This window comes from Nicotiana tomentosiformis, chromosome 7, assembly GCF_000390325.3.
Source record: "Nicotiana tomentosiformis chromosome 7, ASM39032v3, whole genome shotgun sequence".
Lineage (NCBI taxonomy): Eukaryota > Viridiplantae > Streptophyta > Magnoliopsida > Solanales > Solanaceae > Nicotiana > Nicotiana tomentosiformis.
This window is the reverse complement of record NC_090818.1, coordinates 4,661,694-4,732,211: the sequence shown is the minus strand read 5'-3', so window position 1 is coordinate 4,732,211 and position 70,518 is coordinate 4,661,694. Positions and strand designations below refer to the sequence as shown.

Sequence of the window (70,518 nt, the reverse complement as noted above, 5' to 3'; positions counted from 1 at the left end):
CCGAGTTGGTCAAACAATTGGCTTGCTTTTGCATTTTAAAAGAATTGACTGTTGTTGTGGTCGTCCTACTCTCATCCTATAGGAAATTGAACATGTATTTTTCTTTTCTTCATTTTTTTTTTTTGAGAACGACAATGGCCTCTGGCTCACCATAAAAAATCGTATTATTATTATTATACCCTAAAAATTAGCTCATGAAGTTACGAGTTTAATCATCCTCGAAAGCTTGAATTAGTAGCGGTTTTACTATCATCGGGCCACCCGATTCAACTACTATTTTGTTACAAGATTTAGGGTGGAGATAGAAGTCGAGCTAGGATTTAGTCAAACCTAATATTTTTTGTTCAAATGCTATATATATATATATATTAAAAATTCATTAAATATGTCAAATATTAAAGATAGAACTCAGTCATTAGCACTTGAAGATGTCGTTCTCAATTTCAGAATCTATAATTAAAATTCTGGCTCTGCCTCTAATAAGACCTTTCGACCCTTAAAGTTGTTTAGTCCTCCCTCTCTAGTCCAAGTGAGACTAGACTCCACAATACGTAGCTCTTTTAACACCACAACTCTTTTATTGTCATAAAGAAGTAATAAAGAGGGAGGAAAGGAAATGATGCACCATAATCATTTATAGAAGCACGTAGAGTTCATGTAGGGGCAACTATTCAATAAGCGTGCATCGAGTCAAAAAGAAACACAAGTTATGATGCAGGGAAGACGACGGTATACTTTCTACTTGCAGTTTTGTAGTGTTCTATTATTCAGAGGGACCAAACTTCGAATACACCACTCGTGAACACCCATACTGTTCATAATATCAACTCTTAGGAGTCGTTTGTTACGATGCATTAAAAAAAATAACGCATGCTTTGGTACATTTTTTCAACATATATATTACTAATGCAAGTATTAGTTATACAACATATTAGATATTATCCTATGTATAACTAATACATAGCAAACTATGGTATTAGCAATACAAAGGCTATTAATACATGCATTAGCATGGTTAAAGATAAAATTATCCTTAAAATACCTTAAAGCTAAAGAATATGAAGGGCATATTTGTAAATAATTAATTTTTTTAAACATTATGCAATGCATGTAGTTTTTAATGCGTCATACCAAACGGTGGATAAGAAATAATCTTTGCATAACTAACTCATGCATTACTAATCACTGCATTACTAACACACTTTATACCGTACTATTCTTATACACTCACCCAAACGACCCCTTAAAACTTTTGCCAACAGTATTTTCCATGTCCTCTTCCATCCTATATATTTCACTTTTTCTTGCTTCTTTTGATAGCCCGAAAAATCCACTTAAATACTTGGGTTTGTCTACAATAGAGTTCGATTTTTTTTACTTTTTACCTATATTCCTTTAAATTACCTTGACTAGTAGAAAACCATGCACCATCGAATAAACTAGAAGTGGTGAAAAGTAGAATGTATTACATCGTACGTTCAATATGAGGTATCATGGATACGTTTTCATGGTTTTTGTAAAGACATTTTGATGGTTAAGTGATATTTTCTCTTTTGGTGTAAGTCAAGTGTTACCCAGTTTAATGCTGAATTTGAGTGTCAAATTGGGGGAACGGGAAGGATATATATAAGAAGTGAGAGTTCAGCCTTTAAACACAATTATAGAAAATCTTCAGCAAATTTTTGGTTACTGTAAACCTTGACACTGAATTAATGCAATAGCTCATGGAAAAGAATGAACTGTCGGTCTGACAATGGTAAGATGACTTGACTACCAAAAGATCACTAAGCTTCCACCAACTAAAATTTCAAACTATTCCACCACTGCTCAGTAACATTTTTAATCAACAATAATAGGAGTAGAAACCAAGTAAATAGTTAATCATCAAAATGGGCTTTTCAAACACTAACTCACCAACAACAAAATAGTAAAAATACCTGGTGAAATCCCACAAGTGAGGTTCTGGGGAGGCTGGTGTACATGCATAACTTACCCCTACCTCGGCGCAATGAAAAATGAAATAGCATCTATACACAAAAATGCTAAAGCCTTAATAGGTATTCTTTTCTGTCTCTCAGGTTCACCACTAACAAACCTAGCATCAACATGTAAAGGAAACCTTATTTTCAAGAGAGCTAATCAAGCGGATACAACATTCAGAGCTTAGAAGCTGCTTTGTCAATGATAAGCCTGTGAAAGGCACACGTACAATGTAGTCCTAGTCCTAGTTGCTGCTTTGATGACTAACAAGCAACTCAACATTTATTTCGGAGTACTAGACAAGAAAGCGCACAAAACTGTGGAGATCTCTTGATAGGCGAAAATAAAGTTCCTGGGACTATCAGCGTCCCCTAGGGCCTAAACTCTAAAATTTTCCTGGTATTTTACCAAATAAAATGTTGCAGAAAACTGCTCTATCTCTATTGAGTCCTTATAAAATTCTTGAACCAAACTGAATCCTTTTCAACCTTTTCAGTGACCTGACCTGGAAACCAGGCACATGGCATGAGAAGCCCCAATGGCTACTGAAAGCACGTTATGGTTCCCAAGTCCATCGTCCTCCATGAGAAACTTGACTTCAATAGGAGATAACTGTTTCTCCGGCAGTCCGGGAACCCCCAGTTGACAATCTTGTGCATTGCCCCACATGTATAGCTTGCCACCATCTGTCACCAATAAAATTAATCATTAGCCAACAACATTACATCCTTTGTACAATAAGCTAAATATGCAAGAAAAATGAACATCGCTCGTTGACCAGCAGGTCTCTAAAGCAGTGATGGGAAGTGGTAACAATTGGATCAGAACAATTGTGACATGTTTACCAGTTATAGCTGCTGATGATGAACCTCCACAAGCTATATAGATGACTTTCTCGTGGGTCAAAGCCTCAACTGGGATAGGCACTTTCTGGTTGTGAAGAGAAGAATTACCTAGTTGGCCATGGCCTCCATGACCCCATGAAAGCACTTCTCCCTTATCTGAGAGTAAAGGATACTTTCTAACATAAGTATTTCAGATACAAATATGCATGTAAGATATACTAGTTTCACTGTATGTTACCAGTCAAAGCTAGAGAATGATATCCCCCACTAGCTATCTGAACAACACGAACACCTTTAAGGCTTGAAACTGGTTGTGGTTTCCAACCACGTAATTTGTCACCTCTTCCAAGCTCATAGTTCGAGTTGGCTGAGAAAAGAAATCCCCAAAAATGTTATTGCTGTTATTCAGAAAAGAGAGATTACATAATAGGCAATAAGATGTTCTAAAGTATACCCAAAAAATAGAGAAAAAAGATCAACACTGGAATCACCAGGCGTATTCCAGACAGTCAAATTCTATCATAGAACTCACAGTACAAGACTTGATACTTCATCAAGTTTGTTTCTAGGTCTGGTTCATTATTATGGAAGTGACTTTTGGGGCACTAAACTTGTTGGAATTAAGAGCAACAGATATGAATGTTATAACTCTTATTTGGTACAAAGAATGTCTTCTACTTTTCAAGTGATTGATAAATTATATTTTTGATAAATTATATTTTTAGCTTTTTAAAAATTTTAATAGCCCCCATCTTCTTCGTTTTTTCTCACAACTTGTTCTCTTCTTCTACTCTAATTCTCTCTCAATTTCCTCTTGATTATTGAATTGCTTATTGCTCTCAAGTTCTCAATTAATTAATATTTCAAGTTTTATCAATTATTTACGGTAGCCACTACAAAATTACAATTATCAAGTGAAGTGTGTTTACCATTTTTGTTAGGTTAAAGTTAAATCATGCCCCGTGCTTCTAGAGTGCGTTCACATGTTTAGCAACACTTTAAGGTGGTAGAAGAAAATGAAGAAGTTCGCAAAGTAAAGTGCAAGAACCGTGGTCGAGTCTTAAATATTCGTCGAAAGTGGGAGGGCACATCTGGTTTAAGGAGGTATATCAAGGGTTGTCTTGAGCGTCCTTCAGGAATTCGTATTTAAGTTGATTTGAGACAATTTGTGTTATTTTGAATTTATTAGACTTATTTAAGCTTAATGTGCTAGTTTATTAGATAAGTTAATCTGAAGTATTATTATGCAACGAAAATATGAAATTGAAAGCCTTTGAAGTTTGATCCTTACATGTTGGTCTTATTAAATAATTTTATGTAGCCACTTAATTTCAATTTTCAAATTTCAAATTTAACACTTTAAAGTTTAAACTTTGAACTTTAAAAGTTTAATTTTATGTCTTACAATACTTATTTTATTATTTAGAAGTTTGCAAACACTTAAGTATCAATTACATTGAACAAGAAAACATAATACACTAAAAATAATAATAATAATAATAAACCTGGCCCGGTTCGAACCGAATAGGCCCGAACCCGGACGGGCCCACTAAAACCCGGAATTACCCAGCCCGGTATGCCAGCCCACTAACCAGCCCGTCCCACTAACTGGACGGGTGGTTTTTTCTCATGACCAGCTCAGTCCAACCCGTGTGGTAACCACCCTTAGCTGTAATATAAGAGAAGTTTTCTGCTATCTAATATCATTGAAACACATGCAAGGCATTTCGATTAAGACTAATATATCACTTAAATTGCAATAAAGAAAATAAGACAACATCAATGCCATATTTTGCCTTCACAGTGAAATCATCTTTACGCTCCAGTACTCGAGTATGATAAAAGAAACACAGCAGAAAACATCCCTTTTAATCTTTTTGATAAACATCAGACATAAATAATGGTGTAGCCCGGAAAACACCACCTTCCTTTCAATAAATTGACTTCCTTCAAAAGCATTATAACAGAAAATTCTCAAAAATGCGATAGTATCTTACCTCCCCAATTCCAAAGCTCTCCTATAACAGAAAATTCTCAAAAATGCGATAGTATCTTACCTCCCCAATTCCAAAGCTCTCCTATAATAGATAATTCTCAAAAATGCGATAGTATCTTACCTCCCCAATTCCAAAGCTCTCCCTCTTCAGATAGTGCCATTGTGAAAAAACCACCACATGAAACAGCAGCTGCGCTCACAGGAAGTGCGTTTACCTTTGAAGGGATGCTAAGACCACCTGCTTCATTTGGGCCTCGACCTGGACCAAGGCCTAATCGACCATCCCCTTCATCTCGGCCCCAAGTATAAAGCTCACCTAATGATAACAACTAAAAATTTAAACTCTGAGTTAAAGGAAAAGAATAAACACTATACTTCACATTTAAATTTAATTGAGTAAAAGAAAAGGCAATAATTAGAACGGTAAGTACCTTACAACCGAATCTCATGTTGGGAAGCGAATATCTAGGTTATCAAATAGAAATTTATATTTCTTTATTATAGATGAATGATAAATATTCCAATCTCCTACCACCACATTTCTGGGTACATTTTCCTTCTAAAGAATAGTTTGCAATTAGGAACTTTTTTAACTAGCATCTGGATAACTCCAGATTTATGGAGTAAAATGGAGTTCAAAATGAAAGAAGTGACTTTATTGCCAAATGAGTAATCCAATTATAACTACTTATGATGAATCAGCTGATAGAAGTAAAAAACCTAAATCAAACAATCCAAAAAACATAACTATAAGAAAGGATGATAACACACTTTCTCTCTACATGGTTAAGGGCGAAGCCTGAAAATGTTTGAATTTCCTACCTGACTTTGTTATAGCAGCTGTATGTGTCCCACTGGTTGCAACGTGGCATATTTCTGCATCCCAAGAGCCCTCAACTAATCTAGGAACCAGCTCTCTATGATAAACTGTATGACCAAGAGCACCAAAGCCACCGTAACCCCTGAAAACTTCATTTTTCCATAAAAGAATCAAGTTATAATGAACAAAACTACTGAATCTGGTTTTATCAGTTAGTTCAAAATATTTGCCATCAATAATTAAATATCATTTCTCTTTCCACTAAAGGAATTAGAATACTTATGTCAAACTCTTCAATGGAAAAATCCATGACTCTACTCGTTCATTTGTCTATTTTTTGTGCAGCCATTCTGTGTGTTCCTTCAACTTAAGTTAACCAAAACAATAAGAGGCAACAACTGTCTTAACAAAGAGAATATAGACTGAACAGGAATATTTTGGTTCAGCAAACAGATTACCTTAAACTTCAGTACTTCCACATTCATTCATACTTATCTCACAAAACTAAGTGAAACCACACTACAAAGAGATTACGATACAATTACACAAGGAAAATCTTATTGCCTTATCAGCTTGCAAAAAATTATTACACAACGGAACACTAATCAAGAAAGTTTACACGTTTGCTCGTGCAGCCATTGAATTTGTTTATTCATCTGAAATTCACAGTTCTAATAGCAAGCAGCTGCTTTCGAAAATAAGAGACTAAAAACAGATTTTTCAGTTAAGCATCAAAATTCAACCTTTCTCCACATTCCTTTCTAGTTAACAAACAAAACTAAGTAAAGGCACTATTTATGAAGTAGAACCACCCAAATTACTGAATTCAACTATGGTTAAGTAATAAAAATGAAGTGAAAAATTAATTAACCATAGTTGGAATTGGTACTGACCAAGTGAAGACCTGGCCAAGAGAGTTAAGAGCAACAGAATGAAGCCCCCCAAGAGCAACACTTCTCACCGAACCCAAATTAGTATTCAAAGTAGGAACAAAAACAGGATTCTCATGACCAAAACCAAGACGACCTCCATCACCTTTACCCCAAATCCATAAATTCCCATCAACCAATAAAGCTGAATGGAAAAGCCCACACGAAATTCCTATTTCCACGTCAGCATTTCCCACATTATTAGATGAAGGAAGACGACCAGGAATAGGAGAAGATAAACGGAAAGTAGGAGGCAGAGAAAATGAGGCAACAGGAGAAGGATAAATTCGTATTTCTTCAATACCACCACCTAATTGGCCGGAAGCACCACGGCCCCAGGAATATAATTGGACGGTGGTGATTGATTCGGAAGAATCAGTGATTTCAGATTTCCAGAGAAGAGGAACTTTGGACGAAGTAGAAGAAGAAGAAAGGTGACGCCGCCGGAGAAAAGTGGGAAGAGTACGACGACGAGTGTGGTAATAGAATGATAGCATCTTCCTCTGGCTCGTCGGCGGAACACTGGTTGCTCAGCTGCTCTTTCTTCAGTTTATGAGTGTTTTCTCAGTGTTTCTCCCGTTTTGCAGAAAAAGTGCATTTTCACCCCTACTCTTTGTACATATTTGATACTTTGCATTCTCAACTTTTAATTAATTACAAAAGAGTTACTAAATTAGTTTTTATTACAAAAAAGTCATTCAACTTTACACGAATATCATGAAGTTCAGTAAACTATTTTTATTATTAAAAAAATATTCAATTTTGCTTAACTATCACAGAATGTCTTTAAAAACAAAGGTAATATTTTTTATGAATTAAGTAATTTGAGTGATCATTTATGAAATAACCTCTTTGAACTCGTACTCAAAATCCATCGAAACTCCTCACTTATCCAAGTATTTGATCGCATACTTTTATAGTAAATTTAATAAAAACTAATGTACACAAAATCTATAGAAAAATAAGAAACATAGAATTCATTAAATATACCAAATATTATTCCTCTCAAATATTACAATTAGCAATGTTAAAGAGAGGAGAATCCTATTCTAAGCATCTATAATTTGAGAGTACAGTAGAGAATTTTTTGAATAACGTGTTGAAGATTAATGATAGTATATCTTATGAGATCTAACATGAACACAATATCCATATCAGCTAGGGTGAGAAACACATAGGATTATAAGCATTTAAATTTAAACTTATAGTTTTTGTCAACTAGACGTACTTATTTGAGAAAACTAAAAGTTAATGGTCAAGTTTGCAAAACAGTACAAATTCAGGTGCTATTTTGTGTATTAAACCTTTCTTTTTCCTTTAGTCTTAAATTGTCGGAAATGGTCTCAGAAAAATACATGGATAAACCCAAACAAAATATAAGCACTCTTTCTATAATAACCACCAGAAAGTCAGTCTCGTTCTTCTTGTTGTAGTGTGTTAGGTGTGTGAAATCGCAATTGGATGCAGCATCCAGAAACAACACTAATTACATAAAAAAAAAACCTTTAAACCAGCTGGATTTCTTGACCCATTTCAAGCTTCATTTGCTCTGTCCATCATTTGAGTAATCATTTCTTCGGAAATTATGAGCTCTTAGCCAATGACCTCATTAATGTAAGAAAATCTCCATATCATCACTTTGTATTTGTTTTTCAGCTCTGACTTTTCCTTAAAGCATTGGGTTTTTTTTTATTGTAAAGGATAGTCTTGCGAATATTATTTAAAATGGGTTTACACTTATTGGGTCAAAGAAAGAAAGAGATATCTGAAATTCATTTGATTGATGGATTATCATTTATCTGTGTGTGTTTTTATGTTATGGTGAGTGCTTCATTATCTGACTTTGAGTTTTAGATTCCCTCTTGTAAGGAAAGTGTGGTGTTGTTTATAGCTCTTTAATTACATTGAGGTACATTAACTGAGGTTTGCTTGAAATTTATGTTTTTGTCGAAGCTCTTGGAATAATTACAGGTAAATCGATTGAGGAGCATTAATTAAGAATCTGATAAAAATGGTAACTAACATGCTTTAAAGGTGAGATTCACTGATGGTATAAAAAAAATCTTGATATTGTCAGTGTCCGTAACTTAAATCCATGTAGTTTAATTGGTCATGTGAACAGTGAATACAGATACGGATTGATTGGTGATAAATTAGTACAAAATGGGCTGCAGATTGTGGCTCTTCTGATGAGATGCAGTCCAATGCGGCCTCTATATGGAGGAAATCTACCTGGATGCTTATTAAAAACTCGGAAACAGTTCAGTTCTTTTTCTATCAAGAGTCTTCTTCCAGTAGTTTCTCTTAAATTGGAAATATGATTTTTCTTTTTTTCTTTTTGAGAATGAATATAGTTATTGATGGATCTTTAAGTGGTAGAAAGCATAATCTGATTTATCTAATGTATTGCCATGGGAAGCTTGGATAGTTAACCCAAGTTTTCTCATGTTTCATGAGTCACAGATTTTCAGTAAGTTTGCTGTAAATCTTCTATATTTCAAGTCCAATGAAATCCTTCATCAAAAGTCTAATGAAATCAAAGATTGTATATTACAAAAATCAACAGTAGCTTCTTCGAGATAGATTGTTGGTATGAAGTAGCTCAAATCATGGAGCTCGTTTTTGCTATAACCCATCTATTCATATCTGTTCTTTTTGGTGTGCTATTTCGTCACCTTTTGTTTTTTCCTTACTTTATTTCAATTAAGGAAACTTTTCCTGTCTGTAGTACTTTGGACTGCAGTACTTTATTGCCATCATTTTGCCTCTATTGTGCCCCTCGTTACAACTTCTCTAAGCTCAAAACTGACTCTTTGAACTTGTAGACTTTCTTGTGCAAGTCATCTTAAATGCTAAGAAAGTCTTTAGTGATATGTAGTCAAAAGCACTGTACATCTCATGCTCCAATGTTGCGTTTCAAATCCTGACCTCTGCATGCTATTTCCTTCATCTCTATTTCATACCCTGATTCATTTCTGAGGTAACTTTTCTGTAGGGAGACAATTCATCAATCGATAATACCTGGATTACCAGATGATTTGGCATTGAGATGTCTAGCAATGATATCACATGGATATCATGGTATTCTCGAAACTGTATGTAGAGAATGGAGGAAGCTGTTCCACAGTGCAGAATATTCCAATTACAAAGCTAGAGAAGGATGGTGCGGAAACTGGTTGTTTGTTCTGACCGAAGGATCTGAGAATCAGTGGATTGCTTATGATCCTGAAGCTGATAGGTGGCACCCTCTGCCCAGGGTACCCACAAGCCACCCTAAACAGAAGCACCTTGGTTTCTCATGTGCTTGTGTCTCGAATAAGTTTCTTCTGATTGGCGGCACATATGAAGCAAGTGATCAAGTGTTTTCCCGTCAAAAAGCCCTGACAACAAATGAAGTTTTCCAATTTGATCCTTTCAGAAAAGAGTGGAGAAGAGTTACAAGTATGAAAACACCACGTTCTCACTTCGCCTGCAGTGTTGTCTCTGGTAAGGTTTATGTAGCTGGAGGGCGCGACACATCATCGAGAGGAGGGCTTGCTCTTGTTGAAGTTTATAATCCTCTGACAGACAAGTATGTATTAGAAACTTATGGAATATTTGATTTGCTTTTACTTCAATATTTAATTAACTAGGTCAAACATTCCCTTGCACATTTTAAGTGTATAAGGAAATATGGCTTTTTGAATACTGAACTAAGCTTAGATAAGGGTAAAACATGGACCATTGAAGTTGCAAAGGATCCATGAAATTGACAATATTTAAATAGTTTATCATGCTACTATTTGGTCCACAAGTTAACCAATTGTTTTCGAGATTATCAAATTGTTTCAGGGGCTAGGTATAACTAATATAGCGGAAGAAATTGAAAGTATGCAGAAAATGATTTGTGAACCAGACTGTATTTAACTTTTTCACTTCTTTCTGCATTTTTTGCTAACTTAGTTTTTCGTTTCAGCTTCTGTTTCGCCATTTTTTTCATTTTCACTTTGGTCAAGTACACCGCTCGCTCCTCTGTTGAAGTTAATATTTTTTTATCCTTTACAGGTCACTTGTTTTCTGGTTTTGACAATTCTATGCACATATCACCTTAATTTGATTAGCAGCTTTTCAGCTAGAGGCTGACGATTTATAGTCTCAGAGAAAAAAAGTTAACCAGTGGAAGTATTCATGCGAATTCATGTCTTTTTAAAAATATATATATGTATATGATCGGTCATAAGATACTAACTAAAAAACCCATGTACGACCATAAGTTTTCTTACTGCTATGCAGAAGAAGGTATTGAAGTGGCAACCTTAAATATCAGATATATTATGCCATATATCTATTGCAATTGTAGGAAAAGAGGAAGAAAAGGAGATTTTGGGAACGTTCAACTTGTTGGGTTTAAGTTATGTGTACATATGTCATGAAATAGGAAATAATACATAATTATTGGATGAGAGTAAGGAAGAGATGGAGGCGGCAATTATGGGTGCTATGAAACTTTGTTTTGAATGGGAGTGACTTGGAGACTTAAGTTAGAGGGTTAGACTTTAACCAAATAGGTGAAGGTAGGAGGGATTGGTTGGGGAGGGCCATCGGAGAAGAGGAAGTGAACACCCCCGACTTGATGATTTCACCTTGGCATTCTTCCAACAATGATAGAGTACGATCAAGGAAGAGTTGACAGAGACCGTGTTGTATTCCGTGCATCCTTTATTGTTATCACGGGAAAGAAAGAGGGACTAGCGAACACTAAGGGGTTACAAGCCTATTAGTGATAGTGAAAACATTATAAGATATTTTGCGAAGTTGCTTTCTCATAAAGGAAGGTATTTGATGGCTATACTGCGCGGACTCTCCAAAATGCTGCCACACCCGTGTCGGATCCTTCGAAAATAAACTACTTTTGGAGGATCCGACACCACCCGATGATGAGCCACATTATTTGATGGAACAACCTTATCCTTATGTCCTGGTTTCACAATGATTTCAGTTCCTATTTTTATCTATCTCATGCCTATGTTGTCGATGTCTCTAGTCATTTCCCCTGTCCACATAGTCTCTTGCCTATGTTCCAACCACCTATCTGAATTCAAGCCTCTTGGACTAGCTTCTTTACCATCATCATCGTTACGATGAAAGAGCCTTTTTATATCTTAATACCACATTGGGGTGCTTATGTGGTCGACTAAGTTTTCACTCACACCCGTCCATAGTGTGGTAATCATTGTTTATAGTACCTCCCTCGCAAAGATGCAGTGGAACTAATTTCCCATTTATCACCACATCCGGGTACTTGCTGATAATTTACCAGCTTTTAGAATACAAATTTGAATTCAAAATGAATCTACATTGTTCTATTTTGTTTTCCTTTGCCAAATTATTTTTCTATTGGAGTATCCATGTAACTTTCCTTTTTCATTTACGGAAATTTAGTTTTGCCGCTTTTTGTGGTCTTAATTTTTATATGGTAGAATTTTTTTCTTTATTTCCTTTCCAGCTTCATTATGTCCAAATTAAGCTTTCAAGAAAATCAGTGGAACTTTTATAAGTAGTCTAGATCGAGGTAATATTTATCACTTTGACTACATTTGCCATAGGGGTCATAGTTTTTAGAAACTTAGGTGGTCATGTTAATTTATCATAGAAAATGTTCCTTTCTGATTCTAACTTTTAATCCTTCTTTTTTTGGGAAGCAAAAGAATGGGCTAATATCTCATTTGACAATATCCTAAGATAGCAGTTAAATTATGTTTTCCTCACAAGGTAGGGGGTAAGGTCTGCATACACACTACCCTCCCCAGACCCCATAGTGTGGGATAATACTGGGTATGTTGTTGTTGTTGTTGTTGTTGTTAGCAGTTAAATTATGTTTTATGCAGTACTCTTTTTCTTAACTTTTTAGATTTTGCAGGTGGGAAGACCTACCACCCTTGCCAAGTCCCCAGATGGATTGCATAGGGCTATCGTTCGAGGGTAAATTTTATGTTCTGACGGACCTTGTTGGGCTACTAGAGCAGGAGACATCTGTAGTTTTTGATCCATCCGATGAAACGTGGCTGAGTGTAGATGATATTTGGCCATTTTCAAGGGCTATGCATTTGGGAATTCAGGTGCTTGATGGTGGTCATATATGCACAGTTGTTGATTGGGGCGGGAGCTCTGTCAAAACTAGGGAAGTGGAAGACGGTGAGTGGCATCATAGGGGTTTGGTACCTCCTGTGATTCTACCTGACCATCCACGGCCTCTAGAGGTCTTTGATTATGGATTTGCTGCACTGAGAAATGAAATTTATGTTTTGGGAGGAAGAGTGCTGCGATGGGAAGAAACTGGGACCGGGAAGTTTAACATTGTGAAGTTGAGCACAGTTAGAGTGTGCAACCCACTGAGTTTACCTTTAAGGTGGAGGGAGACCAGACCCATGTGTAAGCCTGCATCGGGCTCCATACTAGGTTGTGCATCCATGGAAACAAGATCTTTGATTTAAGGTTCTGTCGTCTATGTGCTTATGATTTTCTTTTAATTATGTAACAAAGACAGCACATTGCAGCCTCGCTTTTATGATCGATTAAAAAGGTATGAAAGTGTTCCAACGGACATGAACATTCTTGCAAATTAATTCTGACTAGCAGTGTGAGTGTGACGTTCTAAAACTTTGACGAAAAAGCTGCTGGCCTTCAGCCAAATTTTGTAAACAATAGACAGGAGTGACAGAGATCCAGGAAGATTGCATAGAGGTCTTTGATTATGTTGTATTTTATGGTATGACAAAAATGTTTATTATTAGTGTTTAAAGTTCCGTGGAAATGACTCTTTCTCCTCTTTCCGGACAGACATGTACTCTCTCAAATTCCATATACTGGGTTTCTTCTGCTGTTCTGAGTTACATCCACTGGTTTTCTTTAGCTGTACATACATTCCATTGGCTTTAAAAACTCATCAACCTCAACATGCATATTGCTTTCACACATTTGAGATACTCTTTACTTCAAATTTGAGTGCTTCAGTTCTAAAATTTGAATCAAACTCTTATTTCTCCTGGGCGAATAGGCCAAGTAGAGTTCTGTCTGTTGTTTGTCAGGAAGATGAGAAAATGCACGATGCAATTGTCCATTGTTTATGACTATGAAATTCCACCTTCCAAAACTATGGAAAAGAGTTACAGCTCTAGAAAATAGTTTACATGTGCCACATTGTTTACTAATCCAGTAGAATACCTCAGATTCAAGAGTCATAAACGTCAACTAATCCACTAGAATTTCTTTTCATCAAGTCCACAGGAACTCTAGTCTCCTTTTTTCAGTTTCAGCAATACAGATAGATCATGGAATGAGCATTAACACGCGCGAATGCATGCTCTTTGCTAAAACCATGCATGTCCATCCAACACCTTAGAGTTCTTCTTAATGAATCCCATACAACTCTTTATTCTGCTTAACTAAGACCAGTAAAAAACCTACATGATACAGACCAAGCCACATAAATACTGGTATATCAACAACATACATCAAATAACGAATATTCAAAACAATAGCACCCTCCAAATTGGTTCTCCTGTAGACAACTCATCCCCAGCTTTATAAGGATGCAACAACTAGAGTTAAGTTTGACCGCACAGTCAAAGTAGCTAAAAGAAATTTAACCAGACAGAATGCCAAGAGACTAGATGATGCTCACAACCATTGAACATACAAAAAGATGAATGCAAGGCCTTTAAGGTTTTGTCATTCATGAATAGTAGAACTAAGAAACAATGACCAAGACAAAGAGAACATCACCCTGAACAAAATTGAAACTATAAAGTAACTAAAACACATTAGATCTTTCTCATAGGAAAGACATCGATACATGTGTTGAAGGTGCTATCAATAATTACTAAATTAATGAAAACCTGCTTCTCATCAACTACAGAAAGCCATCTTGTGCAGCAGGTCCACAGCACAGCTTTGATAACTAGACATGAGCAGTGCCTTCAGTGAACTTGGGATCCTCACATCTGTACCTTCCATCGGGCCCAATTCCGAAGCCCTTGGGATCAGCAAATACATTCTCTAGCAGCTGGCTACGAGCTGGAACAGGGCTTGCATCTGCAAACTCAACTGACTCTTCAACCAACTCATCAATCTTCTTATCTATGGCCTTTAACTCCGCTTCGCTGACAAGGTTGTTCTCAAACATATACTTCTTCAAGGCAGTGATAGGATCTCTTGTGGCATAGTGATTCTTTTCAGCTGCCAATACGAACAAATTAATGTCAAAGAAATGAAGTAATTTGCTCCAAAAAGTGGACAACGTATAAGGGTACATGTGCAACAAAAATAAGATAATAGAGTTTAAAAGGCTCATTCTCTCGTTTTCCCCTTTCTTTAATGAAATTTATTACTTTATTAAATAAAGGCTCATTCTCTCATGGTACTTCAAAAAATCCTACATCATTTCTACATACGCTTCTTTTTTTCTGGTGTTTTGTTTGCTTTGTTTTTGGAGGTATGTCTCCATCAGAGAATACATCTGGCGATGCCCCGGCCTGAGATACTTCGTGTTATGTGCTTGAGCATAAAGGAACTAGAAATAATCAAATAGGAAGTGCTCTTCACTCCACACACTTTATCGAGGTAACATTTACTCAGTTGCTCACACATAAATCACCATTTCAAAAAATTTCACACAACCAGCCAACTTGAAGCTTCTCGTACAAAATGCTAATATCCTCCTATTCGCCATGTCATAATAGTTAGTACAGACATATTACTAAAAGAAGTGGTCGGCTAATGTGCTATTACATTCTATAGTTGCTGACATAATTCACTACACAAAAACCCAGGGGGTAGTCAAAACACATTTAACGAGTTTTCAGACAAGCTGCCTATTGTTAATTTGATAGACTAATAGCTCTCTGTTAAGTACTAACTGTTGAACCTTCAAAACCTTAGAAAACGTGGACTACGCTCATTGTCAGGTACCACAGATGCCAAAGCAGCGGTAATGTAGAACAGCAACGAGTGGATTGAGGATAAATGGATAATAATACAAGTAAATGGGAGGAATTTACAATACTTTACCAAATGAAAATAAGGGAAATGGACCTTTTATTACCGGCTACACACCTTTGTAAGGTTTTCTACTTTTTTGGTATACTCCTTTGTAAGGTTTTCTACTTTTTTGGTATACTCCTTGTTTTGCCCTTTTTTTAATGAAATTTATTTCCATATCTAAAAAAATGAACATAAAGGAAAATGGAACACTCACCAGGGTCACGAAGCTCATCTGGATCAGCCAAAGAGTGTCCTCTGAATCGGTAAGTCTCACATTCGACCAAAGTGGGACCTTCACCTCTCCTAGCTCTTCCAATAGCCTCCTTTGCTACCTCCCTCACCTTCAACACATCCATGCCATCAACATGAACCCCGGGCATCCCAAAGGCAGGACCTTTCTTCCAAATTTCAGGATCAGAAGTAGACCTCAAGTGGGACATCCCAATTGCCCACAGATTGTTCTCAACAACAAAGATAATGGGCAATTTCCACAACGCGGCCATGTTCAAGCACTCGTAGAATTGGCCATTGTTGCAAGTACCATCACCAAAGAAGGCTAGAGTGACATGATCACAATCAGCCTCCTTCAAGACCTCCCTTCTGTACTTGCTAGTGAATGCAGCACCTGTAGCCACTGGGATTCCCTCACCGATAAAAGCGAAACCACCAAGAACATTGTGCTCTTTGGAGAACATGTGCATGGATCCACCCTGGCCTCTGCAACAGCCCGTGGTCTTTCCAAATAGCTCACTCATCACTTGACGAGCTGGGACACCTTTGCTCAATGCATGGACGTGATCACGGTAAGTGCTAACTACAGAGTCTTCCTTCTTCAACAGCTTAATGAAACCAGTTGAGACAGCTTCTTGTCCATTGTACAAATGCACGAAACCAAACATTTTCCCCCTGTAATACATTTGGGCGCACATGTCCTCGAAAGCTCTTCCCAGCACCATGTCCTCGTACAGTACCAATCCTTCCTCTTTAGTAATCAACTAAAATGCAACAGCAGACACAAATAATTGGGTAAGAATCACAAAAAGCCCGATTCTTTTCAAACAACTACAATGCTATATGAGAAATTCAAAGAATAGTAAGCACTAGATCAACTACTATTACTCCTCAATCGGTCAATCCCAAACAAGTTGGGGTCGGCTATATGAATCCATACTAACCATGTTATTCTATTTTAACTCGCATCATGCGAGTATTATGAAATACAAATAAAAAATATTAGAAGTTCTCTGTATTTTCTAAATGCATATATCTGTGAAAGGCTAAACCACTCCTAGAAAGCATAGGACCTAAATCGCCATAATAAAAACACTTAGAATAACGAGTTACAACTGGGTCAAAAGTTGCATGATTCAAATGAAAACTGAACTAGCAAATGTCATAATTATCAAAGATTGGGATGAAAATTAAGAAAATGCAGGACCCTTTAGCTCAATCAACTAGATGGAACAACACATACAAATAACTGAGTAAAATCACAAAAAGACCAAATCTTGCAAACAACTACAATGTCATACGAGAATTCAATGGAGAATAAGCACAAAATTAACACACAAAAACGTTTTAAACACTTTAAAATTCCAAAAAGCATGAATCTTTAGCAAGCAACAGGAATGTTATATGAGAAATTTAAAGAAACTAGCACTAAATAGCCATATAGACACCACTTATAAGATGGAGTTAATAAAGTAAATAAAATGAACATGACCCAAATGAAAACTGAGCTTGCAAATGCCAAATTTATCCCAAAAATGGGGATTACATTAAGAAAATGCAGGCCCCTTTAGCCCAATCAACTAGACGGAAAACCAGACACAAATAACTGAGTAAAATCCCCAAAAAGCACGAATCTTTTGCATGACCCAAATAAAAACTGAGCTTGTAAAGCCAAAATCAATACAAAAAAAATCAATAAAATGCAAAGTACCAGATTGGAGAGAGAGGATTTGGACTTGGACTTCTTTTCCTTAACAACATCAGAAACAGCAACAACTGCTGCATTGGATCGACGCTGGCAATTAGGAGGCAAAAAAGGCTTCTTGAGAGAAAGCTTATGAGAAGATGATGATCCAAGAAAAGATGAGCTTTGGATCAAAAGGGGCTTTTCAGCAGATCTAGTAGAATTAAAGGGCAAAGGTTGCAAAACTTTTGTAGCAGAAAAAGCCGTCGGCATGTTTTTGGAGACACAGATGAATGAATTACAAGAAAATCAAAAAATGGAGTTGCTGTTTCTATTAAACAGATGAAATGTGCTGAATTATATAATCAATGGTTAAGTGAAAAGTGCGGAGAAAACGAGAAATGGGAGAGGAGAAACCAAAGTGTGGAAATAACCGTCAGGAGCGTTGGCTGCTCAGTTGGTGCTTAGCTTTCTTGTCATCCTAATTTTGCCTTTCTATTTTGTGGGCATAGTTGGTTTGACAAAAAAATAGTATCAATTTTATATGATTTATAGTGAAATTTTATTTGTTAGTATTATAAGCATTATATTTTTCTTGGTCTTCTGGCTAAGATCAATGCGTATTTGTTCTTATCACTTATCAGATGTATGTGTAACTTCCACTTTTACTGGGCATGGCTTATGAGTTTTCTTCTATAGATTTTCATTTTCAATCATATTCCACAAGATGAATGAAAGGTTTGGTGTCACGCCCCGCAATCGAGGAGCGAGACCATCGCTCAACCGAGTGAACCCGAATGAGCAAGCCTGTTAGATTTTTTTCTACCCAAACTCATTCATGAATAAAGAGGAGATTAAACATTGAAAAGATTTCAGTAGTAACTTCCATTTTATTTTCATTAGCAGTTTCATTTATAATTTTCAAATTATTACAAGTTTATAGATATAATGAAAAATATGTTTGTCAAATACTAATATTTCTAGTTCAATTCTTAACATCGAATACCACCCACATCGTATCTACGGAGCCTCTAAGTACAACAGAAGTGAAGAATGGAAGTGTCGGCGACAAGGCCCCGGCTATCCCTCATAGTACAAAATACAAAGTAAGATGACATAAAGCCCGGAATAGAGTAGGGCTCACCAAAACCTGTTGAATAGAGAGTGATTGCTAATGAGGATCAAAGTTGCCCGCTAATGAACTGTAACGACCCAACCGGTCGTTTTGAGCATTTGTACTTCGGTTGGTAGTTTACGGGCATGAGTAGCTCCGTATGATGTATTATGACTTATGTGAATCGTCGATTTTGATTTTTCAGGTTATTCGGAATCGAATTGGAAGAATGGATTTCATTGTTGAAGCTTTAAAGTGGGAGAGTTGACCAAGTTTGACTTTTTTAGCATTTGAACCCGGAACGGAGTTTTGATGGTTCCGGCAAGTCCGTTGGGTGATTTTGGACTTAAAGCGCATCTGGATTGTGATTTGGAGGTCTGTGGTTAAATTTGGCTCGAAATGGCGAAAGCGAAAATTTTGAAAAGTTTGACCGGGAGTAGACTTTTTGATATCGGGGTCGGATTCCGATTCCGGAAGTTGAAGCAGGTCTGTAATGTCGAATGTGACTTGTGTGCACAATTTGAGGTCAATATGACGTGATTTGATAGGTTTTGGCATCGGTTGTGGAAGTTTAAAGTTTTAAAGTTCATAGATTTCGATTTGAGGTGTGATTCATCGTTTTGATGTTGTTATGTGTGTTTTGAGGCCTCGAGTAGGTCTGTATTATGTTATGGGACTTTTTGGTATATTTGGTTGAGGTCCCGGGGACCTCGGTTGAGTTTCGGACGGGGTTCAAATCATTTTCATTTCATGTTGCATTGCTAAAGATTTCTCGTTCTGGTGTTTCCCCATCTGCGGAAGAGTAGGCGCAGATGCGGACAATTGGCTGCAGAAGCATAGTAGGCTTGGCTGGAGGTCATCGCATATGCGGAGGAGGAGGCACACCTGCGAGTGCGCAGAAGCGGAAATTGTTCTGCAGGTGCGAGGGGCCAGCTAATTAGTTGTGGTCGCAAAAGCGAAACAGTTACCGCATATGCAACTATTTGTCTGCAAATGCGGAAAGTGCTGGGCAGAAGCTATAAAAATCCAGGGTTTTGGTTTTTTCTTCATGAATCTACCTTCGTTTTTGGTAATTGGATTGTAAATTTTAAAGAGAAAATTACGGGTTTTGGCATAAAGTTTCATAATGTGAATTTTTTAGTTTTGAACATCGAATTGGAGTCGGATTTGAGTGAAACTAGTATGGTTAGACCCGTAATTGAATGGGTTATTGAATTTTATAAATTTTGTCGGATTCCAAGGTGCGGGTCTGGGTTGGGCTTTTGGCCGATTTTGGGCTTTTGATTTAAGATTTGATCTTTTTGATCGGGATTGGTTCCTTTAGCATTATTTGATGTACTTGAGTTGTTTTTGGTTAGTTTCGAGCCGTTCGGAGGTCGGAACGCGCGTGATGACATCTTTGGAGCATCGCTTGGCTTGCTTGGCATTGGTATTAGCTTGTTTGAGGTAAGTAACTATTCTTAACTTAGTGCTGAGGGTATGAAACCCCGAAATACGTGTTATGTGATTGGTATTGAGGTGACGCACATGCTAGGTGATGGGCGTGTGGGCGTGCACTAAGTGAATTGGGACTCTGTTGTTTTCATGGTACTGTATAGTAGTCCTATTTTGTTAATATCCGTGTTTTCACCATGCGATAAAGTAAATGAGTTGTAAATCATGCTAGATATCATGTTTAGGCTTTATGCCGATACTGTTGGGACCCATAGTGGTCGTTTCTTGCTGTCATTTCACTGATTTCATTGATATTTCGTACTCAGTCATATTCATGCATTCATATCATATCTCAGTCTCAGTTGTTATTTATTGATACATCATATTATTGTTGTCGGGCTAGTTTCATGACATTGTGAGCCCGTGAGTGAAACTGGAGAGATTGATGTTTGAGTGAGGCCGAGAGTCTGATTATGAGTGACAGTTATGGGATCGGGTTGCACGCCGCCGCATGTTATATTGATTTATGCCTGGATCTGGCTTATGATAGTGCTTGGGCTATAGGAGCCCCTCCGGAGTCTGTACACACCCCCAGTGAGCGCGGTTGATTATATTGAGGGATGGATCTTCCCTGGACATGAACTTGTCCGAAGCATTTATATACCCGAAGATGGATCTTCTCCATGGGGCCGGATTGGCCTTCCTCGGTACTGAGTGACTGATGGTCAGTGATGTATTATATTCCGGGATGGATCTTCCCTGGGTCGTATGGGCCATATACAGTACTGGGTGGTTGAGTATGATGAGTGAAAAGTGTGAGACAGTGAGATTGAGTACTCTAAGAGTATGAGTATATGATTCATCTATGAGATACATGGCATTGGCATGCACACATGACATACATGCATAGAGATGCATTTTTCCTCATGTTGTACGGTATCATGTCATTCATAACTTTTTACACACATTGATATGTGGGCATAGAGAGGTATTTCACACTTGCTATCTGGAAAGAAAATGAAACATCCTATTTATTGTGAAAAGGATATTTGAAAAAATTACAGTTTTTAAACTTACTCGTATTTTTGGCATTTTCGGTAAAAGATTTGGGGTTTCACTAAGATACTTGAAAAGCATGACTATTTTCTGGAACTGTGAACAGCTGAGCATTTTACTTCTGAGATACATCTTTTATTAGTTGTATTATGTTGTTATGAACTGTTGTGAGATATTGATATTGGACCCGACCTTGTGTTAGCTCGTCACTACTTTCAAACCTAAGGTTAGATTTGTTACTTACTTAGTACATGAGGTCAGTTGTACTCATAGTATACTTCTGCACCTTGCGTGCAGATATTGTCTGTTGATGTTGTTGTGTTCGATGAGAGCTGGATTGAAGATGTACCTGCGTCCCAGTTGTAGCTGCCCCTTGTTCGTGGTAGCTTTAGATCTATAAAACTCTATTTATGTACTTTTCAAACAGACAATGCATTTATTTCATTTCAGCTTTGTAAATTCTATTCTTAGAAGCTCATGATTTGTACTACCAGTCCTTGGGAAATGAATAAAATTCAGTAAATTACTATCTTTTTTTGTCTTGTTAATATCATTGAAATTGGATAGTTACTAGTTGGCTTGCCTAGCGGGTTGGGTTAGGTATCATCACGACTAGTGGATTTGGGGTCGTGACATGAACTATCTGCATCCATTGAAGATGCAGTGCCCCCGACAAAAGGGACGTTAGTACACATAGAATAGTACCAGTATGTAAAGCTAACTGTCCTCTTTCAAAATAGAATGCCAACATAAAAGGAAAAATCATGAAAACAACAATCAACAATCAATGATTATCCAATTTTCAAGTTAAAATATATTAATTTCCAAAATACGAAGATAATATTATTTTTGGTTGAGGGATCTTTAGCGCCGATATACCACTGTTCACAATATCACCATTCACAATACCAATGTTCACAATACCAATACCATCGTACTTTTAGCACGGAGTCTGATCACGACCCAATCGGCTAGGCCATATCATCTAAGACATAAACCACAATCACAATTTTAATTATAATTTCCAGCACAATCACCACCATGTGTGCGGAATGATATCCGATCACGACCCGATCGGCTAAGCCATCTTACCACAATGTCGTGTGGATCGACATCATCCTTTTCTATCAATCATCTCATCCCAATTAAGGGAAATAATCTTATCACATCAATCTCATCCCAAATAAGGGAAATAATTTTATCACATCAATCTCATCCCAAATAAGGGAAATAATTACAATCCATTCCTACACTGGCACGTGTAGTTTCAGGGTAAGGTTATTTCAACCTACCCTTCCTCGGTGACTATCGATACTCCCAAAAAATATTTTTGATTTGCTTACAAAGGAAACAACAATACAAATGCATTTACCTCATAACCTTTCATACCGTATATAGCCTCATTGGCACTTTCAGCATCATTATTTCATTAGCTCTCTTGGCCATACATATGATTCTTCATTCATGGCACAATGGTCGTACTTCGTATTCCACACTTTTATTTCTTTCCTTTCACGGATCATCATAAATATCAACAAATATAATATTTTGGAAATCACAACTTTAGGTTCATTAGTAATGAAGACTTTAAACACAGTGGATTTCTTTCCAAGAAATAGAGTAAAATTATTGGCAATCGATGCGCAAGTTAAAATCATAAACAAGTAACACACCATTTATTCTTGACATACTTTTTCCCAAAAAGGGCAATACACAATTTCAACTTGCGAATATGTAAGAATGCAAAACACACCGAAACTACTTACAAAGCATAACATTAGTTAAAACAACTACATATGTGCATCACTTGAGTTCATAAGCTTTTAAGCAATTATATTTTCAAAGTCAATTTTGGAACAGTTGAATCAAAGCTCATTTCATAATCTTTCTCACATCATTTCATTTCATTGGCACCATTGGCCACAAGTATAACTTTCACTCTTGGCACGTTGGCCACACTTTATATCCCCAATTCACTTATTTCACTTCCAACCATCGTTTTAGATTATCAACAATAAGACATCTTCAATCAAGACTTTAGGTACACATATGAGCAATTAAGAGACTTAAGCATATTGGGATCTTCTCACATAATTTGGCATCATAACCTTCATTTAAAACATGACTCAAAGACATAGCATTTTAATACATATATCATTCTTGAACACATTCCAAAAGGATAACATAATGTGATATAGGGGTGGGCATAAAATCCGAAAAACTGAATTTCGAACCGGACCGAATTAATTCGGTATTTCGGTTTCGGTTTTTTGGGTATTTCGGTCTAATTCGGTATTACGGTACTGCCCTCGGTATTAGAATCTTCAAATTTCGGTATTCCGTAATACCAAATTATCGAATTTTTAAAGACTTTTTTTAAATTGGACATATAGTTAGCTACTATACTCACTGCCTAGCACCCCAGCCCAAACATTTTTAATATAATTCTCAGCCCACTGCCCACTCCAGCGCCCCAACCCAACTTCCCAAGCCCACTCTCTAGTCTCTATTCAATTAGGGTCTAAACTCTAAAGATTAGGACATTAGCATTAGTGTCACGACCCGAAATTTTCCACCAACGGGACCGTGATGACACTTAACATTTCACTTGCTAGGCAAGCCGACGTTAGAGAATCATTAAACCAATTCCTTATTCCCATTAAGTAATTAATAAAAATTAACTAAGATGAAATATAATAAGTGCGGAATATCATAAAACTATATTAATTACTACCACCCGGATCTGGAGTCACAATTCACGAATATTCTAGAATTTACTACAAGTAATAGTCTGAAAGAAATACAACTGTCTGAATGAAAGAAAACAGTAGGACATAAAAGGTAGACGGGGACGTCAAGGTCTGTGAACGCCGACAGATCTACCTTGAGTCTCCGGACAGCGGACCAATAGCAAAATCTCGATCAACCTGAGCCGGTATCAAAATCTGCACAGAAAGTGTAGAATGCAGCATCAGTACAACCGACCCCATGTACTGGTAAGTGTTGAGCCTAACCTCAACGAAGTAGTGACGAGGCTAAGGCAAGACACCTACAAATCAACCTGTACAATTTAACAGTGTATATACAAATAACAAAAATGAAGAACTAAACAGGAAATGTCGGGAGGAAAATATACTGAGGGGAACACAAGATAAAGAACTACAACAGAATAATCACCGGAGCAGTCAATATACCATGAATCAACAGGAATAGTGAATACAGTAAGGAAAAATGCACGGCATCACCCTTCGTGCTTTTACTCTCAATCTCACCATAAAATTAATAGAAACGGCATTGCATCACCCTTCGTGCATTAACTCTCATATCATGACATGACATCACCCTTCGTGCATTAACACTCACAGTATGGCACGACATCACTATTCGTGCATTAATACTCACAATATGGCACGGCATCAACCTTCGTGCATTAACACTCACAATATGGCACGACATCACCCTTCGTGCATTAACACTCACAATATGGCACGACATCACCCTTCGTGCATTAACACTCTCCCTTACCATAATGCAATGCATATATAACAACAGGGAGATAGAATAACATGTACAAACCTTACTTCAACATTTAGTTCCATAATATCAATCTCAACTTTGAAATAAAAACTCAATTATCACCAGAAAATCCGTAAACATGATAAGAATGATAAATTGAACAACACTAGTATAACACGTAGCAATTAGGCATAGGAAAGAGACAACATAAGAAAAATAGAGAAACATGAAAAACAGGTAAATTGGCGGCGCATAAGTACTCGTCACCTCACATATAGGCCGATCACATGGATTTCACATAGCAAGTAATCTAAGGTTCCTAATTCCCTCAAGTCAGGGTTAGACACAACACTTACCTCGCTCCGAAGGCCACTTAATTCTCAATCACAGCTTTTCCTATAGAATTCATCTCCAAACCACTCGTATCTATTCAAAATGACCCAATAATATCAATTATTGCTAAAGGAATCAATTATATTGCATAAATTAAATATCCCATATTTTTCTCCAAAAGTCGAAAAATCGACCCCGGATCCGCTTGGTCAAAACCTAAGGTTCGGACCAAAATCCATTTACCTATTCACCCCCGAGCCCGAATATACAATTGGTTTTAGAATCCGACCTCAAATTGAGGTCTAAATCCTCAAATTCCCGAAATCCCTAGTTTCTACCCTAACCCATAATTCTACCATGAAAACTCCAGATTTTAGGTTGATAATTCAAGAAATGTAATGGGTGATTGAAAGAAAATGGTTTAGAATCACTTACCAACACTTTGGGGAAGAAAATCACCCTTGAAAATCGCCTCTACCCGTTTGGTTCTTGAAAAATATTGAAGAAATGGCTTAAACCCGTGTTTGATTTTGTTTTATGCACTGGGCAATAGTGTGCTTCGCGTTCGCGAGGCCACTGTCGCGTTCGCGAAGGGTACTAGCTGCCAAGCCTTTGCGTTTGCGAGACCCTGCTCGCGTTCGTGATGGTTACTTCCCACTGGCCTTCGCGTTCGCGAGGCATTGCTCGCGTATGCGATGAAGGAACGACCAACCTTTCCCCAAGTGCGCCTAACACTACGCGTTCGTGAGGAGCTGGTCGCGTTCGCGAAGGGTAACGCCCCCATCGCTTCGCGTTCGCGAAGAAGAAAGCTTCAGCTGCCCAGTTTACTCTTCGTGTTCGCGAGAGTACCTTAGCGAACGCGAAGAAGGACATGCTAGAACACCTGCTGCAGCAAAATACCAGATTTTCAAAGTCCAAAACATCCTGTGGCCTATCCGAAACTCACCCGAGCCCTCGGGGCTCCAAACCAAACATGCACACAAGTCTAAAAATATCATACGAACTTGCTCGCGCGATCAAATCGCCAAAATAACACCTAGAATCACGAATTTAGCACCAAATCAAATGAAATTCTCAAGAACACTTTAAAATTTCTATTTTCTCAATTTGATGTCCGAATCACGTCAAATCAACTCCGTTTCTCACCAAATTTCACAGACAGGTCTTAAATATCATAATGAACCTGTACCGGGCTCCGGAATCAAAATTCGAACCCGATACTAACAATGCCAAATATCAATCAATTCTTCAAAATAAATAATTTCCAAACTTTTAATTTTTATCAAAAATTCATAACTCAAGTTAGGGACCTCCGAATTCGATTCTAGGCATACGCTCAGGTTCCATAATTCGATACGGATCTACCGGGACCGTCAAAGCATGGATCCGGGCCCGTTTACCAAAAATATTGACCGAAGTCAACTAAAATCATCTTTTAAGGTAAAAAATCTTATTTTTATTAGTTTTCAACATAAAAGCTTTTCGAAAACCTGCCCGGACTGCTCACGCAAATCGAGAAAAGTAAAAATGAGATTTTTAAGGCTTAAAAGCGCAGATTCGAGTTCTATAACATAAGATGACCTTTTGGGTCATCACATTCTTCACCTCTAAAACAACCGTTCGTCCTCGAACGGACATAGAAAAGTACCTGGGCTGGTGAAAAGGTGGGGATATCTACTCCGCATATCGGACTCGGACTCCCAAGTAGCTGCCTCAATAGGCTGACTGCTCCATTGCACTCGAACTGAAGGGTAACTTTTTGTTCTCAACTGGCGAACTTGTCGGGCTAGAATCGCCACCGGCTCCTTCTCATAAGTCAAATCCTTGTTCAATTGGACAGAGCTGAAATCTAACACATGGGACGGATCGCCGTGATACTTTCGAAGCATGGACACATGGAATACCTGATGAACAGCTGCTAAACTAGGTGGCAACGCAAGCCTGTAAGCCACCTCTCTCACTCTCTCCAGAATCTCAAAAGGTTCGATATACCTAGGGCTCAACCTGCCCTTCTTTCCGAACCTCATTACATCCTTCATGGGTAATACCCGAAGTAACACTCTCTCTCCGACCATGAATGCAATATCACGAACTCTACGGTCGGCATAACTCTTCTGCCTGGACTGAGTTATGCGAAGTCGATCCTGAATAATCTTAACCTTATCCAAGGCATCCTGTATTAAGTCTGTGCCCAACAACCGAGCCTCTCCCGGCTCGAACCACCCAACTGGCGACCGACACCACCTACCATATAATGTCTCATAGGGAGCCATTTGTGTGCTCGACTGGTAACTGTTGTTGTAGGCGAACTCTGTAAGGGACAAGAACTGATCCCAAGAACCTCCAAAGTCTGTGACACAAGCGCGGAGCATATCCTCCAAGATTTGAATAGTACGCTCGGACTGCCCGTCTATCTGAGGATGGAATGTTGTGCTCAACTCAACCCGCGTACCTAACTCACGTTGTACTGCCCTCCAAAAGTGAGAGGTAAACTGCGTACCTCGATCAGAAATGATAGACACGGGCACACCGTGAAGACGGACGATCTCTCGAATATAAATCTCTGCTAACCGCTCCGAGGAATAGGTAACTGCCACAGGAATGAAGTGCGCTGACTTAGTCAGCCTATCCACAATAACCTACACGGCGTCGAACTTCCTCTGAGTCTACTGGAGTCCAACAACAAAGTCCATAGTGATACGCTCCCACTTCCACTCAGGAATCTCCATCTGTTGAAGCAAACCACCGGGTCTCTAATGCTCATATTTCACCTACTGATAATTCAAGCAGCGAGCCACATAAGCAACTATATCTTTCTTTATCCTCCTCCACCAATAATGTTGTCGCAGGTCCTGGTACATCTTGGCAGCACCCGGATGAATAGAATACCGGGAACTGTGGGACTCCTCAAGGATCAACTCACGAAGTCCATCCACATTAGGCACATAAATACGACCATGCATCCTCAAAACTCCGTCATCTCCAACAGTAACCTGCTTGGAACCACCGTGTCGCACTGTGTCTCTAAGGACAAGTAAATGAGGATCGTCATCCTGCCAATCTCTAATGCGCTCAAATAAAGAAGACCGAGCAACTATACAAGCTAGAACACGGCTGGGCTCAGAAATATCTAACCTTACAAACTGGTTGGCCAGGGCCTGAACCTCCAATGCTAGTGGTCTCTCACCAACTGGAATATAAGCAAGGCTGCCCATACTCGCTGCTTTTCTACTCAATGCATAAGCCACCATATTGGCCTTTCCCGGATGGTACAATATAGTGATATCACAGTCTTTCAATAGCTCCAGCCACCTCCTCTGCCTCAAATTGAGTTCCTTCTGCTTGAACAAATACTGCAAGCTCCGATGATCAGTGAATGCCTCACATGGCACGCCGTAAAGATAGTGCCTCTAAATCTTCAGCGCGTGAACAATGGCTGCCAGCTCTAGATTATGAACAGGGTAATTCTTCTCATGAACCTTCAGCTGCAGCAAAGCATATGCAATAACCTTGCCACCATGCATCAACACCGCACCTAGACCAATACGAGATGCGTCACAATATACTGTATAAGATTCTGAACCTGTGGGTAACACCAATACCAGTGACGTAGTCAAAGCTGTCTTGAGCTTCTGAAAGCTCGCTTCACACTCATCTGACCACCTGAACGGGGCACCCTTCTGGGTTAATATGGTCAACGGGGCTGCTATGGATGAAAACCCCTCCATAAATCGACGGTAATAGCCCGCCAAACCCATGAAACTACGGATCTATGTAGCTGATGTGGGTCTAGGCCAGTTTTGAACTGCCTCAATCTTCTTAGGATCCACCTGAATACCCTCTGTTGATACAACGTGACCCAAGAAAGCAACTGAACTCAACCAAAACTCGCATTTTGAGAACTTAGCATATAACTGGCTGCCTTTCAGAGTCAGAAGAACGATCCAAATGTGCTGCTCATGCTCCTCTCGACTGTGGGAGTAGATCAAGATAACATCAATAAACACAACCACAAAGGAATCCAAGTAGGGTTTAAACACCCGGTTCATCAAATCCATGAATGCTGCTGGGGCATTTGTCAACCCAAATGACATCACTAGAAACTCAAAATGCCTGTACCGAATCCGAAAAGCTATCTTAGGGACATCGGATGCCCTAATCCTCAACTAATGATAGCCAGATCTCAAATCAATATTCAAAAACACCTGGGCACCCTGAAGCTGATCAAATAAATCATCAATCATCGGCAATGGATACTTGTTTTTGATAGTGACTTTGTTTAACTGTCGATGATCTATACACATCCTCATCGATCCATCTTTCTTCTTCAAAAACAACACAGGTGCACCACAGGGCGAGACATTAGGTCTAATGAAGCCCTTATCAAGCAAATCTTGCAATTGCTCCTTCAATTCTTTCAACTCTGGTGGGGCCATGCGATATGGCGGAATGGAAATAGGTTGAGTTCTCGGAGCCAAATCAATGCAGAAATCAATATCCCTGTAGGGTGGCATCCCAGGCAGGTCTGCAGGAAACACCTCTGGGAACTCACGAACAACCGGTACCGAATCTATGGAAGGAACCTTCGCACTAGAATCGCGGACATAAGCCAAATAAGCTAGATACCCCTTCTCGACCATATGCCGGGCCTCCACATAAGAGATAACCCTGCTGGCAGAATGGCCAAGATTCACCCTCCACTCTAATCGAGGCAACCCCTGCAAGGCTAAGGTCACCGTCTTGGCGTGACAATCTAATATAGCATGATAAGGTGACAGTCAATCCATATCCAGTATGACATCAAAATCAACCATGTCGAGAAGTAGAAGATCTACACGAGTCTCAAGACTCCCAATAGTGACCACACACGAACGATAAACACGATCTACAACAATAGCATCTCCCACCGGTGTGGACACATACACAAGAGCACTCAAGGAATCACGGGGCACAACTAAATAGGAAGCAAAATAGGATGACACATAAGAGTAAGTAGATCCCGGATCAAATAGACCTGAATGTTCTCTACTGCAAACTGAAACAGTACTTGTGATAACAACGTCAGATGACTCAGCCTCAAGCCTGGCTGGGAAAGCATAACACCTGGGCTGGGCCCCACTACTCTGAACTACGTCCCTGGGACGGCCTCTAATTAGCTGGTCTCCACCTCTACCGGCCTGACCTCCATCTCTAACAGTCTGGCCTCTACCTCTGGCTGCCTGACCCTTGCCTATGGCTGCCTGAGCAGGTGGTGCAACAACTGGTGCCGAAACTATAGCACGAGAACTCTGATGTTATGAGCTGCCCGTTGCCCGAGGGCAAAATCTAGCAATGTGCCTCGGATCACCACAAGTATAACATAACTTCGGATGCTGTGACTGCTGACCTTGACGACCTGAATAACCATCCTGATAACTCTGGAGTGGAGGTGCACTAATAGGAGCTGGTGGTGCACTGTAGGCTAGCTGGTCGGAATAATGCATTTGAGGGCCATGGCCACCTGAGGCATCGTGGTGCCTGGAGTGCTAAATGAAACGGCCTGGGAGGAAGGCCTCTACCAAAAGTACTCCTGCCTCTAGATGAGGCACCGCTGAACTCACCGGAATGACGAGGTCTCTTGTCAGACCCCTGACCTCCCTGACTAAGAACCATTTCGACTCGTCTGGCGACATTAGTAGCCGCCTGAAAAGAAATCTCACTCCTAGTCTCCTTATCCATCTACAATCTGATAGGCTGAGCAAGTCCATCAATAAACCTCCTCACCCTCTCTCTCTGTAGGAAACAGAAGAATGGCATAACAGTCCAAATCCACAAAACGGGTCTCATACTGACTAACAGTTATACTGCCCTGCTGGAGACGCTTAAACTGACGGTGATGCTCTTTTCTCAATATGATAGGTAGAAACTTCTCTATGAAGAGCTGAGAGAACTGGTCCCAAGTAAGAGTAGGCGACCCAGCTGGTCTGGACAACAAGTAATCTCTCCAACATTTTTTGGCGGAGCCAGTCATCTAAAATGCAGCAAAATCGACCCCATTGTTCTCCACTATACCCATGTTCCGTAGAACCTTGTGGCAGCTGTCAAGATATTCCTGGGGGGCCTCTGAAGGAGCACCACTAAAGTGAACAAGAAAGAGCTTGGCAAACCTGTCCAATCTCCATAAAGCCTCAGAAGATATAGCTGGCCCATCTTCGACCTGTACCACAATAACCGGCTGAACTAATCTGACTGGCTGAGTTGCTGGAGCTTGATACTGGGGAGCTATCTACTCTGGAGCGGGAGTGGTGGGAGTCTGGGCTCCTCCTCCAGCCTGAGAGACTGCTGGTGCCATGGGAAATGCGCTAGTCTGGGCCACATTCTCCATAAGGCCCACTAAACGGACCAAAGCATCCTAAAGTATTGTGGTAGCAATGAACCCCTCCGGAACCTGGGTTGGTCCGGCAGGAACAGTCTGGGTTGGAACCTCCTTGTCAAGCTCTATCTAAGGCTCCACTACTGGGGCTGCTGCTCGGGCTCTAGGCTGAGCCCTGCCCCTACCTCGACCTCTGGCACGGCCTCGACCTCTGCCCTGCGTAGGAGCTGTCACTGGAGGCTCTGGCTCCTGCTCAGCTGAGGAAGCGGTATGTGTTATCGCCATCTGCGAGAGAATAAGAGTAGAAGAGTTCAATCAGCATTGAGAAAGCAAAATCGCGCGACAGAGAATAATAGAAGTGAAACTTGTTCCTAAACTTCATAGCATCTGGAAGATAAGCACAGACGTCTCCGTACCGATCCTCCAGACTCTATTAAGCTTGCTCGTGAATCGTGAGACCTAGGCAACCTAGGGCTCTGATACCAACTTGTCACGACCCGAAATTTTTCACCGACGGGACCGTGATGGCGCCTAACATTTCACTTGCTAGGTAAGCCGCCTTTAGAGAATCATTAAACTAATTCCTTATTCCCATTAAGTAATTAACAATAATTAACTAAGATGAAATATAATAAGTGCGGGATATCATAAAACTATATTAATTACTACCACCCGGATCTGGAGTCACAATTCACGAATATTCTAGAATTTACTACAAGTAATAGTCTCAAAGAAATACAATTGTCTGAATGAAAGAAAACAGTAGGACATAAAAGGTAGACGGGGACGTCAAGGTCTGTGAACGCCGATAGATCTACCTTGAGTCTTCGGACATCGGACCAATAGCAAAATCTCGATCAACCTGAGCCAGTATCAAAATCTGCACAGAAAGTGCAGAGTACAGCATCAGTACAACTGACCCCATGTACTGGTAAGTGTCGAGCCTAACCTCGACGAAGTAGTGACGAGGCTAAGGCCAGGCACCTACAAATCAACCTGTACAATTTAACAGTGTATATACAAATAACAGAAATGAAGAACTAAACAGGAAATGTCGGGAGGGAAACATACCGAGGGGAACACAAGATAAATAACTACAATAAAATGATCACCGGAGCAGTTAATATACCATGAATCAACAGGAACAGTGAATACAATAAGGAAAAATGCACGGCATCACCCTTCGTGCTTTTACTCTCAATCTCACCATAAAATTAATAGCACCCTTCGTGCATTAACTCTCATATCATGGCACGACATCACCATTCGTGCATTAACACTCACAGTATGGCACGACATCACCATTTGTGCATTAATACTCACAATATGGCACGGCATCACCCTTCGTGCATTAACACTCACAATATGGCACGACATCACCCTTCGTGTATTAACACTCTCCTTTACCATAATGCAATACATATATAACAACAAGGAGATAAAATAACATGTACAAACCTTACTTCAACATTTGGTTCCATAATATCAATCTCAATTTTGAAATAAAAACTCAATTATCACCAGAAAATCTGTAAACATGATAAGAATGATAAATTGAACAACACTAGTATAACACGTAGCAATTAGGCATAGGAAAGAGACAACATAAGAAAAATAGAGAAACATGGAAAGCATGTAAATTGGCGGCGCATAAGTACTCGTGACCTCACATATATGCCGCTCACATGGATTTCACATAGCAAGTAATCTAAGGTTCCTAATTCCCTCAAGTCAGGGCTAGACACAACACTTACCTCGCTCCGAAGGCCACTTAATTCTCAATCACAGCTTTTCCTATAGAATTCACCTCCAAACCACTCGTATCTATTCAAAATGACCAAATAATATCAATTATTTCTAAAGGAATCAATTATATTGCATAAATTAAATATCCCAAATTTTTCTCCAAAAGTCGAAAAATTGACCCCGGACCCGCTTGGTCAAAACCTAAGGTTCGGACCAAAATCCGTTCACCTATTCACCCCTGAACCCGAATATATAATTTATTTTGGAATCCGACCTCAATTTGAGGTAATCCTCAAATTCCCGAAATCCCTAGTTTCTACCCTAACCCCTAATTCTACCATGAAAACTCTAGATTTTAGGTTGATAATTCAAGAAATGTAATGGGTAATTGAAAGAAAATAGTTTAGAATCACTTACCAATACTCTAGGGAAGAAAATGACTCTTGAAAATCGCCTCTACCCGTTTGATTCTTGAAAAATATTGAAGAAATGGCTTAAACCCGTGTTTGATTCTGTTTTATGCATTGTGAGACAGTGTGCATTGCGTTCGCGAGGCCACTGTCGCGTTCGCGAAGGGTACTAGTTGCCAAGCCTTCGTGTTCACGAGACCCTGCTCGCGTTCGCGATGGTTACTCCCCACTGGCCTTCGCGTTCGCGAGGCATTGCTCGCGTTCGCAATGAAGGAACGACCAACCCTTCCCCAAGTGTGCCTAACACTACGCGTTCGTGAGGAGTTGGTCGCGTTCGCGAAGGGTAACGCCCCTTTCGCTTCGCGTTCGCGAAGAAGAAAACTTCAGCGGCCAAGTTTACTCTTCGCGTTCGAGAGAGTACCTTCACGAACGCGAAGAAGGACATGCCAGAATACCTGATGCAGCAAAATACCAGATTTTCAAAGTCCAAAATATCCCGTGGCCTATCCGAAACTCATCCGAGCCCTCGAGGCTCCAAACAAAACATACACACAAGTCTAAAAATATCATACGAACTTGCTCGCGTGATCCAATCACCAAAATAATACCTAGAATCATGAATTTAACACCAAATCAAATGAAATTCTCAAGAACACTTTAAATTTTTTTTTCTCAACTGGACGTCCGAATCACGTCAAATCTACTCTGTTTCTCACCAAATTTCACAGACAGGTCTTAAATATCATAATGAACCTGTACCAGGCTCCGAAACTAAAATACGGACCCGATACTAATAATGCCAAATACCAATCAATTCTTATAAATAAATAAATTCTAAACTTTTAATTTTCATAAAAAAATTTATAACTCAAGATAGGGACCTCCGAATTTGATTCCCGGCATACGCCCATGTCCCATAATTCAATACGGACCTATCAGAATCGTCAAAGTACGGATCCGGGCCTGTTTACTAAAAATATTGACCGAAGTCAACTAAAATCAACTTTAAGGGCAGAAATTCTTATTTTTATTAGTTTTCAACATAAAAGCTTTCCGGAAACCTGCCTGGACTGCGCACATAAATTGAGAAGGGTAAAAATAAGATTTTTAAGGATTAAAAGTGTAGATTCGAGTTTTATAATATAAGATGATCTTTTGGGTCATCACAATTAGGCACTCACGAACTCAGCTCACTCCTCACTCCTCACTCCTCATAAAGTCAATTCCGATTTAAGGCGATAGTTTCACAAATTTCGGGTTAACGAAGACCAAATACAAAAAGAGATCAGTTGTTGTTGTGATAGTTTCACAAATTCTGAAAGAGATCGGCTGCTATTTCAAAAGCTTGCTGGGACTTCAAAGAGATCGGCTGCTGTTTTAGAAGCTTGCTGGGACTTCAAAGAGATCGGCTGCTAATCAAAATTCAAAGGTATGTTTCTAGTTTCTTCCATAATTTGTGCTAGAACTGCTAAAGATTGACTCTTTTTTTAAAACCTTTTTACCAGTTTTTATTTGTTTTACCTTGAAATTAGATTATTGGGTATTTGGGTATGTTCAATAAAATGAAAGTAAACATTTTGGCTAAGGAGCATTTTGAGCTCTTCCTGTTCCTTAAACAGAGCTGATTCATTGTTCGTTGAGTTCTGAATTTTGAGTTGATCCGTTGAAGCTTTGATTTCTATATTGTAATTCCTGTTTAATGTCATTTCTTTGTTTGATTGCTTTGTTAGCCAAATGCTAATCTGTTCACCCCTGCTTTATAATTTTTTCTATGTTTGAATAGCACAGAGAAAATCTTTCGTACTTGAGTTATGAGCTACTACAACAAAAATCTTTCATACTTGAGAATGTCAAAAAGTATTACAAAAAGTTTACCTGTGTTTAATTACAGATAATTTTATGTAGCATAAGATTCCTATATGTCATTCCTCAATTCAACTCTTACACATATAATAAATCTACTCTTAAATATACAATCCCAATTTTTAGTTAGAACAACATGGTCTCTTGTTGGAGTTGCCAGAATTCTCTCCAATCTTAATGACAGTTCCTTGACCAGGAATAACACCTGCCTCTTGACCAGGACTATTCTCCCCATTTCTGACTCAACATTGGTATATACAATGTTCTTTCTATATATTTCGTGTTTATTGGAAGCTTCATTTATCTTAAAGTGCAAGTTCTTTACCCAAAAGGAGCTGTCTTTGGTTCATTTAATACTTGAAAAGTGCACAATTCTGGTTTCTCTTCCATGTACATATTGAATCTTTTAGTTGGTATTTGTGTGTTTATGTGTAAATTTTCAGTATCATACTTTAAAGAGAATATCTTTTTAAACCATAGTACTAGAAGGTATTTCTTTCTGGAATTGCTCTAAGTAATGTGAGTTGTTTTTATAAGGCTGAGATACTGCCCTATGGTTGAATCCATACAAATAAATTCTTTACCTTATTTGTAGAGATGACATATGAAAGTAGAGTAAGTGATGCCGGTTCAAGTGAAAGTTTCCAATTTCCATATACTACTACAGGCGGGCAAAAATTTTGTTGGCATTCGAATTGTTTCTGTCTTGGCATTCGAACTATTTCTGTCAATTTTGTTTCTGGACAAAAATTATTTCTGTCACTTAATCAATTTTGTTGTTTCCAGTTTGGTGCTACAGTATCGAACCAAAATAAGTATATTTATTTAGCGATTATTAAACCGAAGCCGTACCGAACCAAAATAAAAAATATCGAACCGTACCGAAATAATTTGGTACGGTATTTGGTTTACACAATTGATAAACCGAATACCGAACCGAAATTCTTAAATACCGAACCGAAATACCGAATGCCCATCCCTAATGTGATAGGAACATTTGGAACACGTTTTGAATACATAATTCTCGACACTTTACTTATTCGGGACAATCGAATTTATAGAGAACAACTCGAAATATGAGAATAAGGAACTTGAGCCAACCATACTTGAAACTTACGGGAACATCATAGAATTCAATGTTAAGAGAGTAGTTTAGCCAGCATACCTCGCTTTGAGCTTTTCTTAAATTACTATAACGTTCCGAAATTTCTATCAATCCCAATCTATTTTGAGACATAATAAAATTGAACACAAATTAGGAAGATATTCATGGTTTCAACTCATTTGAGCATTTTATCAAACACTAGGTGTGCAAATTTAACTACAAGGTTCTTCTACAAGATTTTTTTCACTCCACAACCCAATCCTTACTTATTTAAGCTCAACAATCTTCCCACAAACCTTATTAGTACATGCATGTATAAATAATACTCTTACACCCAAGAATCATGCTCCGTATCACTCATCTTTTACCCCAAACTAGAAATTAAAGACTAGGGTATGGAACCTTACCTCTTAGATGAAGATTTTGTGATTGGCTTCCTTGATTCTTGAAGATTGGCGTAATATTGGGTGATTAGAATGTTAGGTTTCCTCATCCTCTCTCTAAAATGCTCTTACCTCTCTCTAAAATCCTCAGAAAATCGCCCCAAAGGCTATTTATCAAAATAGGGTCGGGTTATGAAAATAGGAAAATTAACCCTCCAAACTTAGGTATGCGGTCGCAGAATGGACCACAAAATTGATGCCCATAACTGGGCTGCATTGGTCAATTTTGCGACCATTTTGCGGTTCGCAGACCACTTCTGCGGCCCGCAGAATAATTTTGCGGTCGCAAAATCACATTCTGCCAGCCTTTGGTAATTTGGTCATAACTTCTTGAAGGAGTGTCCAAATGACGAGCGGTTTGAAGCGTTAGAAACTAGACTCGAAGATCTTTAAATTGATAGGTCATCCATCACATAACTCCTTATATATATATATATATATATATATATATATATATATATATATATATATATACATGCTTTAGCAAAGTTTGGTCTTGTGCGTACTCATTTGGAACTTTTAGCCTATCATGTAATTTCCAACTTGACTTGGACTTAGGGCTCTCCTTATACCCCACATCACTTATAATATGCCTCATACACTTATTGTCAAATCCAATTGATATCCATGATATAAATAGTCCTCATCTTCCTACAAAATAATATAATTAACACACATCAACTTTCTTACTAACGCTTAAGTACTTCAAAATTTTACGGGATGTTACATTTGGTTAGGAGGGCCATAACATCTACCTTTGTGAATTTAAATATTAGTATTTTTAAAAAAGTTTATCAATTATAATCATTGTTTGTAAAAAAAAAAACTAGTTAGAAATAACTGTAAATTTTTACCGTTAAAAAAAATTATAAAAAAAACGAAGTACATAAATAACCCCTTAAACTTGTTACTTTACTAATACTAGTGATATAGACATTCTTCTTGGCAAAAGTGTGTACCATAAACTCTCACTATTATGTTTTTAAGTCAAAATTAAATAGATTTAAAAACGGATATAATCAATAAATGGTATTATTTCATGGCAAAATTTAATTTGTTAAGATGAGTTAGAACAATTCAGTATGTTTGCAAAACGGGTCAATAATTAACCCATATGTGTTTAAACGGGTTAGGTTCATAGTTGACACTCCTAAGCAGAGTCAAAACGGTCGATTCCCCGTCTTCCTCAGTCCCCCACTCTCCCAATCGCAGTTGATGAATCTGCTTGCTGGATTAGAGATCCCAATCTCCAAATTGAATACTTTCCCCTTTGAAGATCTGTTCCAGAAATGTTGCGTCCTCAATTGGCTCGCTCCTTCTCGTTCGTGTTCCTCTTCATCTTGGTAAAACACTTGTTTTTGATTTTCCTCAATTTCTCAAAGTGAATTTCATTTTTCTTTTTCATGCCCTAATAATACCGGATTCGTTCATTTTTTTCCTATCTTGGTCATGATCCTGAATTTCTGATTTTTAGCGCCCAAATGTGCCTTTTTGTCTTCTTGATAACCTCATCAGCGAATCGAATGTTTGTGTGCTGATATCTTTTTTCTGTTTATTTGATTATGGGTTCTTGTTCTTAAGTTGTATACACTCTCAAAAATGTTTGTATGAGAGATCGATGAATGGAATGTTTATATGCTCTTATTTCGTGATCACAATATAATGAGTAAAAAAAGAGCAGGCTAGTGCACTAGGCTCCCGCTATGTCCTGAGTTGGGGAAGGGACAGACCACACAAGGTCTATGGTATGCAGACTTACCTTACATTTCTGCAAGAGCCTATTTATACGGCTTCAACCTATGAAACTCTTGGTCACAAAAAAGAAATTGTGAATAACTACCTCTCTAAGTGAATGATCGCCCGGTGGTTTCGAATGCTAACTTCTGAGTTAAATGTGGAAGCTCCCTCCGCTCGCTGCAAAAGAGGTTATAATGGGCTTGCGCGGATCCAGAGGGTCGGAGTACGGGGTCACGTCAACCCAGTAGCTTTTTCCCTGGCCCTATATAGAAATACACTAAATATCTATAAAACTTCGGCTATGAACCCAATTATTATTGTAGTATTAATTTGAGGTAGCTGTAGCTTGTAGGAACCCATAAACTTCAAATCCTGGATGCACCTTTGAATTAATGGGTTAAATTCATTTGAAAGGGTGAATAGCATATAGATATTCTAATGAGGCACTTCATCCTTGAGTCTTTAGGTTACAAGTGAATATAATGACTTCATATTCAAACTATTAGGTTCTTAATTTTGTTGGACAAGGGGTTTGGTTTTATAGAAAGCATATGCGGGATTATGAGCTTATAGTTTCGTGACAGGAGCATTACATAGTGTGTTAATTTGAGATGTTAGTATTGCATTTCCGTGGACCTTAAATTGTTTAAACCGTGAGCAGTTTTATTAGATATTTTTCTTCTTTGTTTCTCTTTATTTTTGTTCCTTCCATATAGCCTAGTCACTGTATACTTGTTTAATACCTAAAATCATGATACGGATGGCTGTGGGAGGAGAATATTGATAAATTGGCACTTTCTTGGGAATCGTAGAATCAACAATTATTTCCTTCATTTTCTTTTTTGTGTATCAATATTTCAGGAAATATTTGCATACTTTTGTGATGATTTGTACTTTGTCTCAACTTTGCACTTTGCACCGATGACTTTCTCAAAGCCCTGTATTCCCACTTGCATTGCAAAGAGTGAAACTATATAAAGGGTACTGATTATCCTTATTACTATTGGCAGTTCCTGAGTGATAATTCACTTGGTTCTACGGGTGGCAATCGTAAAACAGGGAAGTCATCGGTATTTTCGTTGTTTAACCTTAAAGAGAAGAGCAAATTCTGGAGCGAGTCTGTTATCCACGGTGGTAAGTTCTGCAAATACACGCTTTTTCTGTATGCTTGATTGTAAAGGTGACTTGTTCAACTTACATTATGATGATGATGTATGGGTGCAGATTTGGATGATCTGGAAACATCTAATCCGGGAAAAATGAGTATTCTCAATTACACCCAGGCAGGTACTTGTGTTCTCCAAAATTTTCACTTTCTTTTTGTGTTTACCTTCGATGTCTACTTATACTCCCTTTTCTATTATCTGTGTCAGAGCTTCAGAAGGTAAATACTTTTTTAACTTAGCATCCGAGACAATGAAACAACTTTGTGCATTTGCTTTCTATTTATCTATTGAAGCTACTTGTGGTCCTTTAAGTGTAACCAGTTTTTGTATAGCATATTGTAAAACTTGTATGAAGGACCACAAGAAGCTTCAATGGAAATCTGGGACTTCCATCCTGGGGATTTACCCATGAACTATCCGTTTTAGTAAGTCAGACAACAACAACAACTACAACTCAGTCCCAAACAAGTCGGGGTCAGCTATATGAATCCTCATATTTTTATTTAAGCTCAACTCATATCATCATCTTACCAAATAGAATAAAAGTGAAAAATAAGTTAATTATATATATAAATAATAGTAATTGACTAATTGTAATAATAACATAAGGATTTCCCTAGAAGTCTAAAACCTACTCACAACTAATAGATATCACTCATATTGATCTTTTTCTTTCATTATGTCCTATCTTTAGCTAAATCTGCATTGATTCCAAGGATTTGTAGGTACTTCGAGATAACTTCCTTACATGTGATTTTAGGTCTACCCCGTACTCTTTTAACACCTTCACTCACCATAGTAACCACTAACCTGGAAACCGGTGCATATGTGGTGCAAAGCAGGACATAACCAAACCATCTTAACTCAAGCAACCTTCTGCACCTTCTGGCGATTGTGGTTTGGCTTATTTTCTTAGTAGGATCTTTGTGTTGTTCCTTCATCTCATATATTTCTCTTTTGACATGTTCATTATGCAACTTTGAATGAGAATGCAAGATGATTTTAAAAGAATTGCTTCTCTATTCTAGCCTGAATCTCAAGTCTGATGGGAGGGGAGGGTTTGGGACGTTGAAATCTAAATAAGGTAAAGCGCAACAACAACAACAATTCCTCAATCCGAAGCAAGTTTGGGTCGACTATATGATTCCTCATTAGTCATGTCACTCCATTTAAGCTCATATCATGCCAACACTATGCAAAACAGAAATAACAATAAAAATTGTCAGACGTTCTCTATATTTCCACTAGTTGACTACCATGTAAATATCTGATAGGACTAAAAGAAAATAGAGGACCTAAAGTAAATGTACTAGCATGACTAAAACATTTATATCCTCAACTATTTGGTATTGCCTATATATGTCCTTTTCTTCCACTATGTTCTCTTTTTTGGTTAGGTTTGCATGGATTTCGAGAGATTGTAGTTTTTTTTAGGACAACTCCCTTTTGTGTGATTTTAGGTCTACCTCATTCCCTTTTAACGCCTTCTTACCATTGTTGACTGGTGCATTTGGGGATCAAAACAGGGCATGACAAACCACCATAAACGACCTTCTCTTATTTTATCTTCGTTCTGTGCTACTTGCATGCACATTCTGCCGAATGTGGTTATCTTTAATCCTACTTGATCTTGTATGACCACATAACTATCGTAGTGTCCGCATCTCTGCGAGACTCCGACACTCATCTTGTGGATATGTTAGACTTTAGCTTCCCTTATAACTGTTCTAGAGTTCCTTTTACTTTGGTCGGTATTCGTCTATCATATAATACCCTGGTAGCACTAAATTTAGAGAGTGTAGTGAAGTATTTTTCTGTACCAAGAATAGAATTAACTCAAGTTTATCTTTCTAAAAAAAAAGTTGTACTCAAATTCATAATATCTTCGGGAGAATATTTTGTCTCATTTCTCCATCTTTGGAGATTGGAAAATATGGTTAATAAGTTTTTACCGTGGAGGCTTCTTAAGAAAATTCTGTCGAGAAGAGCTTGTATGATTTTCAAATAGCACACCCTCTGGAGAGCATTATTTGGATACTTTACCTGGTGCTCGATTTAGTTAGCTGAAATGCACTGCTGGCTGCAATTGTGCAATACATTTGCGCAATACCTTCATGACGATTGAATTTGCAGAAAATCTAAGCCTTCAACCCAAAATTTTAGGGCGGTGGGTTAGTAGTCCAAGACAACCTACTGGGACAACAATATAACTCAACACCCTCAAATATGTGTAAATTTTAGAGTTCAGACGTAATGTTTTAATGCAGACTCATAGGTGTGCGGATGACTTACGAAAGGTTGACCCTGATATCTCGTGAAAGGATTTAAGCGTCCAACCTAAAACTTTAATGGTGTAGCTTAAGACCTTTATCAACCTCTTGGAAGCTCTTACACTACCTATATGGGACAACTATATAATTCAACAAGGCAAAAGAATTATTTACAAAAGCAAGGTGAAAGAATCCGATCTTCCAACTGAAAATTTTGAGGCGACGGGTGAAGTAGTCTAATACCATTAAATCTCTCCGGAACCCTTACTTAACCCATGTGGGACAAAATTCAACCTCTTGCGCGTGTAATCTGATTTTGGGTACACGTGATTTTCTAGAGTGTGAATGAGCTTATCAAATATTGACTCTGATATTGTGAAATTGTGTGATCACCTCATCTAAAAGATTAAGTTGTTAGGTAGATTTTTATTTATTTGTCTACAACATCCCTTCACGTGGGAGCTTGTTTTTCTTGGACCAAGCTAGTGGAAATACTTGCATCAGTAGGTGGGATGAAACTCCAAACTCATGACCTTCGCTTGCCTGATACTATGCGGAAGAATATGAGCATTCAACTCGAAACTTTAAGGCAATATGTGGAGTGGCTCAAGGTGTTTATAAGCCCATTTGGATGCTCTTATGCTATCCATTTGAGATAACTATATAACTCAAACAAAACTCGATTGAGCCATCATATTAGTTTATATTCCTAAAAGCCTTAAAGAACTATACGTTTGATGTGCTCTTGAATACTGTTAATATGTTCTATGATAGGACAGATGGAGTATATCTTTTGATAAGTAGAGTGGAATAAATTATTGTTCTCTTGCACTGCAGGTACTATAGCAAACTATTTGAAGCTTATGGAAGTTGATTCCGTGTACCTTCCAGTACCTGTGAATTTCATTTTTGTTGGATTTGAAGGAAAGGGGAATCAAGGTATGTAATCGTTCCTTTACTTTACCTTCCCAAAAAACAAAGGTATTATGTAATTGTTCCTTCACAATTAAAGATGACTGCTCTCTTTGTTATAGTTCTATATGGTAACTATTGACTATATTGTTCTTTACTACTGCGATGTGGTTTCCGCTCAGAATTTAAGCTACAACCAGAGGAACTAGAGCGCTGGTTCACAAAGATTGATCACGTCTTTGAACATACAAGGATTCCTCAAGTAGGAGAAGTTTTGACACCATTTTACAAAACTAGCATTGGTAGAGAACAACGTCACCATCTGCCTCTTATCAGTCACATAAACTACAAGTACTTGTTGTGTCCCTTCTTCCAAACACCCATATGTACAATCTACTCGAGTATAAAATAGTTAATGCATTGTAGATGGATCTGATAAGGTATTCAAATCTCTGTGCAGTTTCTCCGTTCATGCCATTCAAATGGGTGAAAAGGTCACATCTATCTTTGAGCGTGCCATTGATGTCTTTGGCCGCAAGGATGATATGTCTGATAACAGGTAGTTGATAGTTCTTTGTTATATTAGAGAATTCATGATTTTCTCTGCAACACTTTCTGTGAACCGATTATTATTTCTTAGCAGTATTTGTTCAATTGTTCACCTCTATACATGTACGTGTTTTCAGAGATGATGGAGCTGTTCTATGGCAAGTTGACATGGATGTGATGGATGTTTTCTTTACCAGCCTCGTGGAGTATTTACAACTGGGAGATGCCTATAACATCTTCGTTTTGAATCCCAGGCGCAATGGAAAAAGAGTCAAATATGGATACAGGTTTTTCTTCTGAAAATTGAAAATTTTATGCTGATTTTCACACGTGTATTGCGCTAATGCAATGAATCAGAAATAAAGGTGCAAATTGCCTCCTCTTTGCTCACTCCAGCAGAGAGACAACAAAGGATCAGGGAAATTTGAAGAGATTTGGGCAATCTAAACCTGTATAATCTTTCCAATAGCAAATACGGATGCAAAATAGTTAATAAGGTTTCAGTTACTGAATTAGACGAAGATAATTAAAATCCATATTTAACTATTAGAAGAATATGTCCGAACTTAATGACAGAGGACAAGTCTATTAATGTTTTGAAGTTGTAGCAACAAGGGTAAACTGATCAAACATTGATTACTACAATAAGACCACATACACATGCATGCAACAACAACAACAAACCCAATGTATTCCCACAAGTGGGGTCTGGCGAGGGTAGTGTGTACACCTTACCCATACCTTTAAAAAGGCAGAGAGAATGTTTCCGGTAGACCCTCGGCTCATGAATACACACACATGCATGGATGTGCACATATATTTACATATATATCAATCTTTCTATCTACACATTTGGATGATATTTGCGTGTAGGATTAGGTTTGACAATTGAGTTAATACTGAGAGATGGTAAACATTGTGCTCTTATGTAAGTTTCTCTTTCTTGACCTAGAGCATATGTGTTTGAGATGTTGAACAATCGCCTCGTATTGCCATCCTGGAGCCTTGTGTACATGATGCTCTATTTATTAGGGTTGACAGCTCTTCTTTTACGGTGTAGATGCATGGGTGACCTATTTACTTCTATTAATAATTAATATTGGGCCATCAAAGTTGTTGTCAATGCGTAATCACTTTATTACCTGTATTGACTGGTCATGCTCACTTGTTCAGGACAACATTTACTTGGTTTAATTGATTGCATTGGAGTTAAAGTATGCACGAAATTCAATTTATTCAAGTTTGTTGAAGTGTAAAAAGTTGCACTTTTACGTGGTTTCATATGGAAAAATTGATTTTTGGAAGATGGACTGTTTTTGACGTAGTCTAAACTAGAAATTCTGACACTCAATTGATACGAGCAAGTTGAAGTTGAAATTTTCTTTTGTAGTACTTATACAAATAGTTATTCTCGCTGATATATATTATTCCATAAAAAGGTAAAGGAAAAAGGAAAAAAGATGTTACTTTTATTTAGTAGCACACATACACACATAGATAAATTATCCATTTGTTCCAAAAAATATGACTTGCTTTCTATCATAGAAACTACGGTTAAAATGTTTCAGTAGATTGTATTGAGTTAGAGAAGTGCTTTACGAAATGTGAAGTAGTGGAGCAGTTAATGACAAGATGAGACTTTGAGCTAAACAACCTCCTTTAAAGAGACAAATAACTTGCAAGTTTAAACAATATGCTTGAACTTATTGATGGAAGGACCTTTCCATTCAAAACGAGGTCAGTTTCTTTTTATGGGCAAAAGGAAAAGTAGGTCAAGCTATTTTTGGAACTGATGGAGTTTTTCTGAAGGTTTAGTAAGATCTGAAACTAAAGTATTAGAGCAAGTAGAATGCGTAAAGTTGGTTTTATGCAAAGCTCTGATCTAATGCATTGCAGATCCATGTCAGTTCAACATCATATGTGTGTCTCTATTGTCTCGTCACTTGTTTGAACTTTGACAATTTCTTTGCTAAATAGCTTTTCTTATTTGCGTGTCTCTTTATTTCTATGTTCTAATTCATCTGATTGGATGTTCCTTAAATCATGTAGGCAAGGGTTATCCGAGAGCGAAATTAACTTTCTTAAGGAGGTAAAATTGTAATTTCAAATACCCATTTATGTTCATTGGACATGGATCATCAGCTTCATGCTTTTAGATCATATACTGCTTTCAATGATTCTTCATTCGTCAAGATCTTTTTTTTTTGGGAAACATTTTCACTGATTTGATACTTAATACAGAATAAGGAGTTACAGTCGAAAATTCTTCACTCAGGAAGAGCATCAGAAAGTATTCTTGGTAGGTAAATGCGTGTTAAAATTTTTTAACTGAAGAAGGATTGATATTTACATGTCCTTTGATTAGCATTAACTAATGACTGGTGCTTATTTGTACAAAAACTGTGACAGCTCTTGAAAAGATGACAAGACCATTGTATGCAAAACATCCAATGGCAAAGTTTTCCTGGACTGTCACAGAAGATACAGATACAGTAAGTTATCTCTCCTCTTGACTCCCTTAATATTATCGGGGACTTTAAATTTCAAGCATGTTAACAGAGATGGTATTTATAGTGACCCAATGTAGATATACTGATCGTGTATGCACCTATGTTGGCTTCACCTGTCACAACACAAAAATAATGCTCTTCCATATCTAGTTACGAGACAGTGAATTCTTGTTAGAAATAGATTGAATCTAAATATGAAATGTCTTGCTGATGCAATTTGTTCTGTAATTTATTAGAGGCTTGCAGCCTGGCATTGAATATTTTATTCTAGAATATATGCCAGTGCCATCTTATAAATGAAGCAGATACTGCTTTTGCTGGATGGAAAGATGTTGTTCAGGTAGACTGAATGATACCAACTGTCTGATCTTGGAAGATTTGTTTTTGTTGTAGTTCAGACTTCAGTGACCTATATCAGTGCCTGGAAATAAACTGCTGGTGTCATATCTTATTCTCCTTTTTAAATTGCATTTGGTGCAATCAATTTCATCATGCAATGTGTGCTGCTTGTTATTGTTGTCGAGGCAACATAATTTCTCTTGGTTGTAAAAAATTCAATGTGCTGGCAAGTGGCAACAAGCTTGCAGCGATGCATCGAATGCTCCTTCTTTCCCCCATGTATTTCATGAAATTAGTTAAGCTGAGTGTGGCATTTTTTCTTTTTCTTTTTTGATAAGGTTGAAGTGAGTATGTAGTAAGAGTATAACTGTAACAAATGCACAGTTTTGGTGGTTTAAGTTTTTGTCCACATGCTTGTTTCTCTGAGATCTCCATATCATCCATGTTTTAATTTTGTAACATTCTTTTATCTTGATAGCTTAAGCTTTCATTATGCTTCTTTTTAGTGATAAAATGCATTTCCTTACTCAGTTAAATGGACCACACAATTGGCCTAGAGATGCACAGAAAACCTGTGGTTCTCGTACTTTCATGTGCTGATGTGTGTTTGTTCTGAAACTATTTTCTTTCTTTAACAAAACCAGGTAGAATGGTATAATAGATGCCTAGATGTATTAAACAATGTTGACAGGCTATCTCAAGGGAAGGACATGGCTGAAGTTGTTCAGAACAAGGTTATGCAGGTATTACTTTGCACCACTTTATTCTCTCCCCCCTCCCCCTGGATATGCCCGATCATTTTAGAAGAAAAGTGCCGCAAATACTGGCAAGTATTTCTTTGAATATTACATCAAGGACTATGTAAATCCTCCATTTAACTCTAGTTATTATGATACTTTGTTCCTTTCAAGTTTCTGAACGGGAAAAATGGAGATTTGAAGCTTCGTTTTGAGAGAGAGTTAAAAGCTGGGGAATTTAGCGGTTTTCATGCTGAATGTCTCACTGATACATGGATTGGAAATAACAGGTTAAAATCTTTCTTACTTCCCTGCACTCTTAGTGCCCTTTCATATTTCTGATTTGTGTTTCATTTTCATATCAGGTGGGCCTTTATTGATTTGACTGCGGGCCCTTTTTCATGGGGGCCTGCTGTGGGTGGAGAAGGCGTGCGCACAGAACTAAGCTTACCAAACGTGGAGAAAACAATAGGTGCAGTTGCAGGTAGAGCTGTAGACACATGTTTTCGTTCATTGCTGAGGCTTTGGTAGATAGATCCTTTTTTTTGCTTGATCTAAAAGATAGATCTTTTCTCTACAAGGCAGTGTTGTCAAACGCGCGCTTAAAGAGCGCTTAAGCCCTAAAGTGAGGCTCAAAACATGTTGAGCGCTTCGCATCGCTTAGTGGGCGCTTTAGCCTTGTCATCAAGGCTCTAAGGCATACTTTTCCTTGCCAATGAGCGTAATCCTGAAGAGGCAAACCTAAACAATTGATAATTCACTTTATTGTAAAAAAATTCAATTTCTTTATCCATATATTTGTTATTCATGCTTATAATTATTAGTCTTGGATTACACATACATATTATTTTTTCTCCATTTTGCACCTTTCTTCATTAAAGCCCACACTTTATTTGCACTTTGCGCTTAAAGCCCCAATGTACCTTAGAGTTTTGCGCTTTTCGCTTTTGATAACACTGCTATAAGGTAGGATTTATTGATGTAAACCAGCTGAAGCTGGGAAAGGTAAATCCACAAAGGAAATGATATGTGCATCACAAAGAGTGTAATGAACAGATAAAGTCCAACTTACCTTCAGGCTCTAACAAGTTTGCCGCTGCCATGTTGCACCAAAAACTAAGCAAGCATATACATTAATGTTTAAGGTTAAGTACGGTGTCATTCTTGTCCTAAAAAATCCTATCATTTCTTTCTTTACAAATGGTCCAGCATATAACAGTCAGGAATGGTGTTCCCAACAGGAAGGGAGGTTTTAGGAATGCCCTTCTGTGCCAAGCAAACAGGAGCCCAAGAAAGTTCTTTGGTAGATAGATCTGTACACTTTAGACTGTATATTTGAAGTTGATTGGCGATGTTTTGGAGGTGATTGTTTTTTTCTGTTGAGTGCACAATGGTCTTGGTTGATGTACGTGCTTCTGTTATTTTGCTCTTTGATGCTTTTATTAGTTTATCAAGATAATATGACAGCCCAAATAGCGGAATGGATATTTAGAATTAATATAGGTGGTTCCAACTAGTTCGGGATTGAAGTGTGGTAGTAGTAGTAGTAGTTGTTATTGCACCCAAAGGTGTGGCCTAGTGGTCAATAAGGTGGGGGGAGAATTATGAGGTCTTAGGTTCCAATCCCAGCGGATGGGAAAAACACTAGGTGATTAAACTCATGACTCATACGATGAATCTCTGGCAAAGAATGATAGAGCGTAGACTTAGCAATGCAACTAAAGTGACAGAACCATTTTGGATTTATGTCCGGTAGATCTACAACGGAGGCTAAATTCTTGCTAAGAAGATTGATGGGAATTTACTGCGAAAGGAAGAAAGATCTACACATGGTGTTCATTGACATGGAGAAAGAGTATGATAGAGTACCACGAAAAATTAGAAGTTTCAACGTTATAAGTTATAACTTTTCAGCAAGCTTCTTTGAAACATAATATTTAGTTCCATGAAAAAGGTCTTAATCCAATCCATTCTTAGATAATGAATATATGAGTCTTCCCCTTCTCAATTGCTGTTTAATATGTTTTCAGGTTTGCGCGTTCTCAAAACACGGTCCTATGCATTCTTATATTGTGCCCTTTGTTTTCTTCAGAAATTTCAGAAGAAGAAGCTGAAGATCTGTTGCAAGAGGCTATTCAAGAGAAGTTTGCGGTGTTTGGTGATGTATGATATACAGAATAGTTTATTTTCCTTAATCATGTCAATGTTTCTGCTTTTAAATATTATTAGTTAATTAACTGGTCGTGAGAAATCTTAGGAGTAACTTTGTAGAACAAAAAGTCTGTTGTGGGCAGAAAAGCCCTGGGGAAAAATAGCTGAACTAACAAAGGACATGGCCATATCTTCTTTTTAAGTTGCCTTCTGAAAAAGAGAATGGTTTTTCACATGATTAGTGATGAAGTAATCGGGGAACTGCAGAAATGGACCTTTACAGATTGAAAAACCGGTAAAGTTTTTCATTGGATCAATAACCAATAAAAATATTATGTAGATGGAACAAGGATGTGCAAGATCAAGATACATCTTGATGTACGAAAAGCAAGATTTAACTAAACAAAAGGATAATGAGATACAGAACAATCAGTAACTGTATGGGGTCTTCATTCCCTTCTGCTTGTGCTTTTTTCTATCTAGAAAGGAGTTGTCTAAGGCAATGAAGTTTCAACTTAGGAAAAATATTGTAGGTTTAGTGGTCAGGAGATTATTCTAGGATAATGAATATTACAAGTGCTCTGTCAAGTAGAATGGGGAGCCTAAGTTCTTGGATATTCGAAATACTCTGCTTTTGCCAAACTAAGATACTCGCTTGTTTTGTCTTCTAGTCCTTTCTACTTTTGAAAGTAGAAATTTTATGAAATCCCCTTTCTATTATCAGCATTTTTTTCTTTTTCTTTACCTTCTGACTTTGGTGGCGGTCGGGTTCCGTTATTGAATGTATGGGTGCTAAAGTCTGTTATTCACTGTTCTGTTATGTAGGTCCAGAAAGATCATCAAGCCATTGATATTCTTTTAGCTGAAATAGATATATATGAACTATTTGCTTTCAAACATTGCAAGGGAAGGAAGGTCAAGCTTGCTCTTTGCCAAGGTAATCCTATGTCATTCGTTACGGAATCCTGCATGGTTTCTGTGAAAATTGTTGTTGGACGCCTATTTTTTTTGGTTTTATTCTGTTTAGTTTGTTTTCTGTTAAATCTTGGTATCTATCTGATTATCTTGGTATCCGGTGTTGGCTTTATCTAGGTTTTTCCTGTTATTTAAAATGCCACTTAACACCCACCTTTGACAAGTTTCAAACTGTTTTCCATAAATTTATATTAATATTGAGGAAATTTACGAGTGTAAATCTGATACCAGAGCTTGACGAGAGAATGCAAGATTTGAAAAATGAGCTGCAGTCTTTTGAGGGTGAAGGGTCTGAAGAAAGCCATAGGAGAAAGGCTCTAGATGCATTGAAAAGGATGGAGAACTGGAACCTGTTCAGTGATTCTTATGAGGTTTGTTACTTTTGCAAAGACGTATTCAGTAACTACTATCAGAAAACTATTGTTGCTGTCTTGATATAGTTCTTTCATCCGAAACATTTCCCGTGCTTATAGTAGCATTGTTTCTTCCACATGAGATGATGGTTAAACATGGTAATGAAGATAATAATCATCAGTCTTTAAAACCGTGGTCATGCAGGATTACAAAAACTATACAGTTGCTCGTGACACTTTCCTTGCACATTTGGGGGCAACCTTATGGGGGTCAATGAGACACATAATTTCTCCATCACTTGCCGATGGGGCATTCCACTACTACGAGAAAATATCTTTTCAGCTGTTCTTTATCACACAGGAGGTATGATGTTAAATTTAAATTAAAACTAAGGGCATTGCTTAGCACTTATGTTTTTCTCTGATTTTGTGCAGAAATTTAGAAATATTAAGCAGTTACCTGTTGACCTCAAGACTATCATGAATGGTCTTTCGTCATTGGTGCTATCTTCTCAGGAAGTGATGTTCAGTCCTCACATGTATGTATTTGACTCATCGTCTTTATCCATGATCCTTCCAGATAAATAGTATTCTCTATATTTTGACTCGAGCTAAATGTAGGTTAGTTATATGTTTGTGTGTAAAGGTAAGAGTGTTCAGTACAGATTGTATGAAATGTTATGTCTACATAAGTGTCTATTCATTTCCGTTTCATAGATTTCACTCACTCTCCTCTTTAATTATGTGATTCGGTTCTAAATATGTGTTCACGCATACTTATGGCCACAAATCCCTACTTCCTCTCTGGATATGTGGCACATATTTATTTTCAGTCTGTTATGTTTCACAGGTTGCCACTGTCAGAGGATCCTGCTTTGGCCATGGCTTTTTCAGTGGCTCGGAGAGCAGCAGCTGTTCCCCTTTTGCTTGTGAATGGAACATATAGGAAAACTGTCCGTTCCTATCTGGATTCTTCCATTCTCCAGCATCAGTTGCAGAGGTTGAATGACCGTGGTTCTTTGAAAGGTGAGTTTTTTTTGTGATCACAGGTTACAATTAGTGTTTTGTCAAAGACACTGCTACTCTCCTTAAATCTGACCCTGTCTGAGAGGGAAACGAGATGGAAAGGAGAGACGACCGACTAGAATAATAAACTAGAAAATGGAAGTATTTGTTTTTCCCTGTAGATTTATATCCGGGGTGGGCTGGAGGATAACAAGTACATTATTATATGGTTAGTAATTGTCTCAGTAGTCATGTGTTCTGTTTCAGCTTGTACTTTATGTATTGATTCTTAAAAACATGTAATAACCATGTGCTTGTTCTTTTTGATAACTAAGAAATCCCAGAGGGCCTGCAATGCATGGTTCGAAACTCGGTGCATAATGGGCCCACCTCTATCCTTCTCCACTTAAATACTAGACTTTTGTATGCAGTGGTTTCAAACTCGTGACGTGCGCCTAACCCATACATCACACTGCACTCTTACCATTAGACTAAAGAGTCTGGGGGCATAACCGTGTGGTTATTCTTTGTACATTTTTGTAGCCATTTGAAGGGAAATGAATATTAGATGTGATTGAGTTATCATGTTTGCCTTCTTCTCTCTCTGTTCCTTCTCCCCCCTCCCCCCTTCTGGTTTTTGGTCAAATTTTCTAAGCTAGTTAGATTCTTAACTTTTGCAAATTATAGTGCTTTGATTTCCTTCATACTGCAGGTTCACATGCACATAGCAGGTCTACTCTTGAAGTGCCTATCTTTTGGTTTATTCACAGTGATCCCTTGTTAGTTGATAAGCATTACCAAGCCAAAGCGCTTTCCGATATGGTCATTGTGGTGCAGTCAGAAGAATCATCCTGGGAGAGTCATTTGCAGTGTAACGGGCAGTCTCTCCTGTGGGATTTGAGGTTATTATGTTATGCATTTAAGACGAGTTTAGATAAAATGTTGCAACTTATTATATTATTTGTCTTTCTCATACATTTACCTTAAGGCAATTTGTAAAGGCTTGTTATTTTAGATGCCTTAGGCTTTTATATTTTACTAGTTTTGTGTAAAGAGAATAAGCAAATTTAGTAGTAGATCTCTCTCTTGTTCTTCTGTTGGGTGAGTTTGTAGAAATGTTCTGTAGTTCCCCTGTTGAAAGCAAGCACATATTTTGGACTGAAAATGATAAAGGATTTGGAGGAAAGAAAGGTGTTGATGTCCTAGCAAGGATCTAAACATGCAAATTTGGACTGGTTTAAAGCTTGCTGAAAGTGATAGTTATGATGAAAATAGAGGAAGAAAAAAAAGAATCGCTCTAGAGCACTCCTTGTCCCCTTAGGCATTACATGATAATGTAGAATTGCATGGATTCGTGATAAAGAACTCTTGCTTAAGAAAATTAAGCATTACTATGGTTTTATTGTTGATTCTAAGACCAATCCTACTTCATAATGGATTTCACATGCCAACTAGGGATGAACTCTCTTATCTAAGTTCCCAGGCATAGCGAAATCAAATCTGATCAAAACTATGACTGAACTTCACAAAGGAATAACAGCTTCTATTTCTAATGATATATCCGCTCAATGCGTATATTTTTTTTAATTTAGAAATTGGAGAATAAAATACAAAGGACTTCAAAATAAGACTCCAGTGATGTTAAAAAGGACAATTTTCAGGCTACAAAAAAAAAAGGGATGGGGGGGTTAAATTGTTCTGGAAGTTTCTCTCCATGAGTAATTTTTCCATAAATGTTTTCCTTGAGTAATCTCGTGCAATGCATCATGCATATTCTCACTTATCACATGTCAAGACTGAAGCATTTCTCATGACACTCATAATAACTATATTTAGCTCATCTTAGATCTCAATGAATCAATTGCGCTTAACTAGTTATGTATCCACTCTATCCATACGTCTTCATTCAGGTAAATCTTATCCTAAATCTCGCACTTATCTTGACACTAACATACAAATCTCTAGTTAGATTAAAAAAAATCTCATGGCAAATACCGGACCTAATGTAGGTGAAATCACATGGACAATTCCCTCCATGTGGTTTCACGGTTACCTTGTTCTTTCTTTAGCTTACGTGCAATCTCATCGCAAAAAAGTCTGTTGAGTGGGATTTGGCAATTTTCTTAGCTTGATATTATGGAAATGGACAATGCTGATCTGGCATTTGCTTTCTCATCTATTATACAGGAAGCCTATCAAAGCTGCTTTGGCTGCTGTGTCGGAACATCTAGCAGGAATTCTTCCACTTCATCTTGTTTATAGTCAAGCCCATGAAACTGCAATTGAGGTAGACGCAAATGTGAATCTTGCAATCATCTCGCACTGACTATATACTTATAACGATTTTTTTGTTAAGTGTCTATAGACTTGTAACCTGTCATAGGTTTATAAAATTTTGGCATGTAAATTAACTAATTCTGAGGGCTTGCTATCTACTTGAGTGTTTCACACACTTCTTCCTCTGCACCAGTTTTTTCTTCTCGTTTTACAAATAATTTCTTTTGGTAGTGAGACAGGACAAGCTCTCCAAAATCAGTAACACGTAGTATTATTTGAAATAGCCCCCCCCCCCCCCCCCCCGGTCTCCCCTCTGAATTGTAAGATCTAAGAAGTTTGTCACACTTTTATGATACTAATTATCTTAGTATATTTTTTAATTTTATTGTTTTATTGTATCTTTTTTATTTCTGAGACCCCATTTTAAAGAATGTATTCATGAGAATGCAATATAGATAATAAGAGTGTACTTCACACTCTTTAATGTGTTACTTATGCTTTAACCTAATGTTTTACCTTGAGACAAAAGTGGTAACTTAAGTTTGGTTTAAGATTTTACGTTGAGACAAAAGCTGGTAATTTGAGTCTGGTTTCTCCTAGTTACTTATGTTCTTCTCATCACACTTTTAACAGGACTGGATTTGGTCAGTTGGATGCAACCTTCTATCCATCACTTCCCAAGGCTGGCATATCTCCAAATTCCATTCAGACACTGTTGCTCGAAGCTATGTATTGACAGCTCTTGAAGAGTCCATTCAATTGGTCAATTCGGCTGTTCATCGACTTGTTATGGAGCGGACGTGTATCCTTTATGAATGGTCTATTTTGATGAGTACAAGTAAAAGATTATTTTGATTGCACAATTTGTCGTTTCTGTGAGTGGTTTCGTTGAATATATTCCACTTGAACGTTTTGCAAATTGTCTTCAATAGAGTGCATAAAAGATTATTTTATCTGTTTGACTGGTGAATAGAACCTTTGGTGTTTATCGGTTTTATCACTTCTTCTGCATAATACAATGTTCTCTGCAAGTCAATTAAAAGGGACAGCCCGGTCCACAAAGAATCTCGCGTTTACGCAGGGTCCGGGGAAGGCCGCACCTCATGGGTGTGATGTAGACAGCGTACCCTAATGCAAGCATTAGTGACTGCTTCTACGGCCCGAACTCGTGCCTTACAGATCACACGGGAACAACTTTACCGTTGTTCCAAGGCTCCCCTTCTTCTCTACAAGTCAATTGTGCAAAAAATATTGAGTGATCTTTTGTTTTTGAACAGTGGACAACTAGTTTTAAAAAAAGCTTTCTGCCTTAGCTGTTGATGTTCGTACCGATCAGGAAAAGTTGCTGATGTTTTTACAAATAAGTTGTTCTTCGTAATTGACCATTTATCACTATTTGTGGATACTTAATCTGGAACAGCAGAACAGACTTTTAAGCTCTTCAAAACCCATGAACGTGAGTTGGTGAACAAATACAATTATGTTGTAAGCTTGTGGAGAAGAGTAAGTGCTTTACAGTTTTCACCAATCCTTAATAAGTAGTACTATGTACGCCAATGTTTTGCCAAATACCTTTTGCTCTATTTTCCCCCCAGATAAATAACACTTGATGCACTATCATTCCAAGCTCTGTGGAACGATTTGTTTCTTATTTCAATCTCATTGATCGGCATTTGCTGCATAAGTTAGAATGATATTTTCCAGAAATAGTTTGATCTTGTTGGCTCTCATCGTCTTAAATTTAGCCCATTTATTCCTTTTAACCAATTTATTTCATGTTATGGGTCCCTCGCAGATTTCAACTGTCAGCGGAGAACTGCGTTATGTGGATGCCTTGAGACTTCTCCATACTTTAGAGGATGCAGCAAAAGGGTTAGCTTCTTTCGTTTGTTGTGTGACTGATATAGTGACATTCACTGATGTTTGCTGCACTCACCACTACCTGATGACCTCCGTATTGTTAGTGTTGCATTTACATGTCTAACCAATTTGAGATAGCAGAATACTACATATGGAAGCCATAATGCTTAGCAAGCATTAAGCAACTTTCATTTGTCATGCAAAAGTGTCTTTACTTCACTTAACAGATGTGTTTTCTGAATTTGCTTGCTAAAAAGATCTTGTCTCTTATGCAGGTTTGTAAATTATGTTGATACAACTCTAGACAGTCTCCATCCAATACATTGTACCCGGCAGAGGAATGTTAAGGTCGAGTTTGACATGACAACAATACCTGCATTCCTAGTTGTTTTCTTTGTTCTTTGGTTTGTGCTAAAGCCTAGAAGAGCCAAGCCTAAGATCAACTGAGAGTTTCTTGGTGCTGTGCCTTAAAAATACGAGGAGCCGAGTTTCATGAAGTATGATTTCCTCTGAGATGCCAGGAAAATCTATTGAGCCAATAGAGCTGTCTTATGCAACAGGTGACAAGAGAGCATAGGCAAGACAGGTAGAATGAATAGCTAGGTCAAAATCATATGGTGTTGTACCGTCTTTGGTTGTACATTTTCACCTCCCTCCCAGTATTATTACATCTGAGGTTTTGCCCTGTACCATCAAGTCTTAGTTTTCATGTTGTTGCTAATTATTGTAATTGTGCTCGTGCCTCAATGCTGTGTACATCCGAAGAATGATCTCATTGATTACAATAGCAATCTGAACTTTACGGCCCTTTTAGTGCGATATTGGCCTTTTTAGTGCTCAATTATGAACAACCCTTCATATAACGGGAGGAAAACACTTAAGAGTTGCTTATTTTATGTTTATCCATTTTAATCGATATCCATTTTAGTTTAAGTGATAGGGTGGACTCCTATTTGGGTTAATTCTTCTAGTAATATTCAAGAAGCCATTAACCCGTTTTATCCGTATTAAATATGGGTCGGATCGGATAATTATCTGTTTTTACCCGCCCATATTTTACTCGACCCGCCCGTTTGCCACTCCTATGGGTCCATGCGTAGATAATCTAAGATTTATCTTACCAAGGGCTGGGGCACCTCATTTAAGTAATTTTTCGGCCATCGTTTCTCAATTCATGATTGAAGCAGATGGGTAAACCATAGTAACACTATGTGCAAGGTTGTAAAAAGATATAAATATTAAATGCTATTAGCAAAATAACCTAAGTTGGCCATAAAAAACTGTAAGTAGTTTTTGTAGCAGAAAATCTAAATCCCATTATTATAGGGATACTAATCTATATATTATATCTACTAATCAATGTATGTAACATCTATTTGTATAAAAGATATTGAAACTTCACACGCATATTTGTTCTAATTGTAAAATTAGTTAGAGTATTAAAATGGAAGTAATTAATGCATATTATAAATTATCACTTTTAGGGAACTAATATTTGAATTCAAGACGTAATTGGTCTTGCTTGTCCCTCCAAAGGATCACAATTAAAAAAAATACATATAATTTGTAATTGCATTAACTCTTTTTATAAAGTACAAACATGTTATATGGCCGTATCTTTCTTATTTATTCTTTGTGCATATTTGTAATTGCTTTTTCATTAATATCACTAAGGTAGTGTGCGCCTTATTTGGGGAGAAATTCAAAAATAGCCAGATTCACAAGTGATAATTGAAAAATAGCCACAATTTCAAAAGTAATCGAAATTTAGCCACTTTTCATGTAAAGATAAATCTGAACGAAAACACTGTTCAAAATCCAAAAAATATTCCAACATAATATACTGGAGTTCCAGTATTATATACTGGAACTCCAGCATACCAACATATTATATAATATACTGGAGTTCCAGCATATTATACTGGGGTTTCAATATAATATACTGGAACTCCAGCATAATATACTGGAGTTACAATATAATATACCGGTCCAGCATAATATGCTGGAAGTTCATACACAGGTGCTCCAATCTCTAATATATTATGCTGGAACTTTCCGCGTGTTGAAGTTCCAGCATAATATGCTGAAAGTTCATACACAGGTGCACCAATCTCCAGTATATTATGCTGGGCCGGTCCGTGTTGCAGCAAAATAGTAGCTATTTTTCAATGACTTTGCAAACGCTGATTATTTTTCAATTACCAGTCCAAAAACTGACTAGCCCGTGCTATTTTTACCCTTATTTGCTCTGAGTCATATTGGTGAACTGCTGTTATCTGCAGTTTCTTAGGAAAATAGGATCAACAGTTTAAGTAAAGAACACGGAAGAAGATCATTAGTGGATCTTGAGATTTCACCACTAAAAGATCACACTAAGCTCCCGCAATGCTCTATTGTACGCAGACTTATGCAAGAGGTTGTTTCCACGGCCTGAACCCGTGACCTCCTGGTCACGTGACAACAACTTTACCGATTACGCCAAGACTCCTCTTCTGAGATTTTTCACCACTGAGTTAGATTTAGATAACGGGTATTTTAATAATCAATAGCGGGTTTAACTTATGTACATTGATAGTGTATTAAAGATTCAACACGAATTTTAACATGAATACAGTACCAATATAACTTAGAGCGCTGCATCTGTAATAGATAAGTCCATTTCTCTCCAATGTGGAGAGCTGATTAATACTACTACTAATTGATAAAACTTTCTACAAAGAGACATGATCAACAAGTTCACGTCCCTTGGTCTCAACTGGAAAGAGCAGAACACTAATTGCTGATAAAATTAAAACCACTTCAAATAAAATGATTGCAGCCATCTGATGGCAACCTCTAACCAAATGCACTGCAACTAAAGGAGAGACCATCCCTGCAATTCTCCCCACAGAACTCGCAACTCCACAACCAGTCGTTCTCACTGAGGTTGGATAAATCTGCATAAAAAAGAGATCAAAATAAGTGTTCATGTCAAGAAATGGAATCAGTCAGACTATGCTAAGAATGAAAGAAGAAAGGAGTGCTTCAAGATGGAAAAGAGTGACACTCACCTCTGGACAGTAGACACCAGCAAGGGTGAAGGTTCCAATGACCCAAATACGAGCTCCGAATAGCAATACTGTACTTAGAACCTCATTCTGAGGTACAACAAGCGGAAATAGGAATAAGAAGCCTAAGACGTACATCAGTGCCATTGAAAATTTTCGACCAACTTTCTCCACCACTAAGACTGAAAAAAGAAGCCCAGGAAGTTCTGAAAGACAAAGGATAACTTAGATTTACAAATTGTATTCAAGTCAATGTGAACTGAGAGGAAATAATTGAATTGCAAATTTACACAAAAAAATGAAAAAATGAAATGAAAATAAAAAGTACCAGCAAGGCTAGTGATGAACACATCTCTATAGAGGCCTGTGTCCTTTTTCGCGTGCAAAGCAACTGAGAAGCATCTATTTTCCCCAGCACTTAACTGTGATGTCAGCAGTATAATGCCATAGTAGGAAAATGAATTCCCGAAATAAACCACCCACGTGAGGAGGGTAATTCGTCGTAGCCTTGGGGATAAAAGCATTAGAAATGATGACAATCCTGTTTTAAAATTGGAGATTTTGTTTTTTCCAGGGGAAAGCAATTCCTCATTCAGCTCATGAGTCACTTGATCAGTAACAAGAATTCCAGGCGGAAGTTTTGTCTTATTGACAATAGCTATTCTCCTCAAGATATCATGTGCATCACTTATTCTACCTTTGGCACATAGATATCTAGGAGACTCTACTGTAAAAGTGTACAAGAAAAGTGCTGCAAATGATGGAATTGATGATAAAGCTAGTAACCACCTCCAACCTAGGCTTGGCATGATAGTCTGCAAGAAAGACCAAGCAAAGTAGCAATAAGTTTTCCAACATATACATGAGCACAAACAATATGAGATGCATACTCTACTTTGTTTTCATTTTTTCTCATTTATCACAAACTGTTTGGGAGCTCTACAGCTCTGTCAACAATAAAAAACCACAGCAAATTGTGGGAAGAAAGTGAGGTATGTCCTCTTACAGTCATCTATGTTCTGGTCGAGCTCCTCGAACTAGGGCAGTCAGACCAAATTTAGGAGAAATCTTATAGGTTTGTGAGTGAAACTTTTCACCTCAATCCCCCCCCCCCCCCCCCCCCCCGGTTCTTTCTTTGAATTAGTTTTCGTTGGCGAGGATTTAAGACCTGGTTTTTTTGGGGAGGAGAGCATTGTGCTGATAAGTGCCTACACTTAATTGGGTGAAAATTAGGTGCTTATTTATTTTGAGACAAAGGTACAATTATTCTAGAAACTCTTGGAGAACTGGAAATATAGATAGAAGTAGAAAACTGTTATAAGAAGATAATCACAAGAAATCAAAACTGAAAGAAATGTGTTTGTTCTGTGTGTGTATGTGTGTATATATATATATATATAGACACCACTTTTCAGATCATGCTAATCATGCTTACCCTTCAAAAGAATGCAAACAGAGATGGACATGTTTTTAATTTATAAAGAAAAAGAGTTTGCAGACAAATATCACTTTTATAAATTATAAATTGGAAAAAACAAAATACTCTTTTCTTGTTAACTATAAGCAAAAAGCGGATCTTATTCACTTATAAACATGTTCCTTCACGTATTTGAGAAGCGTTACTCAGCCATTCCTTATCCTAAAGACATTATTTACACATACGGCACCTTCTACATTTGGATGATAGACTTCTAGTCATCCTTTAAAATCTGCACTTGGACCTCAGGGAAAGCTAATTTCAAGAAAGTAAAAAAAATGGATAGTAACACCGGCTAATCCATCCTAACTTAAGCTCATCTGAGTTGGCACGAATTATTATATATATAGACACCACTTTTCAGATCATGCTAATCATGCTTACCCTTCAAAAGAATGCAAACAGAGATGGACATGTTTTTAATTTATAAAGAAAAAGAGTTTGCAGACAAATATCACTTTTATAAATTATAAATTGGAAAAAACAAAATACTCTTTTCTTGTTAGCTAAAAGCAAAAAGCGGATCTTATTCACTTATAAACATGTTCCTTCACGTATTTGAGAAGCGTTACTCAGCCATTCCTTATCCTAAAGACATTATTTACACATACGGCACCTTCTACATTTGGATGATAGACTTCTAGTCATCCTTTAAAATCTGCGCTTGGACCTCAGGGAAAGCTAATTTCAAGAAAGTAAAAAAAATGGATAGTAACACCGGCTAATCCATCCTAACTTAAGCTCTTCTGAGTTGGCACGAATTATTAAAGGGAACCAGGTGAGTGTAGATAAAATGATAATCTTGTGAAAAATCCTGAGAAGAGGAGAACGATATCTTTAGATAAGCAGTGGATATCACAAGCAAATTAAGGATGTACCATTGCCAATAACGCCTCAAGTATTGTTCCAATTGTCCAAAAAGTTGAATAGATAACCATCCATGTGCCCCTGTTTCTAGAAGGCACAAATTCAAGAAACCAAGATCCATATACAGGACCACCACCCAGACCAATTCCGACCAGCATACGAAGAATGAGCAGTGATATATAGTTTGGAGAAAAGGAACTCAGAAATGCAGATATGGTAGTCACTATTGCCACAGTCAGAAGACCCTTCCTGGTGATGGAAAATGAAAGTGGATAATCATTTTCAGTGCACAGATATGACAAACTTAAACCAAAGAACTATTGAGCAAATGCATCTATCATTTATTAAACAACTAAGTATTGCATTTAATAACCAGGGATTAGTTTAAGTGGCAAAAGGTTGAGAGACTTGTGACTCAGGTCACAGGTTCGAGCCCTGCGCTATATGAACTAAGTCAGTTATATGGAGAAGGGTAGAGGGGCAATCCATTACCCCCGAGTAAAAGGCGGTGCGGTTAGTCCCGTATGGATTTCTCGGTCATAAAAAAAAGTATTGCATTTGATAACCAAATTCATCAACAATAACAATAGCAGTAACTAAAAGTGTGAGAAAACATTTAAGGCATTTAAGAAACTGATCAGGTTCAAGTTGACTGACCTACAGGCTACAACTATAATCACTCACAATATAATTATTCGCTAGTCACATAGCTCTTTATAATACTCCCTCCATTCCAATTTGTATGGCACTATTTTGTTATTAGTCTGTTTCAAAACAATTAACTTTAAACTTCCTATCGTACCTGTAATGAGCTATTATAGCCACATAAATGTTATAACATGCTTAGAATCACAAGTTTCAAAAATTTTATAACAATACAAATGTTATGACATATTTAAAACCATAAGGAATCATGTGGTACACGGACTAAATTATTCCGGTAATATAGTCCCGGGATTATAATCCCTAGATTAATTTATTCCAGCTAGGAGGTGGGATAAAATATTACCAAGTTTGATGGGATAAGGTGGGATAAGATAGATATCCAGGATTAAGCCTGGACTATATTTATACAAACATAGTATAAATTTAGTATCACGCTTTATCCCACATACTAAACGAGACCTAAGTTTGAAAATTATTTTTTTCTTAAACTTTATGCCGAGTCAAACTACTAAATATTGGAACATTGGGAACAACTCAAATTGAAAAAGAGAAAGAAAAGCACAAACTTCTCACTATGTCTAATTGAAACAGCCATGTAAAGAACAAAAATATATAATAAAAGAAAAGGAAAAAAGGCTTGCCTTCTGCCATAGTTGTCAGCAACAAGGCCCCAAAGGTAAGCACCAATAAGCATTCCAGAAAATACAACAGTAGTAATAAGACTTTCTTGGGTAGAAGAAAGTCCCCATTGAGATTTAAGAGCTGGTCCAATAAAAGAAAGAATCATAACTTCAACAGCATCAACCATAGATCCAAGACCCGCATAAACCAACACCATATATTGGAATTTGCCAAAACCCAATGATGTAAGTGCTTCATCCAATGTGTACACAAATTCATCTTCCTCCTCTTGCTGCTGTTGCTGTGCCATCGCAAAATTTGGGTCAGTGAATCAAAGGGATAAAGCAAATTGAAGGTGAAATGACAGCCAAATAGACGGTTCCTAGATTCCCGGTACTTCTCTTTGGTCAAACCAAATGGATTTGTTCGCTCCAAGTGGGAAGCACTATCAACTTGAACTCTCAAGTTGCTAAAGGAAACAAAGTGGAAAGTTTATGGGGTAGGTTCAAAATTTGTATTTTTTAAAGCTTCTTAGTGTAATTTCATAATGCATGGTATAATATTTTATTATATGTACTGCTTCGTTTTGATATATATAATATTTAGATAAATTATATTATTTGTCGTCGTTTGATACTGACATTCACCAACAAAATAAAAAATAAACTTGTAAAGAAAAGGTAAGGTAAGAAGTAAAATTATTATATAAAAAGGCAGGATAAAAGAAAAATATGATTATTTAATAATAAGAAAGGGTAAGATGAGAGAAAAAAATAAAAAAATAATGCGACACACCAAATCGGTCATTCCATAAAGTGTAACTTTTCGTCATTGGGTAACGACGGATTTAACGATACGATACAATAAAATTTAAGTAATAATTAAAACAAACATTGTATTTAAAGTAGCAATACGATACAATACAACATGTAACAACTAACAAACATAGAAACAAGCTATTATTCTAACCAAAATACTCTTCCAAAATAGAACTCATATCTCTATCCATTTTATTTCAATTGTTTGTTCTTCTACTTGTAAAGATACTTTTTATCTATAATTTTTATAAATATTTAAGAATATTTTAGCCATTTTAATAAAAATTGCTATTAGCACATCAAACATATAACTGTTTAAATGAAATGAGCCTTACATAAATTGAAATGAAGTGAGTATCATGTTAATCGTTTCCTAATTTTCGTATAGCTATAATATTTTAAACTAAATTAACATTTTAAATTCAGTGTATAATTACAATCATATAAAATGAACCAATTCCAAAATCCTACTCGAGACAAATAAATGGGTGACAAAAAGAAAGGATTGATGAAACCCAAATGACATGTGTTGAAAACAAAAAATTGAGGAAAAGGAAAAGTATAATAATCTAAGTGAGGTCAAATCCGGAGTGCTGAATATTAATGGAATCTATGACACAAATAATGACAACTTTGATGCTGTGAAATGTTTTATGATTTTGCAAAAATATGTGCAAATAAAATAAATTAAAAACTTTATACTAGTATATATTAGGGGTCATAGTATTCACCGATTAACCTTTTTTTATCCGTATTAAATATGAGTCAGGTCGAATAATTTATTCGTTTTTACATTACCCATTTTCGTCCAGCCCTTTTGGCACCCTAAGCAGTTCTATAGCAGCTCGACCAATCTCACACAAGTAGTTGAGAATGATACCAACTTATTTACATTTCTTTTCCTCTCCAATGTGGAGTAGAGAAAACTTCAATACAAGTAAAATGAAATAAGTCCAAACTTTAGACAACAAGATTATCAATTAGTTCCCTACTCTTAGGGTGTGTTTGGTATAACAGAAAATATTTTTCAAGAAAATGTTTTCATGGAAAACAAGTAGCAATTTTATTCATTTTTCGGTGTTTGGTACGCGTAAACTTCCAAACACATAAACCTCCGAACTCATAACTTTGCAACTTGTAAAATTTTGAACATGTAAACTGAAAGATGAAAAAACTAAAATTGAAAATATATAAAATAAAAAATAAAAAAAAATTGGGGGCAGGGGCAGGGGCAGGGGCGGGGGAGTGCAGAAAAAAAAACAGAAATTTGAAATTATAAAAAAAAAGATAAATTTTTTTTTTGTGCGGGGGTGGGGTTTGACGGGGTGGGGTGGTGCAGAAAAACGAAAAAACAGAACAATAAAATTACAAAAAAAAAAAGTAAAAGAAAAAACTTTTTTTGCGGGGTTAGTAGGGTGGGTTAGTAAAAAATTATTTTCGTACCAAACACACCCTTGGTCTCTACTGGGAAGAGCAGAACACTGGCTGCTGATAAAACTAGAACTGCTTCAAAAAATATGATTGCAGATAAATTTATAAACAAAACATCTTTTTCTCTATTGAATAAAAATCTCGGGACCTTTTCAGAGAATATAAGTGAAAAGGACCAAATATGATTTTTATCTTTTCTTTTACACTTTGTTTCTCCTTCTGCCTGAAAAACTCACACAGTTGTTTTAGATTTTCAAATCAGCAGCATAGTGTTCGTCTTATGTCAAAATACTTGTTCTACTTTCCCTTTTTTACATTGTCTGAAATTGTTATTCAAATTTACATACTACAAAGTTAAAATATGATGCTAAATATTTGCAACAAATACTTAATTAGTATTCATATCATTAAGTCTTCTCTTAATAATTGTATCAGTTAAAGCGAACGATCATTTGTTTATTGCACGAAAATTTTGGAGCTATATGCGTTTTGTGGTAAGTGGTAGGTGCAAATGTGCTTTCTTCACCCATTAAAAAATAACTGCGCCATTATGCAACATGAATCATTCATCCAACACTAAACAAATTTTCAGCTTATTTTATGTAGCAGAAAACTATATGATTTCAGCAACTTTTAACTTTCATATATGGAATATACTATATAATATAATGGAAGTTCACACGTCGCTATGTTATTATTCTTTCCTTTTTCTTAGATTTCGAAAACTTCCTGATATTACTTCTGCTTCGGTGTATTATTAGAATTTCTATTGTTTCTGCATATTTCCCTTCTTGTTTCCTGCATCTCTTGTTCTAAATTGTTGTGTTTATACTTGAGCCGAGGGTCTATCGAAACCGTTTCTCTGTCTGTACAAGGTAAGAATAAGGTCCTTATACATCTAGACCCCACTGTTGTTGTTGTGGTTATTTGCATGTCACTTTGTTAGTAAATATTGCTAGTAAGAGAATAGATGGATTCAATTTTAGTTTTTCTTTGATTCACTCTCAAGTAAGTAGCTTATTTGAACGTTGTGGACACTGAACTCATTCCTGCCTTTACAATACAAGCGCATGTTGTGCCACTGAATCGGTTGTGCTCTTCCTCTTTCTTCTATCAGAAGATTGCCTTGTGTGGAGGGTTGACTCTGAACTTCAGTCGTCACTGGACGGAGATGGAGGAGCAGGATATTGGCCTTGTATATACATTGGATGAAGCACTCACATCACTTGGTTTTGGGAAATTTCAATATTTGGTTTTGTGTTATGCTGGTCTTGGTTCCATGGCTGAAGCTTTTGAAATTATGATTCTGTCATTTATAGGACCAGTGCTAAGGTTAGAGTGGGAACTTTCTCCTACTCAAGAAAGTCTCATAACAACTGTTGTTTTTGCTGGTATGCTCATTGGATGTTATTATTGGGGTTTTATCACTGACAATTATGGAAGAAGGTAAACCTATTTTTCCCCGTTGGGGATATATCGGAAATAGCTTCTCTACCGTCTAAAGGTAGGGGTAAGATTGCGTACACATTACCCTCCTAGGGGTTTATTGTTGTTGTTGTTTGTTTCCTTATCTATCATGATGAATAAACTCAAACAAGCATAATAGTGGAGAAGTTTGTACTCTGGTTTAGTTTATTATTTTGGAATCTGGGAATTTTTCCAACAAAATAATCAGCTGTGGGATGATTGAGTCTAGCAATAGCTGCCCAGTTGAGCTAGCATAAGTTCATGTTATAGGGTGTGTTTGGTATGAAGAAAAATGTTTTCCATAAAAAATATTTTTCCAAAAGATAAGTGATTTTCTTACTTACTTTCTTATCTTTGGTAAGTAAGTAGAAAATAATTCAAGAAGCATTTAAATATAATCTAGACAAATACTATAGGGGTGTTGGTGAGCTGGGGGTGAGGGGTAGGAGTGGGGCAGGGGTGAGCGGGTGGGGTTATATTTGGGTCGAGGTTCCAGGTGGGGGGGGGGGGGAGGGGGTGGGGGTGGGGGTGGGGATGGGGTGAGGGTGTTGGGGTGGGGAGGAGACAATCACCTTCGGAATGTTTCCTCACTTTAAGGAAGTTACTTCCCAAAATATTTTGACCAACCAAACATAAAAAAATTGAAAATATTTTTCACAGCAAGCACACCCTTAGTGATAATTTAAGGGTATTAACAACAAATTAAGGATGTAAAGGAGAAGATAACAAAGTCATTACCTTTGGTTTAATTTGTCACACCTCACTTCATTTTGAATGACTAATATCTTTTCATTTTCCATTACCAGGAATGGTCTTCTGAGTGTTGCAATAGTGACTGCTGCACCTGCAGCACTGACTACTTTTTGTCCAAATTATATTTGGTTTCTCGCTCTACGTATTATGGTTGGATTTGGCGTAGGCGGAGGTTATGTATATGGATCTTGGCTTCTTGAATTTATTCCTCCACAAAGCCGAGGCATGTGGATGATTATCTATTACGCGTTTTGGTCAATTGGAACAATACTTGAGGCTTTATTAGCAATGGTACATCCTTTGCTTGTGCTCCCCTTAATCTATACTCTTATAATAGATAGTGCTAACACTTCGTTAGATAAATGCTTACCTGCACCCGATGTTTACATCAGATGAAGCAACTCAAGTTTAGCAGTTAAAAATTAAAGCGAGAATACATATGACTTAACCATATGCTTACCTGCACCCGGTGTGCTAATCCATGAAGTTGTTTGTGAAAAAACAAAGAAAGTAAGATAAGGATTTCGCGTAGGTCAAGCATGCAACATGTCAAGTTTCGTTGATGTAACGCTTGAAAAAACTGATGGCATTCTCTTGGTTTCTGTTGCAGGTGATTATGCCAACATTAGGTTGGAGATGGTTACTGGCTTTATCATCTATTCCATCATTTGCAGCACTTTTCTTGTACATTTTTACAGTAGAATCTCCGAGATATCTCTGTGCCAAAGGCAGAATAAGCGATGCACACGATATCTTGAGGAAAATAGCTATTGTCAATAAGACAGAACTTCCCCCTGGAATCCTTGTTACTGATCAAGTGACTGACCTGAATGAGGAATTGCTTTCCCCTGGAGAAAACAAAACCTCAAGTTTTAAATCAGGCTTCTCATCGCTACTGATGCTTCTATCCCCCTCGTTACGAAGAAATACCCTCCTCATATGGGTAGTTTTTATTGGAAATACTTTCTCATATTATGGCATTATATTGCTAACCTCACAGTTTAGCAGCGCTCAAAGTAGACACTCGTCAATCTCTTTGTATATACACAATGATCAGAGCCTCTATAGAGATGTACTCATCACTAGTGTTGCAGGTAAAAACAATGTTGTTTTCCCTTCATCTCATACATACGACTAATCATTCTATTTTTCTTTTTTATAGAGATTCCTGGGCTTCTTATATCAGCTATAATGGTAGAGAAAGGTGGTCGGAAATTTACTATGGCACTTATGTATATCTTCTGCATCCTCTTCCTTTTACCGCTTCTTATGCCTCGGCTTCATGAGGCTTTAACTACTACTTTGCTATTCGGGGCACGTATGTTAATCACAGCAAATTTCGACATCTCAAATGTCTATTGTCGAGAGGTAACCCTCGCCCCTTAGATTAATGCAATTCTGCACATTTTTCGCTGTGCATAAATTAAGATGTAGACTGAAAAGGGTGCCTTGGAGCAACGATAAAGCTGTCTTCGTGTGACTTATAAGTCATGAGTTTGAGCCGTGGAAGCAGCCACTAATGTTTGCATTAGGATAGGCTGTCTACATCACATCCCTAGTGGTGCATCACTTTTTTCTAATATTAAGAACTATAAGAATCTAAGCTTTTCAACCGTCTGTTTATTATGCAGATATATCCAACGACTGTAAGGTCAACTGGTATTGGAGTGGCAAGTTCTATGGGAAGAATAGGGGCCATGATTTCTCCAATCATAGCAGTGCAATTAGTAAGGAGTTCTCATCAAATGGCAGCAATCATAGTTTTTGAAGCAGTTCTTGTTTTATCAGCAACATGTGTTCTGCTTTTCCCAATAGAGACCAAGGGAAGGAAACTGATTGATACTCTTGTTGTCTAAAGTAAAAAGTTTGGACTCAATCCATCTTATTTGAATTGAAGTTTGCTCAACATTGGAGAAGGAAACACAGAAAATAGGTTACTTGTGTAAATATTTCACTTCATGAAACTCCTCTTGATCTGATTATGAAATAAAAGTTCTTTTCGGATATAACCATCTGATATTCGAAACTCAATGGCTCGACTAATTCAGATTTCTCGCTGCATATGACCAGTTAAAGGGAAGTGCTTCCTATAAAGTATTCCATCCAAAACTATGGTTAGGGAAAAAAAGAGGAAAGATTAAAATTCCTGTAATGCATAAATACATGTCAACTCATATAAACAACCACACTGATTAGTTGGTATTGTCAACAATTCTTTTAATTTCCATAATAAGAAGGTGAAATACCTAAGATGTCCTAAAATCGTATAAGAATAGATATATTCGCCTATGTTATACAAAGGTGATCTTAAAATCAAGATAATTTTTTTGTAAAATATTTGACATTGCGATATTAACATGCTTAAACAAAAAGTTCTTGTTCAAAAGCATGAAGTTTTTCAAACAATTGAACGGCTAGAAAATAGAAACAAAAAGGTTAGTCATGTGCTTGCAGTGTCTCTGATTCTTATAGTAATATATTGCTCATCCATTTCTTCGTCGGCGATGACAAAATTTATGGCAATTTCCGGATAACACAAAAGCGATTTATTTACCAGTATCTCCCATTTTATAGGAAAATGATCCCGGTAACAACTAATAAATGATCAACCGAAGATCACAAATAATACATGAGTGATTTCTAGGTAATACATAGGTGATCTATGATTTTACAAGGATCTTCCACTTTATAAAAAACGATCTTGGTACTCCTAATAACTAACAAATAATCAATCGAAGATCACTTAGAAGATCATAAATTTATCAGTATCTCCCAATTTATAAAAAAAATGATCCTATTAATAACTAATACGCGATCAATCCCAAGATCACTAAGGCAATCACATATTTTTTATATAAACATTTTTTTTACTAACGACTGTATAGTGTATTAATCTTTTTTTTTTGGTCCAAAAGAAACTAGTTTATTAAGATAAAGAGTGTGTAGCACCAGGGGCGGCTCAAGGATATGCGGGGCCTAAGGCCAAAGTTTAATATGGGGCCTAAATTTTTAAAGATAGTTATAACATACGTTTTATTTGAAATATATTCTTCTAACTTTTTGAAATACAAAGTTATTAATAATCTTTTTTATAATCGATTTTCTCTAATTATCTTTATTCAATTGATAATATAACCAGCTCATTTATTTTTTCTTGAGATATTGTTGATATTAGATAATATTTTATAGAGCAATAGAAGTATAGAATTATTGGAAGCTTAAAAGTATTCTTGAACAGTGGAGCTAATGAAATCTTGTAGAAAGAAAGTGAGTAATGAAATATTGGAGAAAGAATGTGAGTAAGAATATTAAAGAGAAAGACAGAAAATATATAGGGGTTTCTGAAATATAAAGAGATTGGAGAAAAGAAAGATTAACTTGGACATATTAAAAAAAAAGGAGTGTGAATTTTTTGTATTTCCTTTTGATATTAAAAACTCTAATTTTGTATTAAAAAGTACTAAATATTTATTTTTTAAATACCTATAAACCTATTCTTTTTAAAAAATGGGCCCCCCAAATTTGGCTCATCACGTTAGAGCCGGCCATGTGTAGCACAAGGAGTTAAAGTTGATATAGGCACAAGACACGGCAGACCTGCATAAGTAACAGAACTACAAGGACGACCTCGCTGTGGGTCGTGACAAAAAGA

General features: G+C 37.3%; 6 protein-coding genes across 8 annotated transcripts; 3 read left to right on the top strand and 3 right to left on the bottom strand.

The window, feature by feature from the left end:
• Positions 1–2,009: 2,009 nt before the first annotated feature.
• On the bottom strand, positions 2,010–7,147 carry LOC104087633 (RCC1 domain-containing protein RUG3, mitochondrial). Its single transcript, XM_009592165.4, has 6 exons — positions 6,535–7,147; positions 5,644–5,783; positions 4,943–5,137; positions 3,064–3,192; positions 2,826–2,981; positions 2,010–2,666 (listed from the first exon to the last, which is right to left on the bottom strand). Exons 1-6 carry the CDS (start codon positions 7,065–7,067, stop codon positions 2,473–2,475), a joined length of 1,347 nt encoding a protein of 448 aa, XP_009590460.1. The 5' UTR covers positions 7,068–7,147; the 3' UTR covers positions 2,010–2,472.
• An 849-nt stretch (positions 7,148–7,996) lies between these two features.
• On the top strand, positions 7,997–13,181 carry LOC104087632 (F-box/kelch-repeat protein At1g16250). Its single transcript, XM_009592164.4, has 3 exons — positions 7,997–8,184; positions 9,566–10,141; positions 12,470–13,181. The coding sequence occupies exons 1-3, from the start codon at positions 8,171–8,173 to the stop codon at positions 13,041–13,043; spliced, it is 1,164 nt and encodes a 387-aa protein (XP_009590459.1). The 5' UTR covers positions 7,997–8,170; the 3' UTR covers positions 13,044–13,181.
• A 1,074-nt stretch (positions 13,182–14,255) lies between these two features.
• LOC104087631 (pyruvate dehydrogenase E1 component subunit alpha-3, chloroplastic-like) lies at positions 14,256–18,028 on the bottom strand. The gene is made up of 3 exons (XM_009592163.4): positions 17,534–18,028; positions 15,806–16,586; positions 14,256–14,787 (listed from the first exon to the last, which is right to left on the bottom strand). The coding sequence occupies exons 1-3, from the start codon at positions 17,777–17,779 to the stop codon at positions 14,510–14,512; spliced, it is 1,305 nt and encodes a 434-aa protein (XP_009590458.1). The 5' UTR covers positions 17,780–18,028; the 3' UTR covers positions 14,256–14,509.
• A 19,970-nt stretch (positions 18,029–37,998) lies between these two features.
• Positions 37,999–56,538, top strand: LOC104112132 (uncharacterized). Of its 2 annotated transcripts, XM_009621976.4 has the most exons (25): positions 37,999–38,221; positions 39,626–39,749; positions 39,840–39,902; positions 42,889–42,990; positions 43,146–43,314; positions 43,424–43,522; positions 43,650–43,799; positions 45,562–45,601; positions 45,754–45,811; positions 45,922–46,004; positions 47,006–47,104; positions 47,273–47,388; positions 47,464–47,582; positions 49,191–49,261; positions 50,075–50,186; positions 50,456–50,595; positions 50,783–50,941; positions 51,013–51,116; positions 51,428–51,603; positions 52,295–52,484; positions 53,770–53,869; positions 54,493–54,661; positions 55,280–55,362; positions 55,655–55,731; positions 55,995–56,538. In XM_009621976.4, exons 1-25 carry the CDS (start codon positions 38,168–38,170, stop codon positions 56,164–56,166), a joined length of 2,829 nt encoding a protein of 942 aa, XP_009620271.1. In that variant the 5' UTR covers positions 37,999–38,167; the 3' UTR covers positions 56,167–56,538. The 2 variants fall into 2 exon arrangements, with proteins under 2 accessions (XP_009620271.1, XP_009620277.1); XM_009621982.4 differs by lacking the exon at positions 37,999–38,221 and having other exon boundaries at positions 39,693–39,749; positions 39,840–39,898.
• A 1,699-nt stretch (positions 56,539–58,237) lies between these two features.
• Positions 58,238–62,870, bottom strand: LOC104112123 (organic cation/carnitine transporter 7). Its single transcript, XM_009621967.4, has 5 exons — positions 62,418–62,870; positions 61,122–61,359; positions 59,095–59,581; positions 58,770–58,972; positions 58,238–58,655 (listed from the first exon to the last, which is right to left on the bottom strand). Exons 1-5 carry the CDS (start codon positions 62,705–62,707, stop codon positions 58,431–58,433), a joined length of 1,443 nt encoding a protein of 480 aa, XP_009620262.1. The 5' UTR covers positions 62,708–62,870; the 3' UTR covers positions 58,238–58,430.
• Positions 62,871–65,195: 2,325 nt separating this feature from the next.
• Positions 65,196–68,897, top strand: LOC104112108 (organic cation/carnitine transporter 7-like). 2 transcript variants are annotated; one of them, XM_009621952.4, is made up of 6 exons: positions 65,197–65,521; positions 65,764–66,092; positions 66,920–67,157; positions 67,477–67,960; positions 68,029–68,234; positions 68,498–68,897. In XM_009621952.4, the coding sequence occupies exons 2-6, from the start codon at positions 65,818–65,820 to the stop codon at positions 68,720–68,722; spliced, it is 1,428 nt and encodes a 475-aa protein (XP_009620247.1). In that variant the 5' UTR covers positions 65,197–65,521; positions 65,764–65,817; the 3' UTR covers positions 68,723–68,897. The 2 variants fall into 2 exon arrangements, with proteins under 2 accessions (XP_033516171.1, XP_009620247.1); XM_033660280.2 differs by having other exon boundaries at positions 65,196–66,092.
• Positions 68,898–70,518: the final 1,621 nt, after the last annotated feature.

What these genes read in the sequence shown, in the direction of transcription:
- LOC104112123 (XM_009621967.4), bottom strand. Translation starts at nt 62,707, where the DNA reads ATGGCACAGCAACAGCAGCAAGAGGAGGAAGATGAATTTGTGTACACA. An exon ending in GCTGACAACTATGGCAGAAG is followed by an intron (nt 61,360 to 62,417) that starts GCAAGCCTTTTT and finishes TTCCATCACCAG; the next exon opens with GAAGGGTCTTCTGACTGTGG. An exon ending in GTTCATCACTAGCCTTGCTG is followed by an intron (nt 58,973 to 59,094) that starts GTACTTTTTATT and finishes TTTGTCTTTCAG; the next exon opens with AACTTCCTGGGCTTCTTTTT.
- LOC104087632 (XM_009592164.4), top strand. An exon ending in TATAATCCTCTGACAGACAA is followed by an intron (nt 10,142 to 12,469) that starts GTATGTATTAGA and finishes TAGATTTTGCAG; the next exon opens with GTGGGAAGACCTACCACCCT.
- LOC104087631 (XM_009592163.4), bottom strand. Translation starts at nt 17,779, where the DNA reads ATGCCGACGGCTTTTTCTGCTACAAAAGTTTTGCAACCTTTGCCCTTT. An exon ending in AATCCTCTCTCTCCAATCTG is followed by an intron (nt 16,587 to 17,533) that starts GTACTTTGCATT and finishes GTTGCATTTTAG; the next exon opens with TTGATTACTAAAGAGGAAGG. An exon ending in AGATGAGCTTCGTGACCCTG is followed by an intron (nt 14,788 to 15,805) that starts GTGAGTGTTCCA and finishes TCGTATTGGCAG; the next exon opens with CTGAAAAGAATCACTATGCC.
- LOC104112108 (XM_033660280.2), top strand. Translation starts at nt 65,818, where the DNA reads ATGGAGGAGCAGGATATTGGCCTTGTATATACATTGGATGAAGCACTC. An exon ending in TTGAGGCTTTATTAGCAATG is followed by an intron (nt 67,158 to 67,476) that starts GTACATCCTTTG and finishes TTTCTGTTGCAG; the next exon opens with GTGATTATGCCAACATTAGG. An exon ending in CAAATGTCTATTGTCGAGAG is followed by an intron (nt 68,235 to 68,497) that starts GTAACCCTCGCC and finishes TTTATTATGCAG; the next exon opens with ATATATCCAACGACTGTAAG.
- LOC104112132 (XM_009621976.4), top strand. Translation starts at nt 38,168, where the DNA reads ATGTTGCGTCCTCAATTGGCTCGCTCCTTCTCGTTCGTGTTCCTCTTC. An exon ending in CGAGTCTGTTATCCACGGTG is followed by an intron (nt 39,750 to 39,839) that starts GTAAGTTCTGCA and finishes GTATGGGTGCAG; the next exon opens with ATTTGGATGATCTGGAAACA. An exon ending in AGAGTCAAATATGGATACAG is followed by an intron (nt 43,800 to 45,561) that starts GTTTTTCTTCTG and finishes TAAATCATGTAG; the next exon opens with GCAAGGGTTATCCGAGAGCG.
- LOC104087633 (XM_009592165.4), bottom strand. Translation starts at nt 7,067, where the DNA reads ATGCTATCATTCTATTACCACACTCGTCGTCGTACTCTTCCCACTTTT. An exon ending in AGCTGCTATAACAAAGTCAG is followed by an intron (nt 5,138 to 5,643) that starts GTAGGAAATTCA and finishes TGTTATCATTAG; the next exon opens with GTGAGCTTTATACTTGGGGC. An exon ending in ATCATCAGCAGCTATAACTG is followed by an intron (nt 2,667 to 2,825) that starts GTAAACATGTCA and finishes TATTGGTGACAG; the next exon opens with ATGGTGGCAAGCTATACATG.